A 72,089-nucleotide genomic window follows, 5' to 3' on the forward strand; every position below is an offset into this window, starting at 1 on the left:
GCAACCATGTAAGTGTACTCCTGGAGTGAGAAGAAATGCGAAACACTTGGGTTTAATGGAGGATTTGGTGAGTCAGAAGGGTTCACGGTGTCAATAACGGAGGCATGAAGATGGTGATGAAACTATTTTGGCGGGTGCTTTCAATGAGCTAACAAAGAGGATGAACATTCTGTCCAATGTCCATAAGCTCAACTTGTCCCCGCAGTCTCCACCTTTTAAGGGTATGGTCGTTTTTCAAAAAAAAATTATATATATATATATATATCAATTTTTTAGTTTAACACTAAATCTTAACCATTGATTTCTGTCAATCTGATGATTATAATTTATCGGGTCACACTTATTAATTAAGAAAAATATGTTTGTCATTTTAAATGACACAGAGTTATGTCATTTTTAATGAAACTACATCATTTTGATGTGGTTTTATATTTTCTCTCCTCCATTTTTTTATTTCTAATTTTACAAATTAGAAAAAATGACAAAACATACCAAAACGACGTAATTTTATTAAAAATGACACAAAGTTATGTCATTTAAAATGATAAATACTAAACTCATTAATTATTTATTAATATTCAATAAATTATAATTGTTATAGGGTTCGCTTTTTCTACCGTCAGTTTTCATTCGAAAAGAGAAAAACTAAGACAAAAAAGAGAAAGAATCGACGGTTCGAGTATTCCATATTACATATCTAAATTTTAGAAGCGGGGGGAGCAAATCAAATAGATATATATGTAGTCATCTACATTAAGCCCAAAACGACGTCGTTTTGAGGCGAAAAATAAGGTATTTTTGTAATTATAATTTATTTCAGGGTTATGATAGTTTTTTTCATCATAATTTTTTAATTTTTCAACCCAAAACGACGTCGTTTTGGGAGTGAATGTAGATAACTTATCTACATTCACTTTAGAAACATTAAAGCCATTGTTATATTGACAGAAATCAACGATTAAGATTTGACGTCAAACTTTTTAATTTGACACCAATGTCGAATGATCATGTCTCACACACACACATATATATATATATATATATATATATATATATATATAGATATATAATATAAAAGTTTAAAATAATTCTCACTTAACAACTTAAAGTGGCTAGTTGAAATAATTCCTTATATGATATCACAATCTCCGTAATAAAAAAAATGATTAAAAATTCGATCCTCACTGATAAAAGATATATATTATTCATGCTTCAAACTCAATACTCTCTTTATATTAGAGAAATATAAATATAAAATTATTAATGTAGTATTTATTTAACAGTTTAAGTTATTGAGTATAATTCTTTACATATTTGATCTCCAACTACTCTTCTATGCTTGTAATCCATTGGCAATTAAGGCTTCTTATGGACTACTGATATTACAGTTACCATGCTTACTGCATTTGTTAATCATAAATATTATTGTGAGAGGAGAGAAGGGGTGGTGGAGAGTGGTTCAGCTATACAAGAAGATGAAGAAAGCATCACAAAGGAGCCTATATTCCAGCAATTCAACAATCATTGTCACACAGATGCAGCTCAATTTAGTTTGACATATTATATATACCTGTAATACCTATTTTATGTGCGAAAATAATTAATTTCTGTTAAAGTGTCACACTGGATACATTATATTTCTTTTGTCAGAGTTCCCAAATATAATCTTCGGATAAATTGATGCATGTACATACATAAGTTTAAATATGGGTAATAAAAGAGGTATTTTTATGAGAATGAATACTGGATTGCGACCAACCCACTGACCCAGTGTCCATGATCAATCTTGTTTCTCTACTGCACTGAATGAGCCCTGTTATCCTCCTTAAAAGCTGGTACCCAATCTGCCCTTATCCACAACAACATTAGACATTCAATTAATAATACCAACTACTTTCAAAAATAAAATAAGTGGAAAAAAAAAAAAGGTCGAGGACGCTAGTTTGATTACTTACTATTTACATTATTTTTCATTACACATATCACGCTGTGCATTTGTTGCGTATTTATTTCACTTTTTTCCGGGACATATTTATGCGTCCTATGACAATTAAACATAAACTTACACTGATGACTAATCGATAATACATGCATAAAGTCATTGGTCGATGTTTTGAAAAACAAAACATATGATCGGTTCAATTGATATTGGGTTGGCCCGTACACACACTTGAATATGAAGAATGTTGACGAAGAGAAGGGTTGATGGCAAAGAGGCTTGCTCTGATGATGTGGTGTTTGGCGAGATGGTTGATCAGCAAGTTGAGTATCTGAGTAGTTTGAAGGAGACTGGGGATATTTGCAAAACACTTCGACGCTCAAGTCAGTTCAATATTCAATATAGTTCAAGTACGTATTCAAAGAGAGATATCATACATGAGCTAAATGACTCTATATTTATAATGCCTGTATGACTTGCATCATACCACCTTTCATTGTACGATGTTCATTTCATTGGTGGAAAATGGTGGCTTTTCAGAGGCTATTTCTTCATTAAGAAACTTAGTTTTGGACTAGTTTCAATAAGTGTAGTGGCAAGCTGATGCTTTTATTCATTCATTAAGTTGAGCTGATGATCTCGACAATAAATTTATTTTTAGGTCAAGACTTTGCCAAGCAAGCAAGATCCCACACTTTATATGCGGGATGAATTATCTTGTTAGACAAGCTTTAATAGTTATTTGACCTTATTTATTGGATTGGGTTTGCATCTCAGATATAGTAAGTCCAGATCAATATGGTTGAACCAAAGATATAACAATTCAAGGTAATCCGATTTTTAAAACATTATAACTGAGTTTGAAGGAACAAAAAATAAGCGATATTAATTGTAAATTTATTGTGTATCTATCATATTTGCATACTTCAGTTTAGTGTAAATTGGACTATTATCACGGTATGTAATTGGTGAGGCGTTAGTTAGCAATTAGTTTAACGCACATGTGATTAGTTAGATTTTAGTTCCTAGTTCTACTTTATACATACAAGCCAGATTGCTCATTCTATCGATTTTCCTTTTTTTCTTTTTTCTTTACTCTCTTTAGCTTTTATAATGTTTCTCAACAACTACTCCACATTCATTGCATATGGTACAACTGATCGAGCATGATGAATCCTATGTACTTATTAGCAGAAAAGAGGAAAAGCCTTGTACATTGACAAAGGGCTAAGAATGTAAATCTCAAAAAATAATAAAGGGTTACATCAATTTATACTCGTACAAGAAATAAAAATATTACGCCTAGTCTTAATTATTAAATTGCTTGTATTTAATAATTTACGTATATAAAATTAAGAGAGAAATTTATCACCGCTATATTTTCAGTTAAAATACATAATATATTGTAGAAAAACTTAAATCATTTTTATGAAAAAAAATAAGAAGAATGCTACTCTCATATTACATGAGAGTAGTTCTCTCATGTTATAGAGAGAAGCCACGTGAAATTTACCATTAAAGGATAAAAAAAAAGAGCGGGTAAAATTTTCAAAGTAAGATAACATGAGATAATTATCTCATGTAAAATGCGAATAATATTTCCCAAAAAAAATTGAAAACCACTTTCTAAACATCCTTAGCTGACTTCATAATTTATTTCATGTGAAGTGAACTGATGAATTTATATAAGCTTTAAAACACAAATATTTGTGATTAATGTATTTAATATATTTTCTAAAAACTACTCTTTTAGCATTTGAAAAAAAAAAACTATATATATATATTTTTTGAACCTTTTCAGTAACTTATCTAGTTATCATAAATTTTTCAAGATCTTTTAGTTGAAAAGCACTTTAAACACACACACACACTGAAACGGGCTCTACTTGTAAAAAATAAGTCACTTTCGAACATATATTTGATGCAAAGATGAATTGCCAATTATCTTTCAATTACGGGCTGTACTTACTTTAGCAATGCTGGTAGATCCATTTCTACGATGGGCTAAGGAGCATGAGGTAGGCAAATAATGATTCGGATAGAATGGTTAGACAATCGCACTCCTAAACTTTAATTGTTCTTTTTTTTTTTTCATGTGACACAACATTTCAATTGCTATAAAGATTTGATCAAACAGCAGACAGCAATATTATCCCTCTTAATTTCTATCATTGACTTTGTAATAGTGGCTGTGCCATATTTAGAAAACCAGCAAATAAATTTTGTGTAACATGGGCTCGTCCTCACGAGGTGTCCTATAAATGTGATGTTAATTATTATATGGTTATGATTAGAGCAATTTTGATTGGAGATGAATAACGTAATGGATTTTTTATGTGGTTCATATCTTTTCCGCGGCTTATTCTGTTAGCTTAGCGTACCCCTGCATTCATAGATTTACTTCTTGATTGATCATCACTAATTTCATCATCCAAATTCTAAAGATGTCCACCTACCCTCGTATCTCTGACGACAAAAAATTGAGTTTCTTCTAATTTTCCCCGTCTTCCCTTTAGGGGAGGTTATGGGTCATATTCCCCTGTTTAAAATTTTATTTGATAGCTGTTTAGAAATAATCTTTGGAGTTTCAAGATTTGACTTAGTATTTTAGTGTTACATCTACTATACAGATATCTCTCTCAAAAATAATAACATCAAAATAAAGAAATTTTAATTCCATCAATCGAGATTAATAGATCCACAAAACTAGGGTCAACCCCAGATAATACACCCCACTTCAAGCCTTTGGAATCGTCATGAAAATCATACTCTTCCTAATATACCCTAAATTCACTTCAAGTATGTTTGGTTCACAAATAATTTGTGGCTTGCTGGTTGCAACTAGCAAGATAACGTTTAATAATAATTAATAAAGATATACACGTAGACAGGGCCTTTCTTCAAAAGCAAAATGAATTCACTATTCGATTAGGCACCCCACCTAGTCCACCTTCAATGTGGTGCACATTTGTTGCAAGTTCATGCCAAATTTAATTCCCACAATTTGCAATGACTACGCATTATTGCCTCTTCCCAGCCTCCTATTGCGACTTGTGCTGTTGTGCATATATACTCTTTATCTACAATTAATTAAAGACATACTTCCTGTGCATATAAATTTTTTTCCATGGCTTGAAACAGTTAATCGGTGCTTTACAATGAGAAAACTTGGATAACATAGAAATATGGTCAGTAGTCACATCAATTTTGAAAGTAAAGCTTCTGAATTCCTACATAGATATTCAGAAATAAGAGTCAAGGTTGAGAAGATAACAACAAATACATGTCTGATCAGCCTTCATAAACAAAGAGAGAAGTTGTTATTATTTTGCCATGGAAGCCCCATATTCTCATAAATGATCAATGACCGATATTAGTGTTGTGTGTACTTATCTAATAGATTCAAAATAAGATAGTATATGATGCTTCTGATTTCTGGTGACTCTATTTAAAGCTCCAACTAAATAACTATTAAATGAAAGCAGCTTAGAATTTATTAAAATTACCAGAGTGATCAGTTCTGCATTCACACGATTATCTTATCCCCATATTTAATACTTTACCTAGGAACAAATGGGTGGGAAGGAAATCCACACTCGAGGGATTTTTTTTGGCTGAAGAAAGAAGCCATTCTTTCAAATTCACTGAATGAAACTAAATTATCGTCGAATATCTTCATATATTTGTTAGGAATAACATTTATTTTTTTAGCAAGACCCAATTAATCAATATAGAATAATGCTTATTACACATCACTTTTACTCACTTGTGTTCACTTATGCTTGAGTGGCAACATCATAGTATATGTGTACAAAAATTCTGGTGGAACAAGCTATACAATCAGATGGTTGAAATTGTAAAGGTGTGAAGTTATATGATTTCATAACAAGCATCACTCTGTAATATTAGGAAGAAGCTTAAAACAGTGCAGTGGAGTCAAGGTAAGAGTTACAATTCATTTATTTATTTACTTCATCCGTTTCAACATATCAGTCGCTTTAGAAAAAAGTATTTTGTTTTAATTTAACTATCATTCAAAAAAAATACTTTTTTTTTAAACTTTATTCCTGTCTTTTAGTCTATTTATTGAATGGAATAAGAGCAATATATTATGGAGTGATAGTATTTTGAGTATTTTAATAAAAGATGATTTAGTCAAATAACGCACGTTACATTTTTATATAATACTTTAATTTAATGCATATAATACTTTAATTTAATGCACTATTAATGTAAAATTTGTTTACATTATCATGGATCTTGTTTGACATTTCATTTATTAAATTTGACTACATTAACACACCTCATTCGATATTAAATTTGTTATTAACATGACATAAATGTTCATATTCTAGAAGGCCCAAGAAAAGCTAACGGTTAAAAGAAAAATTAGAGAAATATTTCTTAATTATACTAATTTTTTTTTTTTTTATAACAATTATACTAATCTTAACGTGACAGTAATGAATCAAGATCTGGACTCATAATATTCCTAAGAGGTCCATAAGTTCACTTCTGCTAGGTAACTCATCTATAAATAAAAAGTTAAGGCAATCAGGTAGGCACCTCCTGAATCCTTTCTCTCTCTTAGCTATTACTGTGCATATACCCCACCCTTTGGCTATGCTGTTATTATAGTGCACACTGATCTATTATTCTCTAAGATACATCCCTTATAAGTACATGAAAAATAGCGTCTAGATCCTATAAAAAAACATATCAATCTATGAATGGATATCTCAATCCCATCGGTATCGAACAAAATTCATTTTATAATTGAGGCTCTTTAATAGTAACTTTCCCTATATTTTGCAATTATCTTAGGGGGTATTTGGTAAGAGGATTATTTTTAAATGTCAGGGAAAGTAAAGGTGGGTTTTCTAGAATCCCATGTTTGGTAGCATATTGAAGAAAATTTTCTCAGGAAAGTTATTTTCCCAAGATTCTGTTTTGTGTGTATTTTTAAAACAAAATATCACCAAAAAATACCATCTAGAGGGTGATATTTCAGAAATTTCAGACGATGGATTAATTTTTCAGACAAAAATAATCAAACATAGTATCATGAAAATTAACCCAACATTTCGAGAACATTTTGGCCTACCAAACAATTTTTGGATAATATTTTCGAAAAATTTTCTTTCCCATTATATTTTCGAGAATCGTGATTTCTGGATAAAAATATTTTTTCCCTCTGCCGAACACCTTCTAAGTGATAGGTATTTTGAAACTTAGAGAGTACTCGCATAAATTATATAAAGGTTTAAGGAAAAAAAAATATTAAACACTTTTTAAATTCTCAAGATTCATTATTTCAAATAATTATACTTTTTATTTAGATTCATTATCCAATATTTTACGAACTTGTTAGCAAATTAATTATATAATAGGAAGTTATTGTTTTTCCTCCCTTGTGTGTTTCTTACGTGTGAAACGAGATTTCTACCTAAGTCCTTGAATTTTCCCTATAAAATATTTTTACATTCTCAATTACGTAATCAAAAACTTAAGCTACTATGTGATTATGTGTTTGACATTTAATGATTTTATATTATATTTCTCTAACATACATTATTCATGCAAGCACAATAGCTTTTTAGATTTGAAACGTGGGTATTGTACAAGTCCATTTTTTGATTCTACCTCGTGCTTACTTTATTTCATTAGAAAATAGGAGCGATGATGATCAAACTCGTGATCCCATAATCAATAAGGCTATAATACTATTTAAAGAATTAATTCAATGCAACAACTTAAGCTAATAAGAGATTAATTTTTAATGATTTTATATTATATATCTTTACTATTAATATGTATATCATGATGGTAGAAAACTTAAATCTTAATGCCACCACCGTAAATAAAATAAAAAAAAGCTATAAATCAATAAATTCCTGTATAAAGTAGTGAATGATAGATCTAATAATTCAATAAATTAAATCGAAGTTGACCAGTGAGTTTTTTTTTTCAATGAGTTGCTGAATTTTCAATTTTAACGCACGACTGTTTATGTGGTTCAAATGGAGAAAGATATCCTCCTTATGTGTATGACATCGATGAGATGTTGAATTTCGAAGAAGAATGGGATTGTCTATTTATAGAAAGTAGAAGACATTATTTAAAGCATGTTTCATGAACCTAGGCCACGTTGACCATAAAGTTGCACATATGGAAAATGAAACTGCCCCTTTACAATTGATTTTCTCTCTTCACCAGATTTCATCATTTCCTTGACCTAGGGTTTTTTATTTGGTTTTCAAATATTAATAAATAATGTAGACCTTCTCTGCCGCGAAACAAATAATGCTGGAGTAGTCGTAATTATGGTAGTTAAAATCAGAATTTTTACCTAAAATTAGAAGGAGGGTAAAAAATCGTAAAACGTAAAGTCTTAACGTAAGAAAAATCATAAAAAAACTTAAAAGCGTTTGAAATTTTGATACAATCGTTTTGATTGAAAAAAATCGTAAAATCATAAAATCTAAGATTTAAATCAAAATTTTAACTACCATGGTCGCAGCAATTCACATGCAATAACCCTTCACCTTTTTCCTTTTTTCAATCGACAATTACCTTTGTGCAAGGGAATTATTTTGACACAAATACTATTATTTTTTTCATGCTTAAATTTGATTACCATAAACAAAAACTATTTTCTACACTTATAAAAAATAATAACAATTAAGGCAGACGCTATTAAAATTTAAAAACATAGGTAATATACTAATATATTTAAAAATTCAATATAAAAATGAGTAAATCTCATAATTTAATTCCTGTTTGCGTTCAGGGAACCAATGGAAAAGCTATAAATTACGACACAATTTTTCACAAAGCAAAGGAAAACAAGCCTAAAGGCAGCTATTGCAGGAAAAATTGGAGCCATACTATAGTAAATGTTCCATAGCTCTCCCTGCCTCTGTGGTTGCATTGTCAAATCATGAATCAAATTCTAGACAGTAAGCATTCTTTAATTTGTTTTTAATGATGATAATAATGTCTTCAAAAGAATCAATGGGACCTTGATAAAAACACAATGAGATTCTGTAATGTCTGTTGGACTATGAACTCGGTTGTACTTTCCAAACCAAGTGAGAACCTAGTCCACAAGGTTTAAGATTCAGATGAAGAGGGTGCTGCTACATGCTACATGCAGCCAGAGAAAAATATCTAATGCGAGATAATCGTGTTTTATTTACTTTGCAAAACTAAAATATTTCTTTCAGGATTATATTTACAAATTTTTTGTTTACAAATTCTTTTAACGTCAACTATATATTACATGAAATACATATTTATATTATCTCAAGTACATAGTTGAATTTGTAAACATAATATTTTGCTTCAACCATAAAATTTTCAAACGTGAGGGTGTCGTCATCTAGTTCATTAACCATTGTCAATTCATTTAGTTTGCTTTCATTGTCTTGGGGAACTGTTGAATATTTAAATTTGAGTCATGGCTGTTACACTTGGTTCTCCATAGCTACAAAAAAAATATTGGTATTTACTACATAGTATTAAATTTTATTGGTGTGGGGTTGAATTTTTAAATAAGGGTTTGGCTTTAAAAGCCGTCGTTGGGTTTCTCTTGAGCTGTGTTGCTCTGAGAGTCTTAAACACCGACTCTCCTTAAGCAATGAATGAAGAAAGGCCCTCCCTTCTGCACTTTGTAATTGCAATATTTACTACAAATTTCCCCTTCCTGCATACTTCTTGGGATTTTTCCAAACAATTAATACATTTCCTGGCCTCAATTTACACTCTTCTTCTACCCAATACTTCAATTCAATTCAATTCAATTCCATAACTCTGTTTCTCTCTCCTCTCTCTTTCTCTCTCTCTCTCTCTCTCTCTATACACCCTACACCCTCCACCTCTCTCCCTCAATTAAATTAAGCTTTAAATCACTCCCCCCTTCATTTTCCTTATATAAAATGGCCTTCAAGGTCCATCCTTTCTCGCACAACATAGATCACTTCGCTGCTTCTATCCCTGTCACTCTCTTTTCTGTCATTCCTCTTCTTCCACCAACCAACCTTACACAGTGAGTCATCACTGCCTTTTTTCTTCTTTTTCAATTTCAATTTCAATTTATGATGCTATTCAATCTCCTTTATATGCTTTATTTTTTTCTAATTTTCCATTTTTTTTCTAACGTTCTTCGTGGAAAAAGCAGAGGGGAAGCCATGAATCGCAGAAACGGAAGTGGTCCAAAGCTTGACTTGAAGCTGAACCTATCCCCACCGAGGGTTGACAGGAGACTGGAGTCGCCGACAAGATCCGCGACGGTGTCTCCGACGTCACCACCGAGCTCTTGTGTGTCATCGGAGCTCAACCAAGAGGACAACCCAAGATACTCTGACAGCCCTGAAGCCACTTCCATGGTTCTTGTAGGTTGTCCTCGTTGCCTCATGTACGTGATGCTCGCTGAAGATGACGCCAAGTGCCCCAAATGCAAAAGCACCGTTTTGCTTGATTTTCTTCATGACAACAACAACAACACCAACAACGACAACAACAACAACAAAAAAACCCACCGTTAGAAGGAGCTAGAGTTAGGATCCCCTGTTTCTAGCTCTGTTTTTCTCTGCTGTTATTGGTATCGCTATTCCTAGTTGTAGGACATAATATATTAGCTTTTAATCCTAGGAATCTCCTTTTTAAATTACTTTTTTTTTTTAATTTTTTTAACTATTTTCCCCTTGTATGAATAGTGCTACGTGCGCTCCACTTTTACCTTCTCTGTATTCTGCTTTCATTGAGGAAATCCCAACAATTTTGTCAAAGCAGGGGATGCAGAAACAGAGTGGAGCGTAAATAGCACTATTTCTAATCACATATAGAAAGTAAGTTACTGGGAAATTGGGAATGTTAGGAGTATCTATATGGGAACTGGGGCTTTAGGTTCAGATTTCCTGCTAAAAGTGTAATAGGGCTTAACCTCAGGTGCCCTCTTAATTTGCTTGTTGAAATTTAAGGTTAAATCAACCTTAGTTTTCCTTGACTCTCCTTTTTTTTTTTCTCTTTATTAATCATATTTTAATTTTACTGTTTCATCCAACCAGGCACACATGCTGTAATTATTAATGTTAGCCACCATAAAAAGTAAAGAGAGGCAAATAAAATAGCGGCAACAAAAATTTACTCCGTTAGATCCTCTGTACTTGGTTAACAGTTGGAATTGTTTGAAAGTTAAGACCCAACAAACCGATGTTTACAGCTCAATCTATTGCAGTAACCTCCTGTGAAGTTAACTTCTCATGTGCACTTTTTATGCAAGAAAAAAGAAAAAAACTAAGAAGGCTTGTATAAGTTGAAATCCAAGCATAATGGTTGGCAACTAATTGCGGTAGATAAATGTGATAGCTGACTTTCTTGTAGATCGCCTGTTAACAATTTGGGATAGTATCTAATACGATATCTAATAGCTTATATTTATCATCATAAGAAAATCAGTTTTTTTAATTTCATTCATATCCCCTGACATGATCCAATGTAGTCAACCAGAAGTTTTGCCTATAATAGCTATTAAAAAATAGGGTGCATTTTTCCAACTCCTATGTTACAAATTTCAAGTAACCACGAGTATAATGAGAGCAAAGGCGTGAAAGTCGTATGTCGTGTAGTATAAGAAAATTTTATTGTGGGTTTGGAAGAGAAAGGATGAGGGAATCAAGGGATATGGTAGAGGGTGGGTTGGGTAGTTCCAAGCATTGAAAAAAAAAGGCTATTCTATTAAGACCATTTAAATCACATAAATGCAAGAGTAATTGAGACGGTTGAGAATAATGAGAGAGATATTACGTCAGATGATAAATGCTCAACTTGATTCCACCCATTTTTTCCCCCTCCTTTGCCAATCACCACTTCTATGTCCTTGATCTTTCTTTTTCTTTTTTTTCTTTCTTTGCAATTCACTTTCTTTTACCTATTTCTCAGCCAAAATGCATTGCTCACGCCCATCTGCAAATTTCCCTCCATTTGTGTTTATCTACCTATCATCTCTCCTTTTCCTATTCATCTCTGTTTAATTTGCTTTGCTTTCACTCTTTTCTATACTAAGATACATGCGAATACCATAATTGCACCAACGAAGTATCTCCTATTGTCAGTTTCATTTGTAAATTGATACTGATAGTATGACGAGTATTAGTCGACGGATTATAACCAACCATTTGACTGAAAGCTTCCAAACAAAAATCAGAATCAGAATGCTGCTAATTTATACTTAGTAATCTTCCTCTTGTATAATATGGGAGTGATTTAAGTGAAGAAACCTTATTTTTATAAGTAAATCTTAAACTTGTAAATATAAAGAACTAATTCAATCTAAAAATTTAAGTCATTAGTGAGACTATATTAATAATTTTATATTATATTTCTCTTACACGTCCTAACAAAAGGAGTCCATTGGATTTGAGGGATATGTAATGCATTATTCCACGCCTACTATGTTAAAAACTTCACAATATTTAATTAATTTTTTTAATAGAAGAGCTATGAGGATTGAACTTTTCACATAAGTTCTAATAAGATATAAAGAACCAATTGATATATGCTATTAGATGAGGCTAATTAATAATTTTATATTATATTTTTTTTAAATAATTTTATGTTAGAAAGTCCTATAACTAGATTATTTAAGTATGGAACATTTCGGACAATGATTTCTGGTACATATAGAGGAGGAACAACTTATGTTAATGTAAGTTTAAGCCATTGATCCCAATTATAATTTCAGGGTTGAAGGGACTAATAAATTAGATTTGTCAGATGAAAATGAGAGCAATGAATACTGATAGATATATAAATGCGAGGGAGTCAAATATAAAATTAAATAGAGATGATAATATAGATTGATCCAATATAAAATGATGATATAATTTCTCTCTTTTTTAATATTAAGGGTCCGTTTGGATGAGCTTTTAAAAAAATGACTTTTTATGCATTACTTTGTTTAAAATATCTTTTTTTAAAACGTAAAATTATTTTACGTTTGGATGTATGATCTGAAAATCACTTTTACATAATAAAGTTGTTCGGACGTTTAAATAAAAAAACACTTTTTATATATAATATTACAATAAATGAGAGATAAAATCAGTATGATAGGATAAGGTTAAAATTGTATTTTAAAAATGAAAGAGGTTATACTTATTACCTTTTTTTCTTACTACTTCTTACTACTAAATCTTAACCGTTGGTTTCTGTCAATTATAATGACCCTCACACTAGTAATTGTGGATTTAATATTGAAGAATAATTATAAGAAAAAGAAATAAAATCACCTTTGGTGAAAAAAGAGTTAAAATGACAGTTTTTTTTTTTTGTAAAGTTAAAATGACAGTTAAGTGGTAAAAATACGGGTAAATAAAGTTACTCAAAAAGTGAAAGTAAAAATAGAAACGTGATTAGAAAAATATTCTAGTCTATTGAGTAAAGTTTGGTAATGATAGGAGGTGTATAGATATATGAGCTTATACCTGCTGGTATAATGGACTTATATAAGTGACTAAGGAGTCACTATTCTTCTTCGTTTTTTTCGGCCGAGATAGAGAGACAGAAACGAAATGGAAAGAAAATGGAGATTTTCATGGAAAATCTTCCAAAATTCATAACTTGAGCTAGAGACCTCCAAATCACTCTGTTTCAAAGCCAAACTGGTGAGAAATTTTGAGAGGAATCCATTAGTACCAATATTTCTGGGTGGGTTTCACTGTAGAGAGATCTTCTTCCCCAAAGATTTCAAATTTCATGAAAAAGATGGATTTTGATGGAGCTTGAGGCCATGGGAGCTTAGAAACTCATCTCTCCTTTGTTCTAGAGTGCATTGTGGTAAGAAATTTCCCTTCCTTTTCATGTTTTTATGAAGATTGGATTTAGGTTTTCATTTTGAAGATTTGGTTTGATTGAACATGTTAGAGCTTGATTCAGGTTTAGCTTATGTTGAGAAAAGTGTTTAGATGAGAATTTTAACGGTGAAAATGTATTTAAAAAATTAAAGATACCGTATTTTTGAATAGTATTGTATACATGAATAGTGACGTATACATGAATAGTATTGTAAAGATGAACAGTACCATGTATATATATATATATATATATATATATATATATATATATATATATGAATTAATGAATCTTGGATTAGAGGTGTGTGATAAGCTTGAATTTGATGGACTAAAGCATTGGAATCATGAAGTTAGCATGCATTCTTTTATGTGCCTCTTAGCCATTTACAAAGGAAGTATGTGCTATGAGTTACTGTTTTACAAATCGAGCATATTTTTATGCGTGGAATAATATTCTAAGGTTTATGGACCTTCGCTTTGGTGAAATAAAAAAGAAAATAAGGTAGCTCCTTTGTATGACCTTAAAATGAGTTTTAGCCATTTTCAAAGGAGGTATATGTTCGGTGATATTGTTTCGCAAAGTGAGAAAACTTATGTGCGTAAAATAATTTATATAGGTGGCTAAGCTTGGGTTTAGGCACTAGACAAAGAGAAATCTTATAGCTCCATTGTAATGGGCATTCTGCCTTAAATTGGGAAAAATAGGCTTTTAGGTGCTAAGAGGAGTAATGAGTATTCTAAAGGCCTTTTCGGACTATCCTAAGACTAAGTGAATATGTGAAATTTTGTGGAGATTTGTTGAACAAAGAACCACCCACTCATGACTTAATATGATTAAGTAAAAAGAAAATAAACAATAAAGTGTGTGTCTTGTATATTTACATGGCATTATATCATTTTATTGAGTTTTGTGTTGAATTCCTTCTCTAGGTGTACCTAGGGACTGTGAACGTTTGGATTCTTGTGGAGCATGATAAGTAGCTTGTTCTTCAAGTAAGCAAATTGTAAAGCTCCAAGAGGTAAGCTCTATGTTTATGGGGTTCGCTCCTACTTTGTGTTTCCACCATAGTGTACGGACTGTGGTCGGGTTGTATGATATGTATGAGATATATGATATAGATGCATTCATATAGAGCTATATGATAATATGATATGTTTTTTTTTTGATGTGTTTACTTTGATATGTGTTAATATGATATGTTTTGTTGATTTCCGCTTGGGGTCTACCCTTGGGAAAACGTACATTGATTCCCACTTGGGGTCCTCCCCTGGGGTTGACTGTGTACACATTAGTTATATGACTTGTTCTGATATGATTTCTGTATTGATCTTTGGCTGGAATTGACTTGTATGGTACACTGATGTCTTCTTGGGTTCCCCTGAGATTGACGGTGTACGCCTCTGATATGTTCTGGTTCCGCTTGGGAACACGTGCGTTGATTTCCGCTTGGGGCCCTCCCTTGGGAATGACTGCGTACGCCTCTGATATGTTCTGGTTCCGCTTGGGGTCCTCCCTTGGGAACACGTGCGTTGATTTCCGCTCGGGGTCCTCCCATGGGAATGACTGCGTACGCCTCTGATATGTTCTGGTTCCGCTTGGGGTTCTCCCTTGGGAACACGTGCGTTGATTTCCGCTTTGGGTCCTCCCTTGGGAATAACTGCGTACGTCTCTGATAAGATATGTGTATATGTTTTGTTTAGTTATGATAATTGATTATATGACATGTTTTATGTGATATGTATGATGATTTTGTAAATGATATTTGTTACGTACGTTAATTTTCGCTTGGGGTCATCCCTTGGGAACGATTGCGTACGTCTCTGATATAACATGTTTTGTTCTGATGTGAGTATTGTGATGATTTTTGTAAATGATATTTGTTACGTACGTTGATTTCCGCTTGGGGTCATCCCTTGGGAATGACTGCGTATGTCTTTGATAAGATATGTATATATGCTTTGTACAGTTATGATAATTGCTTATATGATGTTTTGTATATTATGTATCTGATTGTCATGCAGGAAGTGAGCCCAGGGTATGGAGAATTTTCCATAAACCTGGAGTTTACTAGAGATTCGTCTCTAACCCCGTTTGGGAATATGATTTCAGGAACACAGTTAATTGAAGAGCCTCGTGGGACAAGGACACAAACCGTGGCTAGGGGTACTAGTATGAGGATGTGGAGTTCTGGGTGGCTGGAGGCTACTATTTATTTTAGACGTATTTTTGGAAAAGATGTATTGTTGTATAGTGTTCATATTCGATGCATGTACATTTATGTATTCAGGCATATTGATATGACTATGTAGTATTCAGTTATGTTATGTATTGGATTACATGCTATTAGATTAGTGGCACGGAGCCAAGTTCTGCATGCGCCCATAGATGGGTATCTGAGTATATTTGCATGACTGGTACTTCTGGATATATATATATATATATAGTTTAAACTGTCTATCAGGAACTCTTAAGAGTGGGATTGGAAAATCCCCAGTTGTACGACTTACAGAGGTTACTCTGTCTGATTTTCGTTTACGCCTAATGAGAAAAAGAAAAAGTTAGCTCTTATTTTCATAAGTTTAAGTCTTCTGTTGTTTCTGTTAAGTATCATATGTATGTTAATTGAACCGGCTCGAGGCTGAGAATGTTACATCAATCTAACGGTTATAATTTATTAAAAATTAATAATTAATTAATAAGTAAGATCTAATAAATTATAACCGTTAGATTGACGAAAATCAACGGTTAAGATTTGGTAGTAAGAAGTAGTAAGAAAAATAGGTAGTAACTATAACATTTCCCTATAAAAATTTATATTATCTTTTTTCCAAAAAAATATATATATTATCTTTTCATTTCTGCTTTTTTTCAAAAGCAACCAACTACTGGCTATAAAAAAAGGTAGCATTTTAACTTTTATTTTAAATTTTACTTTTTTAAAAAGTTGTTATCTAAACATCTAAAAATTCTCAAAAGGACTTTTATTTTTAAAAAAATCAACTTTTTTAAAAATAAAAGCTCATCCAAACGAACACTAAATAGCTTGTTACGAAAAAAAGTTATTTGAATAGATTGACCCGCTAACCCATCTCAAAATGTGATAGATTGATATTTAAAATCCATTTATAAGGATCGGACGGGCTGACCTGTATTATCATCTCCAAAATTAAATGATTAAGATGTGCGAAGAAATAATTAATAGGCTATGGTTTTGGTGAAGATTCTTCAGTGCTTTAAAATATGAAAAAAAAATTATATTTATAAACTACACTATGTATTAGAGATAGTTTATTCCAATACACAATGTACAATTCCTAATACACAATATAGTTTGTAAAAATTTATAAATAAAAAATTATAATTATAACCCTCCCCTTAAAACATTATAGGAAAACAAAGTATCGTGTGATGAATAACAAGCTTAAGAACTAGGGGTGTTCATCAACCAATCCAAACCGCGAAAATCGAACCGAAAAATCGATAACCGAATAAACCGAAAACCAAAAAACCAAAAACCAAATAAAAATCGCAAATTTTAATTGGATTGAATCGGATTTCGGATGGGTTGATGAAAACCGATCCAATCCAAACTGATCCAATATATTAATTATCCTCTACCTACTTGTCCTTTCTCCAATCATAGCCCAAAAATTTCTAAACTCAAGACGCATTAACTCGTCAACTAAACCCAAGAAAAAACTTAGTCACGTCTCATCAACTATAGTATTGTTTACTGATATTTTTGTATTTCAAAATTTTTTTTGTACAAAATCAATATATACAAAAGATGGTATTTGCACAATAATCATGAAACTAATTTTAGGATATTCAAAAAACCGAAAACCGATCCAATCCAAACCGAAAAAAATTGGATTGGATCGGATCGAATTTGAAAAAAAATCTAAACCAAATGGATGATTACATGATCAAACCGAAGGGATTGGATCGGATGAGTTTTGCTTCCAAAACCGATCCAATCCAGACCGCGAACACCCCTATTAAGAACGGTACTTAAGAAATGTTGAGGAAGACCGAGTGCCCAACAATTCAAAGTTGGGACTAATAGCCTCTTTGGTATAATTTTTAAGTTAAAAATTACTTCTAAATTAAAATTAAAAAAAAAGCTTTAAAAAAAACTAAAACCATTTGGTGATAATATAAGGGCATCTTTAGTACACAGTATAGAATAAGGTCTGATAGTATAAGGTTTGATTATATGAGACCTGATTAAATTTTAATACTATTCAGCGTTTGATATGATATTGTGTAAGATAATATATTGTATAACATAATATCATTCAATGTTTGGTAATGTACTGCATAATACTAGATAAAATAAAAATAAATATTTTTGACAAAAATACATTTTAATAATTAATTTATATAATTCTCACAAATATATCAAATGATATTAATTTTTATTGAAATCTGTTAATCAGTGTATCCAAAAAATATATTAATTTTTATAAACATAAAAATCTTCAATTTTTTTTAAAAATTATATATTGAAAAATTATTTTTTATTTTAATATTAAAATAAAAAATAATATATTAATTCTTGAGAATTGCATTGGTTAATACATCAACCCCTTATTAGGCCTAATCCTACTCTCCTAAGCCTGATTAAGTTATACATCATCTTGATGAATAAAAGAGTCCTGCTGTATAAGTTTATACTATACGATGGTCACACCAAACAACTAAAAATGTCATAACGTATAGTATAAACTTATACTATCAAGCCTTATTCATCACACCAAACAGGAAATTTGAATGAGAGAGATGAAATGATTTGTTACAAGGTAGAAAATATTTGGTGTAATAGATATAGGTACATCCATGAGAAAACTTTTGGGACTTAAAAGAAATTATACAAAAAAATATAGGTTAAAATATAAAAAAAAATCTTTTTTAATAAAAGGGAATACCGAGTTTGTTACTTCCATAGTACTGAGGAAGTTTTCATTATAAGGATAAAAGGTAAAATTTATAAATACAAATTTAAAATAAGAGAAAATATTTTGTCTTTTTAAATGATATAAGTTATGTCTATAAAAAAATATATAAGTTATGATATTAAAGTTGTATTTTTTTTTATTTTTCACATCAGCAGACAGTTTATGAAGAAAGAGAAAATATAACTTTAATACTATAATTATGTATTCCCTGAAATACATAGTTATATGGGGGATAAAATAACATAATTTAGATCCTTCAAAAGGACAAATTATTTTCCCTTAAAATAAAGACAAAACTGAAAAATAAATATAAAAATTCTAAGCATTACAAGCTAGCTATCTTTTTTAGTTTAGCCTTTCTCCATGATTTAGAATATGTTTGGCAATTATTTTTTTAACTGTAAATTACTTTTAAGCTAAAGTTAAAAGGGAATGATCCGTTTAAAACTTTTTTTACAATTTTTTACAAATTATACTATGTATTCTCAAAAGTATATAGTGTAACTTAGTATACTTCTGGGAGTATAAGTGGGGAGGGTTATATTATATTTACAAATTTTTTATTTACAAACTCTTTCAAATCACACTATGTCTGACCAATAATACATTCTTAGTAGAGTACATAGTGTAATTTGTAAGTTTATATAAAAAAAAAAATTTCAATATAATCTTAATGTTTTTCGTAACAGGAAAGTTGGTTATTGATATATGGCACAACACCTTCCAGTTTTTAATTGTTTTGTACTTACCATTTATTTATTTTCACACTATAGCCAATGCCATCCATATCCCGTGTCTTCTGTCTTGCATAGTATTATATTGATAAAAAAAAAACCCTATTACGTTTATTTCCTTTTTTATTCTTATTTTCCTCTAGAGTTTCCAATGTCCTCATGAGAAGGGAAGGGTATATACATAGAGATATGCAACTGCGTTTCATTCCGACAGCCAGTTGTTAGAAAAATTAAAGAAGATACTTTAAAGATAAAAACAATCTAAAATATACGATTTTTTTATGTTCAATTAATCATCTATAGAATGAAAATAGTAGAAGTGTACCCGAATCCATGAAAAATATTGATGAAGAATTTATGGATATCAATCTTTCAAGCCTTACAGGTACAATTCTTCTTCAATAATAAAGTCTCACATGTTTCACCAAAAAAAAAAAAAAAAAGTCTCATAATTTCTAAGAATGGCAGGTTAGAAAAGAAAACTATGCATATGAGTTGACACCCTATCTTTTTCACAATAAGTTCATGTCCATTTATCAAAAGTAACAACTTTTAATTCCATATCATATTAGGAAGAGTAATGACTTTTGAATTTTTCTATTTTTATTTTGGTCTGACAAAAAATTAGAAATAAGACTTTCGAGATCTACATATTATAAAGCTTAAAAAAAAACAAAATGAGATGTCACTAATCCTAATAATTTAACGGTTCGTTTTTTCTGCTGTTACTGCAAATAAGTTATCTGCTATAAGGCTAATATGACGTCATTTTGAGGCAGAAATCATGATATTTTATAATTATAATTTATTTCAAGTTTATAATAATCTTTATATTTATAATTTTTTAAGATTTCAATACTAAAACGACATTGTTTTGAGAATAAATACAGATAACTTATCTGCATTAACTGCAGAAACATTTTCCTCGTAATTTAATCCATATAAGATCAATTCAAAAGGGATAATTTTTTAAATAACTTCAATTCATTATTAATGATATGTTTAGGTCACACATTTTTATTTTGAAGAATCTGATTATTCAAGAAGTGGGGAGTATTTAGTAGTAATAATTTATCATTATTTTGTTCTGGCCATGGAAATGCTAGTGAAGCATGGTTATTTGCGGTAGTAAAGTTACGGTGGTCCGTCCAAATGTGGGGAAAAAAAATTTCACTCTACTTTTTTTTATATATTTTCATTCATGTCCGTACAAATTTTTCACAGGAGCAAAATTGGACTTTGATAAAAATTGGATCAGACATTTTCCCTAAAAATTTCACTCTACTTTTTTTTATATATTTGCCCAGTCATTCAACTTTGTATGCAAAATTGGATCAAAAAAACGGTGCTCAAATCCTATTTTAACTGTGATATTTCACAGATGACTAGCTAACTGATAAAAATTGGATATGGTAACTGCTAAAACTATTCTTTGTAACCTGTAATTTCAAGCTGGTTTTTCATAAATATTTTATCTTCAACTAAACATAGATTCAGAAAATTTTATCTAATTTTTTCGATAATATTTTGTCCAGCCAAACAATTTTTTTTACCTAACTCACTTTCCCTATGTATTCCTGGTAAAATAAATTTCACGAGTATCAAACAGCCTCTTGAAAGCAAACATAGAACACAATAAGAACAAATAGAAAAGACACACTGCATTTCCTGTCAATCCAGAATTTGTACAGCTTACCTCCATTTTTATATGTAATTATTAAAATAGTCGAGAGAGTGGAGCCACGAGTAGGAAATGCATTATGAATTATTGAATGATTTGCATAATTACCTGTGCACATTCAGTTATTAGTGGTGACGAGGAATTGTGATAACTGGTAACAGAATCAGAGAGTTGAGATAAATAAGGTGTGATTAAGTTGCTGCAGGGTCCTCAAAAATTGCTGTAGTAGAGATAAAAGGAGTGGTAATTTCAGAAGTGGCTGTGATGATGCTCTGCGTGGGGTTGATGAAGGTGATGCCAAGAGTCTTGCTCCTGATATAGTCTTGAAATATACGTTACCAAGATAAAGTGACATCTGCAAGATTACCCAAAGAGAAATATGAATTTATAGAACGAAATCTGTGTGACAAAACGAAGGAAGAAATCAAATAACATTCTCAGAAAATAACCATCAAGGAAATTTTCAAAGTCTCAGCAGATGTAAACTCAAGAATAAGCAGCGGATCCAGAAAATTAACGAAGGGTGGGCACTCAACAAGTTCAGGTACATATAGATCTAGGTCTAGTCTGGAATGTGACTTGCAAGCCGCTGTCGGCTGATTGGGTTTGGTTTAGATCTAGATCTGGACGTATTGTGACTCAACTGGACCGATGATGGAGGAAGAAGCAAATGTTCCAACTTCCAATAACGGAGATTGAGGTTTGAGAGGAGATGAACCAGTATGTATATGCGAATAATGGGTCTAGAACAGAGCTCTGCTTTTAGGTTTAGATAATGAAGGTGAAGAAGAAAAAAAACTCACGAGAAAATAAAAGAGAATAAGGAAAATTAAAGGGGCAGGATATCGTAACAACCAATTAAGGTTACTACCAATCAATTTTACCGTTAGATAGATTATGTTGATCCAATGGTTATATTTATTTCTATCTGGTTATGATCCCCGTATTTAATGTAAAAGCATTAAATATGAGAAATCATAACCATACAAAGGTGAAAATAAATATAAAGTATTAAATATGGAGAATCATAATCATATAAAGATGAAAATAAATATAACCGTTGGATCCACATAATCGATCTAACGGTGAAATTGATTGGTAATAACATTGGTTGTAACCCCAATTAATTGTTATAATCATAGTTATTAAAACCGGACCGACCCGGGAACCAGTAAACCGGTCTGGTTGAAGCAACGGACCGGCCATGCATCAGAACCGGTGCGACCCGGTCCCAAAAAAAAATTCCAAATTTTTATTTTTTTTCAAAAAAATCATAATAGTCATATTTGATTTTTTTTTTCTTATTGATTTACATAAGTTATGTACCTACAACACTAATATTATCTCAATTATGTACTATGTATAAAAGTTTGAATTAATTTATAGTTAGAGATGTCGTTTTCTGAACCTAAAGCCTCGTATCACGATCATTATATTTTTTTTTGATTTTTTATTTGATAATAATGTGTGATTTATTATTTTTTGTATTAAAATATCTGAAATTTTTATTAACTTTTTTTAGATATTTGAGTATGTTTATAATTTTTTAATATAAATTATAAAATTGCATATAATTACCGGGTCATGCGGTTGAACCAGTGACCCAGTGATCCGATACCTCGACCGAGTCAATAACCGAGCCGATTTTAATAACATTGGTTATAATATCCTATTCCGAAATTAAATTAAAAAAATTTGAATTTTAAGAAAATAATATTTTTATATCATATTTCAAGGGTGGGCATTTAACCTTTTCTCATTCACTTCCATCCGCCTCTGTCAAGAATACACCATTCTTTAAAAATGACAAAACGAAGGAATGAAATCAAACAGCATAGTTGTTGACAGAAAGTGAACCAAGTCCACCAGCAGGTGCTCTCTATACAAGTGAAACAATGTGAATAAAATATGTCAACATCACTCTTAATTTATTATTTTTTTAAAAAAATAAGCAATAAAACTGAAAAGCATATATTTCCCTTCAATCCCTTCACCAAGGCCAAATTAAAGCCAACCATTGCCCACTTAGAATCTTATTGAACTAAAGTGAAGCATCTAGCGTCCATTTATACAAATATCTTAAGGAAAAGTATTTTTCAGGGTCACTTCAACTAGAAAGTGGCAAAATAATTAGACGCGCAATAGGAACAAAGGATGGGGCGAACGGAAAATTGGGACTATCTCTTAGTATTTTTTATTTAAGGGTGTTAAAGAGATATAACATAAAATTATTGATGCATCTTTACTTCACAACTTAAGTTTTTAGGCTTTTTCACTCTTTTGCTCCTTATTAATTAATTAATAACCATTTTGCCCCTGATTCGAAACTATCTACCAATCTGTCCATCTTTAATCGATTACCTTGCATTTTTAGTCGATTAAATGGTCAAAACATGCAAAAATGACTATTGGGAGATTTAATCGACTAAATCACCTTATTTAATCGACTAAATCTCCCAACAGACAACAAAGGAAAACAAGTCAGTACGATTTTTTAATCGATTAAGTAGGGAGACTTAGTCGATTAAATCTCCCAACAACCATTTAGTCGATTAAATATGGGCAGATTGGTAGATAGTTTCGAATCAGGGGCAAAATGATTATTAATTAATTAATGAGGGACAAAATGGTCAAATAGCCTAAGTTTTTAAGTAAAAATAATTCTTATTATGTTATCAAAGTCTACGTAGCTACAAATTTTATCCTTATCGTCCTCACTTTTTAGTGGAAGTAAATCAGTATAAGGTAAAACAAAAAAATAGATCTATGCAATATTCACTCTTCAAAGGAAAAAAAAAAGCTCTTACATTAAATGATGTATTAAAAAATATATATAAAACCATTAATAAATCTTTACTTATTATCTTGACCTATTAGGTGAGATCATTCCTTATGAAAGGGACAATTTTTTTCAAAAAATAGTATACATGCAGAGCCAAAAAAAAATCGAGTTAGAAAACCACATTGAAAGGCCTAAACAGGAATAAAAATGTGCATCATCAACTAGATGTGGTGATTACCAGCATCACGGTAGTATCGCAAAATGATGTTGAAACACCCTAGTGTATTTGACCCTCTGCACTACGGATTTTTTTAATATAGACCCGACAGTCCTTTGTGTGCACCTTTTCCAAAAAAGAAAAATAAAATTTTATTTAAATCCCTCTCTTTTAGTCAAATTCCATCTCACTCTTTTTTTTTTTTTTAGTCTAAGGACTATGAACTCCAAGCCCACCATAATTGAGCTCCCGCACTACTCCTTATAACGACTTGGAATCACGTCAATGGCCAAGGTGTACAATGACACAGATTTTTTTATAAATAAATAGATAAAATTTTAGTGCTGGCTTATTATTTTTAAGTAATTTCCTAAATCAGTATTGTCAAGATTAGGGTTACCATATTAGTTTTATAAAAAAATTGCTGTCAAATTAGGTCTGAAAAAATTTAAATCGTCACCACATCTATTTTAACGGAGAACTAAAGTGGCGACTTAAAATATTTCAGAATCCCTGTTAATTTAAAATATTAAATTTAAATAATGATTAATTTCTTTTTTATACACCAAAAAAAATCAAATATTAAATAAAATTTAAGGACTTGAAAAGTATGGAAGACAACTATTCTATTTTCTATCTTTAACTTTGCAAACATTTTGTTTTTCTATTTTGTGCCCGATATTGAAGAAACTTGTTTTATTTTTTTTGTTTATAGATTACCTGTTCATTCTTAAGAACAGAAAAATAAATTAATTTTATCAAATATAATTATTAATCACTTCAGATTAAAATAAAGAAAAAAATATTTTTAGAAATATTATCATACACACCGCAAGATGCATTATTATTATTTTATTTTTCTAAAGTTCCAATGAAATGCATAATTTAAATAAAAAGCAATTTTGTTTTTTTAAAAAAACTGCTTTTAAGTGAAAAAAGCCGAATGCAAAAGGGTTCCGCGATGGAAGAAAGTGTGATTACGGTATTACCCATATCGCTGTTGTGCTCCTTTTCTTCGTCATTGCCCGCCTTTGCTTAACCCCAATTCTCCTTTGTGCTCTGTCATTCTTCTGTCTATATAATATATCTTTCTTCATCACTCAAACATCTCCATACTTTTATTTATCACACCCACAAAACTTTCCGCACCAAAATATCTGTTATTCATCCATGACGCTTGGCTCTTCAGGATCCACTGTCGTTGGTCAGTTTCTCACCTATCACCTTCCTCTTCTAACCCTTTTTTCCGTTACTTTTTTTTTTTTTTTTTCCATTTTTTTTAACTACAAATCCTTCCCTGGGTGTTTGTTAGTTACTTGTTGCTGTTGACCTACATCACCCATTCAGCTTCTTCTTCCTTTTTTGTGATTTTTTTTAAGGTTGCTTGTTTGTTCCATGTTATCCTAGTTATTTTTCTTTTGTGACTTAGATGATGGAAACGGCGTGGGATTTTCTACCCATAACTGCTGTTTCGGATGGTGAATTTTGTATTAATATATATATATTTTTTTGGGGGGGTTCCCTAATTATAATTTTAATCACCTTTCCTTGTTGTCATATTTGTTAATGATCACCAACCTGTATGTTTCTCTGAAATTCATATTTCATTTGTACTGCTTGGTACCATTTTTTTCTGTGGTAGCCTAGCCATGACCTCTGCTATTTGTTAAGCTTAATGTGTTGGAGCTTAAGCTAACACGAGGGTAACTATGTTTAAGATAACACACATTTTTGTCCCTGACCATGATTATCAAATGTCTATTGCTACCGTTGGATAAAAGAACACCTGCAGGTGCTGCCATACAGAGGCTTAGGTTTATCTTTCAAAATGTAAGCTAAGATCTTTCAGATTACATCTCTACTTAGGCAATTCAAATAACAATTACTAAACTACAAATTCCTGGACGTAACTTACTAGAGTGCAACTTACAAGAAACAATTACCCGAAATTTAATTATTGACTCTTACTACTAATCCAATCCCATCAGAAATGCTTCGGACTTTAAAATAAGGCACCAGATCTCTTGCATAGTAGCTTAAATCTGACCTTAAATAGTGCCCATAAACAGAAACTATGAAAGTTAAGTAAAATATCTTAGAATTATGAAGCTAAGCCAGCTATTGATTAATTTCTCTTCTACTACTCCTTTATCAAGATGTCTAAAAAATGTTCCATGTACGGGATAAGGTAATAATATCTTCATAATTATTGAAACAGGGTTTTAAATCATTTGAAGAATGATATTACAGTTCAAATGTGGCATACTTTCTCTGGCTCTGGTCCTTGAGTTTAGGACTTTAAAGTGGGCGTGACTAAAATTTGGAGGAGGGATTATATATGTAGCCATTTTGACATGTATTGAACATAAAGTGATTAGTGGATGAGTGCGTAGTTAAATTATTTGTGCTTCAATGCAGTACCGAGGAACTTCAGATTGCTGGAGGAACTTGAAAGGGGAGAAAAAGGGATTGGAGATGGCACAGTTAGCTATGGAATGGACGATGGTGATGACATTTACATGCGCTTTTGGACTGGTACCATTATTGGCCCCCATAATGTAAATGTTTCTCTGGCACCGCCCTGAATTTATTTTTATGTATGTGTATGTTTAATGAGCTGTATTTTATTTGAACAAAGGAAATCCCATGCAGCGATTAATTTGAATTTATAAGAACCATTTCAAGAATGGAAGTTATGCATTCTGAAATGAAGTTCTTACTTCCAGGTGATTACAACCAAGCAAGTGTTTATAGCTGAGTGTATGTTACATGCTTCCTTGAACATAGCTCTGTGTGTAAACCAGCACGAAATTCAAGTTTGTGTCCACTTTTAGAGTTAGGTTAGAGTACATGAGCACAAATTTCTGTATATTTTTACATGTGCACTTATATCACTGTTTAACTTTGGAGGTCATAACTTTGACAGCTATTAAAATTATAGTTGGAAATATTATTGCACTTTTGTAATTTATCTTATGATTATATTGGAAGCATTTTAGGCTTTCTAAATGTAGAATGATCTAGGTGTCTGCTATGTATGGGCTTCGAAGAATGTGCTGAATCTTTTACTTGACTTGAATAATGTAGCTTCTTTGTGCCATTTCAAAGAAATCTGAATTATGAACACTATTGATCTACCCTTAAAATTGGAAGTTCGGGCTTAGAATATGTTTTTTGGATAAATGTACTTGTATTTTTATTTCCTGTGTAAATAACAGGCTGTTTGCAGGTTCAGTAATTGTGCCTTTTCTATTTTCTTTGACAGACTGTACATGAAGGAAAAATTTATCAATTGAAGCTGTTTTGCGATCAAGACTACCCAGAAAAGCCCCCAAGTGTTCGGTTTCATTCACGGGTCAATATGACTTGTGTTAATCATGAAACTGGAGTGGTATATTCATAACTCTTCACATGCTTTAAGCTTTTTATATATTTCTGTGCCGTGCATACTGTGCTGAAAGTGGGATATATAGCAATGCTAATTGCTGCGATTTTCACTTATTCATGAAGCTTGGAGTGGTATATTCTTTTCATGTTTCAGCTTTTTATGTATTTCTGTGCAGCGCGTGCTGTTTAGTGAGAGTGGGATATATACACAAACTGCTGTGTTTTTCACTTTGATTTCTAAACTGGTGTTGGTGATGTATTTGAGATGTATATGCTAGCAGAGATGTATTCAAGAGTGATCATTTGAGAAGGGAATATATGTATTGATTTCATTCTGCTTTGATGAAAAAAAATACTGGGTTGCCTCATAAACATACCATCATACTTCTCTTAATTATAACAAAATCTTCAGCTGATACACCCTTAGCCCAAGTGTATAGGAATGTCGGTGGTTGGTCTACTTGTATACTAAAGAAGACATAAGGGGAGGCAGTTAGACAGTTGGCAGGCTAGAGGAGAGGGAGTGAATGGGGATCTGCACCAGATGTGGGATAAAGATGATAGTTTGTTTGTTGTGTTGGGGTGGGGTGGGGCAAGACTGAATGCATCTGTGAGATGTGCGTGGTTTTTGGAACCCCATATTTATATTTTTCTTGCTCATTTATTTTCTTGTACTTGTTCTGTATTTTCACAGGTCTTCCTTTGCCTTCTGGAGCTTGTCTCTCAATATATTCATCACATCTATATTTTCAGTTTCTATCTTTAGTCCATTTTGCAAACTTGAAAATAAATTACCTTATTTACTTAGATTTAAGAATTTAAAATTGAAACAGGTTGAATCAAAGAAATTTAGTCTTCTTGCAAATTGGCAACGAGAGTATACCATGGAGGATATACTGACCCAACTGAAGAAGGAAATGGCAACTCCACATAACCGGAAACTTGTCCAGCCTCCAGACGGTACCTTCTACTAGTCTCCAAGATCGTACAGATATTGGATCTTATTGCATTTGCACTTGCAGTATGCAATATATAACATGCAATACTCTGGATCCTTCTGAATTCAAGAACATACAGGGAAATGCCCAAAAAAGCTTCATCTTTCCCTCCTTGGCTTTAGAGTTGTTTTGTTGTCTTACTTTGTCAGCTGTGTTTAAGGGATGCTGTCTGATTAACGGGATAATTGCAACTCCTGAAGTTGTATTCCTTTCGAACTATAACGATGCTTTTAGGCGTTTGTTCGTTATAACAAAAAAAATCTAGCATGGCTATTTTCTGAACATCCTTTTCCTTTTCTTACAAAAGATTGAGGATAAAATGGTTGTTATCTTCAACCAAGAATTTCTCAATCTAGATTATATGCAGTTATTTATCTGCCTTATAACTAGCTTGTATTTTACCAAAGGTTCACCTTCAGGCGTCATTCGTGTGTTTCATTTCATGTGATAATATCAATTGACATAACAAGCATCAGGCAAGTCGAAAAAAAAAAAAAAAAACCAGCGATTCAATGAACTTGCTGTGACTACAGGTAACCTAGTCAAAGACCATCAAAATGATTTCATTTTGATTGTCTCGATTTAAAGCCAAGTTCTAGCGTAGACGCCCATATTTTCAAAGGGAAAGTGGTTTATTTTTCAAATGTTTCTTGCCATACATTATCTACTAATTGTTTAGTAATTACAAATTGTAATTTGTAATTTGAATGATGTCAGGTGGGAGGCCATGGTGCGGGAAACCACCATTAATATATTAAATTATACCAATTGTAGGAAGTTACTATGTATCAACCCAAAATCGTACTCATGCTCAAAATTCAAATTACTAAATTCGACTTCTAGCTAAACACCTGGCTAGCTCAAGCCTAATCCAGTTATAATACCACTGTCAGGCGTGTCCAGTGGGTCTAATGCTATGCCACAACTTAAAATCTTAAGGCATTGAGCTTATGAGTCTTTCTATTTATATAGACTTCACTTAGCTCATTACCAACTAATGTGGGCTCATCACACTTGAAACCCACTTATATGGACTTCATTTAGCCCATTACCCACCAATGTAAGACTCATCACACTTGAAAATCTTAACAATTTTCTCCTTAGGTGTGAGGTGTGACATCCGACATTAATATGCTCTCCCTTAACCAAGTACCTAGGCACAAAGTACTCAACTCACCTCCTAGCCAAACACCTGGCTAGCTCAAGACTAACCCAACTCTATCATACCAAAGTCAAACAGGATTCGGAGAGCCCATAGCGGAGGATCACTATCAATGGCTAAGTTATACTAACCATAGCAATTGGGTCTGATACCATGCCTCAAGTCAAAACCTTAAGGCATTGGATTCATGGATCTTCTCACTTATATGAACTTTCTTTATTCCATTACAAACTAATGTAAGACCCATCACACTTAAAAATTTCAAAAAATAAAAGAAAAAGTAAACTATAGTTGTTGAGTTAATTAAATTGAATGACTAGTTGTGTACGTTCCGCAAGAGATACACGAATTGATTGTGATGTCGCGCTCAGTTTCTTTGACGCTCCTTCATGTCTAAAAGGATGTATACTAAGATGATGAAGTGCAGCTAGACTCGGACACTCAAGTATCTATAATTGCAGTATGGCGTGCGTATATATATTGTTGGGAAAACTCGGTTCCCTCAAGCTCGGCTCAGGGGCCTTTGTGCGGAAGTCAATCAACAAGATCCTGATCTCGGATCTCGGCAATACCTCGGCCTGAACTTCACCAGGTCAGGCAGCACAGCGGACAAATCAAAACGAAAACAGGAGAGAGAGAAGAAGAACACAACCAGATTTAACGTGGGAAAACCTTCTCCAATGAAGAAGTAAAAACCCACGGGACCTAGTCCAGATCAGAAATCCACTATGAAAATAATGGTTACAAATAATCGAATACACCAATGTGGTGGTTAACTCAACCTCTCCAACAATGGTGATAATCAAACTACCCTAGAGATGTTTCACTCAAACTCTCTCTAGAGATCTCTCAAATGCAAAGCATAAAGCTTTTGCTCAAACAATCAAATAACTCTCAAATTTGTTCTCTCAAATCTGACCTAGCCTCCACCCACAAGTAATGAGTATATATAGAGGAGGTGGAAATTAGGGTTAGGGTGTTTAGGAAACCCCTCAAATGGGCTTGGGCTTAGCATTGAAGGAGGAAGCCCAACATATATAATGTGTCAATGTGCCTTATATTGGTAAAAGTTAACATCAATGTTGTAAAACCTGAATCGGTTATTGACCCGGTCGAGGTATTGGATCACTGATTGAATAGCATGATCCGGTAAGTATATGTAAATTTATAATTTATATTAAAAAAAAATTATAAACATACTCAAATATCAATAAAAAATAATATCAGTTTCAAATATTATAATATAAAAAATAATAAATCACAAGTCTTAAACTTAAGTTACTTAAATGGTGCCCAAAAATAATAAATCACACATTGTCTGCATGATGATGTAGCTGAGAGTTTGAAGGGTTTCGGGAGTTATACGGAGAAGATGGTGAAGGATTTGGCGAGGGTGTTCTTCCCAGACGAGTTCACATGTGATTTATTGATCAGAGGTTGGTCCATTGATGGGAATATGACGAAGCTCGAAGGCTTGCTGGGGAGATGTATCGTGGAGGTTTTGAGCTTGACGTTGGAGCTTATAACGCCATGCTTGATCTTGTGTGCAAGCTCTGTTGCGAGAAGGATCTGTTTCGGCTTCATTCGGAGAAGGTGTTGGTGGAAATGGATTATCATAGAGTTCCTAGGAATGTGGAGACATTCAATGTGTTGATAACGAATTTGTGTGAGATTATGAAGACAGAGGATGCATTAAGGTTGTTCCATAGAAAGGGAGAGTGAAGATGTTATCCCAATGAGACTACTTTTGTTGTTTTGATTAAGAGTCTGTATCAGGCTACAAGGTCGGAAGAGGGAGATGAAATGATTGATAAGATGAAATCTGCTCGATATGGTGGGGCACTTGGTAAGAAGGCTTACTATCAGTTCATCAACATTTTGTGTGGCATTGAGAGAATTGATCATGCTTTGAGTGCTTTGCTAAGATAAAGGCTGATGGGTGTGAATCTGAAATTCAAACTTACTTGTACTTAAGATTCTAAAGAAGTTCTACATCGGCCTTCATATAAAGTGAACAAAGCTTTATAAACCATACGAAAGCAATAGTTGGTTTCAAAATTTGTCGCGTGTGATTTATTTATTGTTGGTTGACTGGGTTGATTTTGACTAGAGTCGATCCGAGCTGATTTTAATAACATTGGTCAAGATCCTTTAAATATGTAGTATTAAATTTGATCCCAAAATTTATGTATATGAAAAAATACTGTGGACCTCATTTTATTCCTAAATACTAGCCTCTCATTTGTTAAAAGAAATTTTTTATAAATGTCACTTATATTTTCTTAGAATAAAAAAATAATCCTAATCCTTTTTTATTTAATCAATAATGGTCCTAATATTTAAAACACTTGTACCTCTTCATTAACTTCAAAATAATACTATTAAATTTTATTACATTGTAATTATTTTGCCTTCCAATGATTTAAAAACACAAGGCAACATAGTTTGGCTTCTACCTTAGTTTTCCCCAAAATAAGAATAATTTATACATTTATGTACACTGTATTCATTCAATTTATATTTTTTTTTTGGATTTCATGAATCTAATTATCTCTTTGAAGCAAGTCAGATCCCCAGTGTAATCCCACGGCTCATACAGAAAAAAAGGCTCGCACATATATGAAACTAATCCCGAGTCAAACGACATATTTATTATCTAGTGACCCCAAAGATTCTTTTCAGTATTTGAAGAATCCCTTCTCTTTTGGTAGTTCATTCGTCTTGAGACTTATATTGACACTTGAGTCTACTTCGAAGTTATTCTATTTACATTCTAACAACACACTTACGTACCCATTCAGTTAGCAAGTTTATGCATTTTGCATGATCAAAATTATTATATCATTAATTATGTATAATTGTATGATTAAAGAATCAGAAAAATATATCTGCAGTTACTGCAGATAAATTATCTGCATTTATTCCCAAAATGACGTCGTTTTAGGATTGAAATATTAAAAAATTATAATTATAAATACTACAATAACCCTTAAATAAATTAAAATTATAAAAATATCATGATTTTCGTCCCAAAATGACGTCATATTAAACTTACTGCAGATAACTTATCTACAGTAACTGCAGAAAAAATGAACCTTAAAGAATTATATATAACTATGAGTATGAAGTCATGAGTTGCATGATTAACACTACACAAGCATATGATTCTATGATTTTATTTTGTAAATATAACTCAAGCACCCCTCCCTTAAGGAATTGATGTTATAATTAATTTTGATTGGATTTGATTTTACTATTTTTTAAGTTATTATATTATTTAATTATATATTATTTAATTATTAAAGAAATTAATTTTAATTCATCTTAGTATATTTAAATAATTTATATCATGTATAAAAAAAATTTATATCATTTTCCCATTGCTCATATATTATTATATTTAAACATCTTTAATAAAATTATAATTACTAGCTTAATAACCAGCACATTTACTTTTTTTTTAATCTTTTTCAAAAAAAAAAATAATTATTACACTTATAATAATTGATTATTGAAGGAAGATATTCTTACTACCAGAAATATCCACTACCAACCCACTACCTCCACAATTATCATTGGATCAAAGAGAGAAAATGCTAAAAAGTTTTTGAAGAAAGAAAAAATGTTGATCCAATAGTGACTATGGAAATAATGGATTGGTAGTAAATTTTTCTAGTAGTAAGAATATCTCCCCTCTTCATTATTAATGGTTATGAATTTTATCGTTAGGTATCACTGATTTTTTAATCATTGTCCTTGTATTACATGGTTTGACTTCTACTTATATTTTTCCCCAATATTAGGATTCCTTTATACAAAAGTTCCTATATTCCTTTATAAAGATGTTGTCTTTGTATACAATAATTGAAGGGATCTCATGTTGCATGAGATAATTATCTCATGCAACAGAGACAAGATAGTGGGGTCCACTATTTTTTCAAAAAAGAAAAAAGAAAAATAGTGGACCCCACTATCTTGTCTCTATTGCATGAGATAATTATCTCATGCAACATGAGATAATTATTTCCCATAATTGAATAAGAAATTATTTCGAGGAAAAAGGAACGCAGGAATTGCTGTATGAAGGAACCATAATATTGGGGGGAAATATAAGTAGAAGTCAAACTACGTTGGTGTGGGGTGAAAGTAGGCTGGACCTGAATTGAGCTTTGCTTCGACAAGTTTAAGTCTATGTCAAAAAAATTTAATTTAGCCTGACTCGAGTCTAGTACGAGTCTAACTGTTAGTCTGGCTTGGCTCGTTTATAATAAACATAAATGGCATGCCTTGACTCGTTAGCCTATTAATTTTTAACTTTCAAGCAAAATCATAAATCAATTTCACAAAATACTCAAATTTTGTTGTTCAAACAAAAATCACAATTTAAACTTCCAAACAAAACCGTGAATCACAACAAAATCCATCACAATCTATATTTAAGTCACTTTCAAAAATAAAATGCTCAAACTAAATAATATATATTTCATCAGATACAAATCTATACTGTGTAAATTAAAATAACTACATGAATCAAACAAATATATCATGATGCTTGGAGTAGCCAAAAACTTCTCTTCATCTTCTCTCCCCTACAAATACAATTCCAAGATTACATAAGTTGGCAAACAATTTGTAAATGTAGAAAACAAAAAACAAGAATAAAGAATAGAAAAAAAAATAATTAAGAAACAAAAAATCTTTTAATAGATCTATATAGACAATCTCACATGCTGAGATGTTGGTTCCTCCTACATAAAAAACAATCAAATTTCTATTAAATTTAATCGAATATAATTAAATTATAAAATAATTTCAATTGATTAAATTTATACCTTTTGTTTTTTCTTCAAGTCATACATATTACGTAGCCAATCTTCATCGTATATTAAATCATGGATGATATCTTTAGCCAAGTTAGAACGATAGACATTAATAACTCTTCCTCCAGCACTAAATGTTGATTATGATGATACTGTAGAGATTGATACAGATTTTATGTCACTCTCAAATATAGTATTAGTGAGGGAACAAACCTAAGTCCTTCCACCACCTACTAAGCTCACATGCACCAACTGAACTATCACCATTTGGTACTACTATAAATAATATTATTTAATTTAATTTAATTTAAAATAAATAATATGATATAGGCCGGCCATTAGGCTTATAGGCCCGACATGTAAAAAAAAAAAGTATATCACCTACTTTTCTAAACAGGCTTCTTTAAAAGCATGAGTCTGTTTTATTTTTTTGGAAACTCATCCTAATTACCTCTTTGAGACGAATCAGAACCCAGGCGAATCAGAACCCCATGGGTTCGACTTTTTGAGCCGCCTATGAGACTAATCAGAGTTCGGGTGCGAGTCCAAGGATTACGATACTTATGCCCCTCCCCAGATGAGTCTGTTCTATTTGACTATATATAATAGGTCAAACGCAACCTGATATAGGCTAGGTCGTAAGTCCCAGTAGGCTGGTCCGACCCACTTTCACCCGTAGTTGGTGTTATGTGTGTTTAGACAATTGAAAGACAAATAAAATCACAATATAATAAAATTTAACAGTGTTATTTGAAGTTAACAAAGAGATATAAATATTATTGATTAAAAAAATTAGGAATATTTTTTATTCTAAAAGCTTTTCCTTTGTTTAAATGAGAAATAATATTTATATTTATATTTAATTATACATACATATATATACATGTATAGTCCATTAACCTAACTAGCTTTACAAGTGCAAACCAAATGGCAATTAATTATTCGGGACTCTTATTATTCTTTATCTTTATTTAAAAAGAAAAAAGAAAAAAGAAAAAAAAGGGCTTTGGAGGAGAGAGAACCTTTTCTATTGCCATTCTTAAACTTTTATAAAGTTGTAGATAAAACTGGCTTTTCTTCTTCTACTGCGAATCTCTTCTTCGTCCAAACCCTAAATCGTGGCCTCCGGAGCGCCCCATGGGATCGAGTTTCTGAGACTTATAAATTTAGCAAACTGATTCGATTTGCTTCACCAAGCATATAGCTCTCAGAAAAAACCCAAAGCCATGCCCCATTCTCATCAATCCCATGTATCCATCCACACCAGATCAGTGTGGTCCTCCAATCTGGAATACGAGTTCCAATTGATCCGATCCGTCATCGACTCCTACCCTCTCATCTCCATGGACACCGAATTCCCCGGCGTCGTCGTCCGCCACGACACCGCCGATCCTTCCTTCAGTTACCACCAACCCGCCGCTCATTACGCCGTCCTCAAAGCCAACGTGGATCGCTTGCACCTTATTCAGATCGGCCTCACTCTCTCCGACCACAATGGCAACCTTCCCACACTCGGCACCTCCGACTCCTTCATATGGGAATTCAACTTCAGAGACTTCGACGTGGCGCGCGATGCCCACGCTCATGACTCGGTCGAGTTGCTGAGGCGCCAGGGCATCAATTTCGAGAAGAACCGCGTGTTCGGGATCGACTCGTTCCGCTTCGCCGAGTTGATGATGTCTTCGGGTCTCGTCTGCGACGGTTCCGTGAGCTGGGTAACGTTTCACAGTGCTTATGATTTCGGGTACCTGGTGAAGTTGCTGACGCGGCGCGCTTTGCCGGAGGAGTTGGTGGAGTTCCTCCGTCTCGTGAGGGTGTTTTTCGGGGACAGGGTTTTTGATGTGAAACACCTTACGAGGTACTGCTCGAATCTTCATGGTGGGTTGGACCGGGTCTGCCGGTCCCTGAACGTGGAAAGGGTTGTTGGTAAAAGTCATCAAGCCGGTTCGGATAGCTTGCTTACTTTGCACGCATTTCAGAATATCAGAGAGGTTTATTTTGGCGAATCAGATTTGCTAGTCCAGTGTGCTGGTGTCTTGTATGGTTTAGAGGCTTTCTGATGTTTCCCATGTCATCAAATATCAATTTCCTTTAGGTTTCTTTTTCCAACATTGAGTAAAAAGTGTACACATTTCTGCCTTATCAATATGATTAGGAATTATTAATTCTTTTTGCTTCTAATGCCACTGCGTTGATCTTAATGAACGTAATATAGGATGAGGTAGCACTGCACTTATTCACTAAGGATCTGTTAATACATGCAGTTAGAATATGGTTTTTGCTTAGGTGGTATTTACAAGCCTGAGTTCTGAACAGAGGGAAAATTTTGCATCTCCCACCTATTCACTAATATTATAGCAGTAATTTAATATCTATTAGAAACGATTATGTTGAAACTGCCCTTGGTGCATGTTTATTGATTCAGCTTCAAAATGTCAAGCTACTTCTGTCTAAAGATAAGGATAAGGGATACCCCCTGTTAGTTGTCTCCATTTTGTTTTAGAGTTTATTTGGGTGACTTCTATCATTGGGTTTTAAAAACTATATAGTTGAAGAGCCTAGCATGGATGGTTGGTTAAATTATGAATTAGTACTATTTCTACCGGTAGGTTGAACTATATATCAAAATCAAAAGAATGTTGAACAATTGGAGTTTTGACTAGTTTGATGAACCTTTATTTTACAATTTAAAGAGCAATAAGAACTTATTTTTTTCTTTTTTCTTTTTAATCTGTGGTCATGGTTCCTGCAACCTTTATTGAAACAAATGTAAAGTATGCTGAAGAATATTTGGTTATCCTTACTTTTGAAACCCATTGTAACTAAATATTCAATGATCTGATTGAAACTTCAATTTATTCACTTTCTCCATGTCTCCACTTCCAGGAGAATGGTATCATGATCTATAGTTTACATTCTCCTTTGGTATTGGTTGGAAATTGGAAACAACATAGTTGTCTGCCTTTTATTTGTCCAACTGCTGTTAATGGTACTATGTGTAATTGCTACTGGTAGGTATATAACTCATTGAAGTCTTATATTTCAACTTCTGCGGTGAATTGCTTGTTGCTGAACTAAAAATTGATTTGATAATATCTGTAAATCTCACCTGCATTGTGCTTTTGATTTCTTCGCTTCATTTGTTCTGGAGGGTTATGTCAGTGTTTAAGCTTTTCACATTTCAGGGGTAAATGGTTGTAGTCAGGTAGTTGTGAAAGGTGTTCATGGATGTTTGTCTGATTTAATTCGCTATCTAGGAGTAAAATAATATAAGCTGAGAGCGGCTTTTTCATATCTTGATTTTATTCTTTTCAGTCTTCATGAGTTTATTGTTGTCATGAACAACTTTTGTACATGGGATATTGAGATATTTCTGGTTGCTGTGAACTTGGGGAGCACACTTGGATTTCAATATCAAACTTCCTCTGGATTCCAGATTCGAGGCTATTGGACATTGCATTATATAAGTATTTTTTTTACCTTCTACAAGACTACAACAAGGAAAATGGTTACAAGTAAGCTGATTTGGTTGCTACAAGAGGAGATGGCCTTGCCATTTCTTTGGGACTTCATTAACGTTCAAGGTTGTTTAGGCTCTTTGGGTTTTCTTATAATAAACAATTGCAGATTTTTTCATTTGTGATTGATATATATGACTCAAGAAAATTTTCTTTGAAATTTCCTATGCCAGAAGATTCATTTTTTTATTCTTGAGCCTTTTAAGAGCTCTTGAGCTGTTATAAGGATAAACATGATTCATATGTATACTATGGTGATAATTGATTTGTGTAGATTCTCTCATGAAAGAAAAAGGAAAAATGAGAGGGAAGAATTTAAAGTACACAACGCAGAACTTTGTTCTGGCACTGACTTTTGTTGAATGGATGCCATTTATGCCAATACGGCAATACCTATTGATTACAGAAAATGCATTTTGTACGTTACTAGAGATGATTATGGAATCAAGTGTTAACTTTTAATGCATGTTTTCTTTGAGTTGGGCTGGGCAGCTTTAATTGGTTTATGATTCGAACTTTCTTCATAAGGTACTTATTACAAAGGATGTTTGTAAAGGCTTTATAGGACCCCATATGTGTTCAACATCCTTATTAGTTCCTTCATTTTTGTTATCGGTGATCTCTTCACAATGAAATTATTGTTTATCTGTTTTCTCCAGTTTTTTTGGAGAGGGAATGGAGTTCTTTTGCACATGGATTGATCAATGGTTTAAAACTTGAAATAGCATGTCGCCTGTTCATCATATTTTGATGCACAAATTTATATCTACCATTCGATTCCTGATTTTAGGAGTCTAATGACAAGTTTGAAATGGCTTTGTTTTTGTTCTGTTAAAGCTCAAATAAAGTAAAAGGTCTAAAACGTGAAATGTCACAGATGGATTTTGTTTTATTTGTAATCTAAAAGTTATTTTGATTGCCTTTTGCTTCCTACTTGTTATTGAAATCATTTCTGGCTTCTGGTTGTTTTGTTTCTGTCCCAGTGTGATAACCCTGGAATAATTACCCGGTGGATTTCATACGTTTGGAAGAACTGAGATTTATGATGAATATATTGTCTTTCTTGCTTGCTGAATAAAATCTGCTCTCTATGTATTTACATCATGCAGAAGCACCGTGGTTGGTGTGAGGCCGAAGCTAGAAGGCGTTTGTCTATGGTCCTTGATATTATAGGAGTATTTAGTTTTTGAAATTTAATGCCTTTCCTTAGAGGACTTATTTATTCATTCTTGTATCCGTATTATTCTAACTAGTAACTTATACTAATTTGCTTTTCTAATTTTATCTCTGCTGTGCAATTGTGCTATCTTTGGAATGGCCAAACAGCATCATGATTTTTGCATGAGATCCATCTTGTAAGTTCGTGCTAAACTTTTGAACTCGAACTTCTTGATGATATCTTGAAATGTTTTTTGGCACATTTTTACACCAAGGTAAGTCATGGTATGAATATGATGTGATGAGTATGGATAGACAACCAATGCATGTTGGAACTTATTTGGAATATGGCTACTAAGAAAGTATTTAATATTTGTAATGTCTGAAATCTGACTCTGATGTTTCTAAGGATCCAGCAGGTTTATACGGTAACAGGTACCATCTTTCTAGTATGCTCATGCCCAAATATTGCATCTGTGGGCTTCTAGGTGGTTTGCGTCAACTGTTGAGGATTTATTCCCGGATAACTTAAAAATTAGTTACTTCAACTGCGAGTGTGGAGGAGCCCAGATTCTGATTAATATTATTTTCTTGGTAAGCAGAGAGCCACAACAGTTCTGTAAGGGGGTTGCTGATGAGTGAGCTGCACTTCTTTGAACTTGACGAACCTTGTCTATCTTAGACATTGGGATTGAATTCCGGCCACAGCTTGATTGGACTTCTTGGTGGATTGATTCAGATTACCTATGAATTTGTTTCACATGCATGAATGCAGACATGCATTATATATATATATGTTCATAATTTCATTTATACAATATAAAGAAAATTTCAAAATGTTATAATCCAGCATTTGTCAATTCTCATGGTCCATGAACTGTGACAGTGTCCAATATAAATGGCTGTTGCTCCATCTAACACCTTTTTTATTCCCTCGTTGTATTTGTGTTGACACGCCCGAGACCATGTGTTGAGGCCGTACTTGACAATGTTCCACGGTCTCTCATTGTTTGGATAGTTAGAATTTTAAAATTGCTTAGCCAAGTGGATAGAAAGAAAAAAAATGAGGATCTGGTACAAACGGCTCCTCCGAGGTGACATCTTATACTGGAGAAAATCTTATACAACTCTTTGTCCGAACCATTTACACTAGTGAAGGTGGCAATGGCAGATTTTAATTTGCATGCCGTGATTCCGCAGACTCGAACAACTCTGTCTGCCAGCCTAAATGGTGTGTATGCAATGTGTAAGCAGATGCACTGTCCCAATGAAGGTGATGATAACAACTCATAGATGTGTGATTCTGGTGTATAAATCCCATAACTTATTGTTCAGTAATGTGGCGATAATTCTGTTGTGTCAAAGTTAGTGATGAAAAAATTGAGTGAACTTAAACAAACTCAAGTTATTATACTGCTTAATATGTATATATTTTAAAAAATCAATATTGATTTTTGCTTTAGTGATTGTTCTAATTTTTACTCTCTTAAAATAAATCGGTATTTCAGAGCATCTTTACCCATAAACCTAAAATTAAAATAGAAAAAAGAGCCAAGCGGAGCTATCTGGATTTGATACGGCAACAACAATAATATATGCACCCATTTATAAAAAAGCATTTATGGGTGTAGTTTTCGTTTTATTACCTCGTATAAGAACCCAATTTAAAACTTGTCTTTACGCTTCAACTGTGTTAGTTTCTTCATGTCGTCAGAAGTAAAAATATTTCTGTTGTGGTTTGATGTTCCAAGCAGAAACTGCAAACCTCTAATTTCTGGAGTTTCTTGAAATTTAGATCTTTCAAGCTGTTCGATCCTAGTCCATCTTGTTATGTATACTTGTACAAACATCTTTCACTCTTGTGTAGGTGTGTATATTTTTCATTAGGCTAATGGCAACGATTCAACGTAAAACGTTTTCAGTTTTATTTTTTCACTTTCTTTTTGCCTTTGCTTGAAGCAATGCTTTGTGTCTGAGGTGTTAAAGAGATAAAATTCTAAATTATTGGAACACATATCAGTTATTAGAAAAGGAAATCCTTCATATTCTTTACCATTATACCACTAACAAAGAGCCATACTACCAAATAAATACTCACATACATTGATAAACACCAATTACACTACTAATATTTGATTAGTTCAAGAATTTTGGGACTCACCATATGCGATTGAGTCTGGTCTAGTTGAAGTTTGAGATGAGTCTTCAGTGGGATGATCCTTAGCGTGGGATACTTTTGTGGATGGTTATGTGGGGAAGGTAGCACCTCCGATGTCAAGTCAACATTTGATTATTGAACTTGAGTTATGATACATAAGATGATAGGCTTTGAGCCTTCATTATATAATGGCCTAATGACATCATGTAAAGAATCTTGGGATACACCACCCCAAAAGCTAGCTCAAAGGGTGAGAGTGCCCAAGGCCTTATAAAGGCCATATTAGTTGCCCATCTAATCAATGTGGGACTATATATCTCAACACGCCCCCTCACGCAAGAGCCTTTTTAGGCTAGAAGCGTGGAAATTACACAGGCCCATTTTTGGTTTACCTTTTTGTGCTTTTTTTTTTTAATTCCACTTTTTAAAGCGGGGGACGGTGAGGCTCTGATACCATGTAAAGAACCTTGAGATAATGTATCCCAAGGTTCTTAACTTGGTATCAGAGCCTCACCGTCCCCCGCTTTAAAAAATGGAATTAAAATAAAAAAAAGCACAAGAAGGCAAACCAAAAATGGGCCTGTGCAATTTTCACGCTTCTAAGCCTAAAGGGCTCTTGCGTGAGGGGGCGTGTTGAGATATATAGTCCCACATTATTTGGATGGACAACTAATATGGCCTTTATAAGGTCTTGGACACTCTCACCCCTTGAGCTAGCTTTTGGGGTGGTGTATCCCAAGATTCTTTACAGCAACATTTAATTTTATTGATGGACTCTGTAAGGTATCAGAATTAAGAGTAATGAAAGAAAGGAAGCAGAAAGAATCAACGGAAGAGTTATGAAAGTGAAAACTGAAGAAATGAATGATAATACAACAGTGATGATACATAGCTATATATAGCACTCAACTAAGGCTTAACTAACTTATAAACTAACTAGCTCATAATCAGGAATTCTGTTACATCTGATTTAATCTTCTTAGCCTTTCATTTCCCCACAAGCTCAGGATTAGAAGATCGAAGACTGAGCTTGTCTATAAATTCTGCAAACTTTGAACGTGTCACTGCCTTTGTGAGTCCATCTGCTATCTGATCAGATGAAGGGACATGATGAATAGTAATTGACTTGTCTATTACTTTTTCCCTGACAAAATGCAAATTCAATTCAAAATGTTTTGTTCGTGAATGAAACAAAGGATTGGCTGTGAGAAGAACAGCACTCAAATTATCACAGAAGATGTTGGGAGTATGCTGCAAGTTGACTTTGAGTTCGAACAACAGTGACTTAATCCACATAAGTTCAGCAAGTGTTGCTGCTAAACACCTATACTCAGCTTCGGTACTTGATCTACTTACAACCGGTTGTTTCTTGCAAGACCATGACACCAAATTCCCCCCAAGAAAGACGCAAAAACCAGAAGTGAAGCGTCTATCATCCATGTCAGAACCCCAATCTGAATCACAGTAAGCTTGAAGACGAAGTTGTGAGGAAGGAGAGATAGTTAATCCTAGATGCCGAGTGTCACTGAGATAGATGAGAATCCTTTTTACAGCTTGCCAATGACTATCAAGGGGAGACTGCATGAACTGACAGACTTTGTTTACAGAAAAAGAGATGTCAGGACGTGTGAGAGTGGCATATTAGAGAGCTCCTACAATGGATCGATACAATGAAGGGTCATGGAAAGGTATACCATCTTTAGCAGAAAGCTTTAAACCAGACACCATAGGAGTGGGCAGGGACTTGCAATCTGTTATGCCTGCCTTGGTTAAGAGATCCGTAACATACTTCGATTGAGTGAGATGAAGGACACCAGTAGATGACTGCTTTGCCTCAATGCCAAGAAAATAGTGAATGTTTTCTAGATCCTTGAGTGCAAACGCAGTGTTGAGAGACGTAATAAGTGAGGAAATGGTAGATGCAGAGGATCCTGTAATTAAGATGTCATCTACATAGACTAACACATAAGTGGTAGCTAGAGGAGTGATTGAGATAGAAGTGAAGAATCACATTTAGTGGCAGTGAATCCAAGTCGTATGAGAGCAGTGGTGAGCTTCTCAAACCAAGCTCTAGGGGCTTGTTTGGGTCCATAAAGAGCCTTCCCTAATCGACAGACCAAAGAAGTGTCAGCAGCAGCAAAACCAGGAGGTTGAGACATGAACACCTCCGATCAGCTAGATCACCATTGAGAAGCGCATTATTGACATCCAGCTGACGTATGGGCCAACCATTGCAGAGTGCAAGTGTTAGAATAATGCAGATAGTAGCTGGTTTAACAACATGACTAAAGGTCTCAGTATAATCTATGCCTTCACGTTGGTGGAATCCTTTGGCTACAAGGCGTGCCTTGTGTTTGAGTAATGAGCCATCTGGATTATATTTCACCCGAAAGACCCATTTACAGCCAATGGGTTTTCTGTCAGGAGGCAATGAAACAAGCTCCCAAGTGTTGTTTCGAATAAGAGCATTGTATTCCTCTTGCAATGCATGAAGACATTGGGGATCAGCCAAGGCCTGAGCAACAGAGGTGGGCTCTAATGAGGCAGTGAATAGTTGTGGCTTGAAAATTCCTGCTTTGGCTCTAGTGACCATCAGATGGTGGTTCTGTGAAGAAGTAGAACTAGTAGATGGAACAGGAGAAGGAGAAAAAGACCTGCAATTAAGGTTAGTATCTGAAATAGCAGGTGATACATTGTTATGAGTAATGGACTGAGTTGACAATTCAGCATGTGTAATATTTTCAGTATGGGTAATGTTGGAAGGTACAATGGTGGGTATAAATGGCACTGTGGTTGGAGTGGATGGAGAGGCAGTAGGGATGACAGTATATGGTGGATGATTAAAGGGAAATTGTTGTTCATCGAATGGGACATGTCGAGAGAAAATGACATTACCTGATGGTGCAAGACACTTATATCCTTTATATGCTGGATTATAGCCCAAAAAGGTGGAAGGTGCTGACCTGTAGTCCATTTTGTGAGCATTGTATGGCCTTAAATAAGGATAGCAACGACAACCAAAGGTGCGTAGGAAAGAGTAATCAGGTTCTTTTTTGAAAAGTAATTGACATGGGGATGTGTTCTTGAGACTAGATGATGGCAACATATTAATGATGACAGAAGCTGTGAAAAAGGCATCTTCCCAAAATTTCTTTGGGAGATGAGATGCTGCTAACATGGATAACCCCATTTCAACAATATGACGATGCTTCCTTTCGGGAGTACCATTTTGTTGATGAATATAAAGACATGTGAGTCGATGAATAATACCATGAGTTTGAAGAAAAGGTTTTAAGGCAAGGTATTCCTTTGCATTATCAGTTTGTAAACATTTGATTTTAGTATTAAGTTGAAGTTCTGCCATGGTTTTGAAATGAGAGAAAATGGTTTGAACTTGGGATCTAGTTTTCATGGGATATAGCCAGGTGTACTTGCTAAAAGCATCAACAAAACAGATGTAATATTTGGAACCATTGGTGCTGTCTATAGGGGATGGACCCCAAATATCCGTGTAAACTAATTGAAGAGGAGTATGGTATACAATATTGGAAAGAGTAAAAGAAAGCTGATGCATCTTTCCCATACAACAAGCACAACACAAAGGGATTTTCCTATTATTGAAGGGTATTTTACAATGGGAAAGAATAGACTTTACAGTTGTGAATGAAGAGTGACCTAGTCTACCATGCCATAGTTCTAAAACATAATCAGAAAGGCATTTATTTTGTGTGGAGTTGGCTTCTGTTTGCACTTGATAGGCTGAATGCTTCACATGCTTTATTACATGTGTTCCTTCAAAGGCATAAAGACCATCTTTAAGTCTTCCTTGGAGAACTATCTCCTTGGTAGCCTGAGATTTCACAAAGCAATGGTTAGCATGTAACTCAAAGAAAACATGATTATCTTTGGAAAACTGTGACACACTCAAGAGATTCTTTGAAAGACCAAGAACATGAAGGATATTTGGTAAGGTAAATGATAAAGAGTTGGATGATGAATGTAAGGTGGAATTACCAACATGCTGAATTTTCATACATGATCCATTACCTATGCGAACTGTATCTTGTCCTTTGTTAGAAGTCTTTGATTGTAGATTAGAACCATCAGGAGTGAAGTGATTAAAACCTCCTGAATCAGGGTACCATGTTGGATCAAAAACAGAAAAATATTCTGAGTTGTTGTCATCTTGGCTGCTAGATGAGTTATGTCCAATCAAAGAGTTATTTCCAGCTACTGCAACATTGGCTTGCATCTGTGGATGTGATGATTCTTGACTGTATCCACGTTCTTGATTGTATCCAGTTCTGTTGTTGAAGGGATTAGGGAGTGCTTGATTGTATCTATTGTAACACTCTCAAGCCATGTGACCTGACTTACCACATAACTGACATTGAATTCTTCCAGATTATTGGTGCTGTGGATAAGATCTACCTCCTCCATATCTGCCATATCTTCCTCTATTGAAATTGTTAAAGCTACTCCCTCTGTTGAAGTAATGAGGGCTTCTTCCACCAGCAGTAGAGCCATAGGATCTTCCTCTGTTCATATGAGTCAGGTTCACTTGTGTGAAGTTGGACTGCAGCATACCAACTTCATTCTTTCTATGCTTTTGTAGGTGTTCTTCTTGAGCCATAAGAAGAGCCTCTATCTCACTCACGGTATATGGATCTGACCTTGAGATGACATATGTGATGAATGCATCATACTCTTCTCCAATGCCATCAAGAATTGCATTTATGTGATCTTCTGATGCAATTGCAGCACCTGTGGCTGCTAGTGAATCCACGATTTTCTTGATTTGTAACAAATAGCTTGAAACTGTAGAATCTTTCTTGCTATTCTTCAGTTGAATTTTCAATTGTTTTACCTTGGATCGAGTTTGAGAGGTAAAGAATTCCTCTAGCTTGATCCAAACTTGATAAGAAGATGGGCAGCCAACCATTCTTGTATGCAGGGACTCAGACATGGAAGCAAGAAGCCATGACATCAACAATTGATCTTGTTGAGTTGATTGATCAGCATCACTGGTGATGAATCTTTGAAGATTGAATCCTCTTATGGTTGCCATAGCCTGCTGTTTCCAAGGAAGAAAGTTTCCTTCATCCAGCTTGAACGATACTGGATTAGAGAAGGTCTGAAGTGTAGATTGCAATGTTGCATTGTTGCTTTCCACTGTATTTTGCGCAGGTTGAGACTCAGCAGCAGAAGCGTTAGGTTCCATGGATCGAAAAAGAAAGCTCTGATACCATGTAAGGTATCAGAATTAAGAGTAATGAAAGAAAGGAAGCAGAAAGAATCAACAGAAGAGTTATGAAAGTGAAAACTGAAGAAATGAATGATAATACAACAGTGATGATACATAGCTATATATAGCACTCAACTAAGGCTTAACTAACTTATAAACTAACTAGCTGATAATCAGGAATTCTGTTACATCTGATTTAATCTCTTTAGCCTTTCAGACTCAATTGACTTTTGCAGTCTATTCCATGTACAAACAAAATTTGAGTATAGCCACCGTATCCTAGTGGGTATAGTTTTTTTTCCCAATTTTGGAAAAAAAAATTCCATTCCACTCCTTTTTTTCTATTTCTCTTCCCATTTAAGTCCCCAAAAAATTCCCCCTTTTGGCCAAATGTATGTACCATACATCGGCCGTACTAAAGATTTCCCCCATGTGCAGATGTCTATTTAGCTATTGGTGTGTAATCACGTACTTGTTCTTTAGCCATTGGCTATTGAAAAGGCTTAGGAAATGACGCATTTGTAGTAGGAAGAACATGTTTTCTTATCTTTTAAGTCTTTGTTATTGGGCTTTTTAAGCTATAAATGGATTGAAACCTATATACTGTTTAGTATGGGTGATATCAATATTATTACGGCGTAATATCACTAATACACACCAATAACACCACAATTATTTAACTTTCTGGCTGGAATAAAAAACCAGAGAGACAAGACTTTTAAACATTAGGTTGTCCACAAACATTATTAGTAATTACATGTTTTATTTTGTGCATAGAAATGGTAAGAAATTACAGGCGGAGTGATATATTCATGTTAGAACAAAAATATTATTTATTTTAATGAGTCAATCATCACATGAATGTTCAGAACCTTGAGGGTTTGTAGCACCTCAGCTTCCTTGGCCTTTTCCAAGCCAATTAATAATAATAGTATAATTGGCAGTGTAGATAAGAATAAAGAAAACAAGGCACAAAAGACGCAAGAATAAAGGAAGAAATTGAAATAACTCAATAGTAGCTCAGTTAGTAATTGAGTGTCTAAGAATTTACTCCAATCACGAGTTTAAACCTTAACTACAACAAATTTTTGAAATTTTTTGAGAGAAAAATAAAGCCACATTCCCCTTAAAGGAAAATTGGTTTCATTCTTTCTTGATAGTGGTCAATGCATCCTCTCTAAATTGAAATAAGAATTGAATCTAAATGCACCCTCTGTAAATTGAAATAAGAATTCAATGTATGATAGTGCACCAAATACTTCACGCATGCCAATGCAGTTTGGCAGTAGTGATTAAAGTCCCAACAAAAATAAAATAAAATAAAAGTCCCGATCCCGAACTTTGCCTTGCATGCGGCGTGAGATCGAGAACATATAAAATTTTGAATATTTACCTATAAGTTGAATGAAATAAAATATGATACAATTTTTATATTATTATTTAAATATTCTATCTAAGACAGTACACCAAATACATCGCGCATGCCATTGCAGTTTCGCATATATACCAAATATATATAGGTTGAGTGAAATAAAATATGCTAAAATGATTATATTATCAATTAAATATTCTATGATAAAATAAATTAGTCATTTTATTATGTTATTTGAGAAGTTGATGAGATGCTAAGAAAATTAGTGAATAGTAAATTATTCTTATTTTGTTTTATCTAGTATCCTTTGCTTAAAAGATTAAAAATATTAGATTGAATGAAATATATTTTATTAAATTGTTTTATTAATTATAAATAATTTGATTAATTATAAATAATTTGATTAACAACTAATTTTTATTTTATTCTATTTCATTTCTTTCAATTTGATCATTTTTCATTTATCCAATCCGAAATAAGTTACGATCAGGGTACAAATTAATGAAATTAACTTTGCATTAAACTAATTAGAAGTGTGCTAATAGTGATGGGATTGAATAACTTGCATAAAGTTATACATTTGAATTTCAGTACCATATAAAAATTATTTATATTATAAAAGTATAGATGAGTGTAACTTAGTTGGCAATATATGCTAAGTATAATAGAAAAAGAATCTGAGTTCGATTCTCATCAAATATATATTTGGAGAGGGACGATAAACTTTAATTAAGCCCCGACTTGAAATTAGTTTCATAGTCTGTTCAAAGAGTTAAAACTTATTGTGGGGATACATGAGGGACCAACTCTTCTCAAAGAAATAATTAGGGTTGGTATATATTTAAAAAAAAAAAAAACTTAATTTTGATCAGGAGGAGATTGAAGTTTCAGTTCCAAATGAAAGGAAGAATAAAAACAAAAATAAATTCCTCAGCTCTCCAAACCAAATTTCTCTAGTTTATGGCAAAACGATAAAAATTTATTGGACATATATATATATATATATATATATATATATATATATATATATATATATATATATTGGTTACAATATTGGATATATTTTGTTCTAAAACATAGTTACTGTTAGCAGTGTGATTATTATAATGGCAAAAAAAAAAAGTAGCCATAATTGCGATTACTGGAAAACATAATATTATGATCACAATTGTGGTTGCTGACTCTAATTTGTAATCACTGTTGTTGGGTTTGCTCTTTTACTAAAGTCCAAATGGGTTATTAGTATGAGAAGAGCCCAAGGAACCTAGAGCCCATTGAGCTAGTGTTTCTTGGAACCCATATAAATAGTACATTTTAAGTCATCAGCCTCCTAGGTCTTTTTTGTGAGAAAGAGGCAAGCTCAGAATCTAATCAGTGCCCACACACTTTCCCTTCCTCCTCGAGAGATAGTTTGGAAGATCTGCCACAGTCCAGCTTCAAGGAGGTTGTTCGTGCTGCGGCGCTGAGGTGAGCTGTTCGTGAAGAGGAATCCTACAACGGAAGATTCTACACGAGACCTGCGCACCGAGAGGTAATTGTGAAACAAGGATGATTCGGTAAGCATACCAATGTACTAGGTCCTAAACAGCTTCCGCATAAATCTAAGATTTCCTACAATTGGTATCAGAGCCTTGGCTGTACATTGGTATGGGACACACGGTGATTTATTCTAACATTACAATTCTAAATTATCACACGGTGATTTATTTAAAAGCTTAAATTACATAAATTTATAATAATTTCAACCTAAAAAATGAATCCTCTCGACATAAAAAAGAGAATTTAATTAAAGTTAGTAGTGAGTCGTGCTGAAATGAACTTGTACTTTACCTTTATTAATTATATTGGACTTAGTTTTGAACTTGCTAAACTCAAAATTGATATGGGACAATTTTGGAACATTTAATTTGTTTCAGTTTGAATTGAGAACTCAGTGAGCTTAATTGATCTAAACTTACTGCAACTACTACAAAAACCGTAATCGAGGGTGAAGGAATAAGGAATAAGAAAAATAGTTTGGGAATGAGTTTTGGAAGAGTTTAATATTCTCCGATAGAATAATTGAAAAATTTAAAGGAGGGAATATAATTTCTTGTTGCATGAAATAATTTAGTCTTGTGCACACCTAAAAAAGTGGACCTACAAGTTGCAAATAAGGGTATCCATAAAAAAGTTTTGTGCGGTGGTGGGGATTGGGGAATGCATATCCCCGCTGTACTTTTGTTTCAATGCAGTGTGGATATGATTCATTTCCTGTGATGTTGGGGTTCGAAAGAAACAAGGTCCCCCATCTTTTAATTCTGTTGGAATTATAACCTAATCAAAATACTAGCATTACCTATACCATGGTCCCATTACATTCATCACACGTTAACTTGTCCAGGGAAATGGATGCAGTACTAAACCTGTTCATTCTGCTTAACCACAACGTATTACTAGTGCTGTGCATGGGTCAGGTCGAATCAGATTTTTGTGTGACTCGACCCAATTTGGTTTTTTATAGGTAAGGTATTTTAACATGACTCACTTTAATTTGATCCAAGTCATGTCTGACTTTGTTTGGATTTTTTTGAACTAGTTCAGAACTGGGTCGGATTTGACCTGACTTGATTTCTGAGGTGGGTCTGACTTGATTACTGAAGTGAGTCAAATCCGACCTGACCCGTTTTTGACTTGGTTTCTTCACAAAATTTCGTCGAAATTTCTACGTTGCAAATGACAAAAAATTTGAACAAAATTCTTTTTCGTTGGAATATTTTTTGCCGAAAAGCGACGAAATTTTTTCTCTTATGAAAATTTTTACAAAAATTAGTTTTCTATCGAAATTTAGTTTTCGTCAAAAGTTTTGACGAAAATGATTTTCTCCATCAAATGTTTTAAACGAAAAAAGAATTCCGTCAAAAATTTTGACTGAATGTTTTTCGTTCAAAATTTCGATAGGAATGTGTTTTGACAAAAATTTCGACGAAATTTTTTTTGAGGTAAATGTTTCATTAGAAACTTTTGACGAAATTTAGATTCTTTCAAGAATTTTGACAGAATATTTTTTCCGTCGAAATTTTTTATTGAAATATTTTTTGTCAAAAAATTTTACGAAAATTTTTGACAGGAATGTGTTCCGTTGAAAATTTTGATGGAAATGATTTTTATCTAAATACTTGACGAAAATATTTAGTCGAAAACTTTCGATGGAAATGTGTTTCGCTAAAAATTTCGACGAAATTTTTTTGTCAAAAAATTTAACGAAAATATTTTCGTCAAAAACTTTCGCCGAAATTTGAATTCTGTAAAGAATTTTGATGTTGGAAATGTGTTTCGTCAAAATTTAACAAAAATATTTAGTCGAAAACTTTCGATGGAAATGTGTTTCGCTAAAAAATTTCGACGAATTTTTTTTTTGTCAAAAAGTTTTAACGAAAATGTTTCCGTCGAGAACTTTCGCTGAAATTTGAATTCTGTAAAGAATTTTGATGAAATTTTTTTCCATCAAAAAATTTCGATGGAAATGTGTTTCGTCAAAATATAACGAAAATATTTAGTCGAAAACTTTCGATAGAAATGTGTTTCGCTAAAAATTTCACGATTTTGTCAAAAAGTTAACGAATATTTCCGTCGAAAACTTTTGCCATAATTTGAATTCTGTAAAGAATTTTAAGGAATTTTTTTTTCGTCAAAAATTTTCGATGAAAATATGTTTCGTCAAAATTTAACAAAAATATTTAGTCGAAAACTTTCGATGGAAATGTGTTTCGCTAGAAATTTTGAAGAAATTTTTTTTGTCAAAAAATTTAACGAAAATGTTTCCGTCGAAAACTTTCGCCGAAATTTGAATGCTATACAGAATTTTGATGAAAGTTTTTTCCGTCAAGTTCGATGGAAATGTGTGTCGTCAAAATTTTGATGAATATATTTTTTTGTGAAATATTTTGACAAAATTTAGATTCTGTAAAAGAAATTGACAAAAAATTTTGCGAAAAATTTTGATGGAATTTTTTTTCGTAAATTTTTTTGGCGTAATTACATTAAAACTTTTCTTTTAATGTAATTGTGATTTTTTTTTTCACATAATGGGTATGAGTCAAATTTTGGGTCAATGGGTCATTATTAAAAAAAGTCAGGTCTAAAACTAACCCAAATAAAAGTTGGTCAATATTTACACCAGTTCAAAAATAAAATAAGTATTTATAAGTCAAGTCAATGTCAGATCAAGAGTAAGACAAGTGAATCAGTTTTTTTGCACACCGTTGAGTATTAGCATGCAATGATCAACCCCGTAAATATATAGATCTTAAACCCTTGAGTTGACTATAAGCAGACTAGAGATACAAGTTCAACTATTTTGAATGTTACAAATATTGGAGATTGGAGGTTTTGAACGTACCAAAAAATGTGACACTGAACGAAATAATGAATAAAAGAAATGGGAGGCCATTGGCCAAACCTCTTTATTTCTACAGGTTGAGTACCACTCAGTTAGTCTATTCCTAGTTCAGTGAGTCTCTTTCAAGGGTTTCCATTTTCTCTCTGGACCTTAATTTTTTTGTGAGGCACGTGAAGAGCTCTATCTTAACAGAGTTACGCAAGACAATCCATCTCCCCACACACCCCACCTGTTATATATCATCCCCACAAGACAATGACTAAGATTATTGTTCAATCGTTCAATTTTTTTTTATTCTAGGACATTAGTAATTTTTGGAGCGAGTCAGGTCTTTTGGATATCACACGATTCGGACGGGAAAAGGGCACACATGTGTATAATAGGTCAGTTATTTTTTTTTACCCAAAATATGAATTGATGTTGTTTTCGCCATTTATCTATCCTGAGACTCACATCACCAATTAATCCACCCTTCGAAATTTTCATTCACTTTTCTTATTTTCGTATTTGAGTGTTTTAGATACAGTACTCCAAGGTGAAGAATGGTGAATTTTTGGGGGCTAAAGGGTTTAATGAAAAAATAGAGCACAGCTTCAAATGTTAGAACGAGAAGTATACTTTTATATTTGGTGTACACGTAGTCAATTAATATTAAGAAATTACGTAATTTTTTGGATCATATAAACATGTTATATCTTAGAGTATTAATATATTAATTATTAATCAATTTAGTGCCTTTAGTTATATCAAAAAAAAAAAAAAAAATAGGTCATGGAACGGGGTGCACCCGTCATCCTTTTCCCACGCAATATAGGATATTAATAAAGGGTCATGTTTATCTCATTTTACATGAGATAAATAACTCTTCTACACACACAAAAAGAGGATAGGTCTCATCAATTTTTTTCTCTTTCCTCTTATTTGTGGGTCTCACTTATACTTTTATTTCGACAACATAAAATAATGTCTTTCCTATAACATAAGAAAAATATATTCCATTAACGAACCTGTTTGGTTTACGTGTGTGCGTGGGTTTTCGTTGAATACGGTCGTTGATGATATACCTCTGCCATCGAGTTTAATCAAAAAATAGCGTGCTACCAAGAGTGTTGATAAATGAATTTTCACATGTAAAAGATATAATTTTAAATAATTAATACATATTAAATTTGAGATTTATATAATAAACATAAATTGTCTTTACTATCAAATTGTAGTAGCTCAGTTGCCACAATAGAGCTGAGCAGGTGAGAAATGAAAATGAGAGCATGTGTTCGATCTTCACAGTATCATCTTTGGGAGAAATTTAAAGTCTTAATCCGACCCGTCCAAAATCGAACTAGTCACGAAACGATGTACCGATTAAAATATTTCTAAAAAAAAAAATTGTCTTTACTCGTATTGATAGATGTAATAACAATAAAGAGAGCGAGAGAGACCAACGGGGGTTGGCTCAAGTGATAAGGTATTTGGGTTCGCTTAAGCAAGGACTTGAGTTCGAGACCTTGTGTATGCAAAAAATTCTCGCTAGGAGACTCACCTACCAATGCTAGGTAACCTATCCGGATCGGAGTGGAGCAAATCAAAATAAAAATAAAAAAGGGCGAGAGGGAGATAACTACTGGTTAAAAAAGGAGATTGTCGGTTACCCAAAAAAAGAAGAAGAGGAGATTGTCCAAACTTCATTTGTACACTTCTCTTGAGTATAGATTTTCCCTTGAAACAAAAGAGTATTTTCAGAATTATATGTTTGTAACTTCTTGTTAGGTAAGCATAAACATCTTATTCTTCTTTTTGGTTCAATTGAATGATAATATTCTAACCTTACTATATTTCAAAAATAAGTTTATTAATTCATCCAATAAAATTAATTAACATCAATTAAAAGTATTTTTTTACAAACTTTTTTTTTATAAACATTTTTTGTTACAATCTTTCTTACTTGTATAATCAAGCTAGAATATTCTAAAAGAACATAATATTGCAAAAGATAAAAGTATTTATTCATGTACATTTTTTTCTTTTTTACTTAAGGAATTTAAATTTATTTACTATTGAATTCATCTAAATATATACTAAAAAAATAAATAGTAATTTTTTTATAAAATAAGCAAGACTTTTTTAATTAGTAAAATATGTTATTTTTTAATTTATTATAAATTAGTAATGTTTAATTACTCATCTAAAATATATTGAAAATATATTTAACTATGTTTAAAAAATATTTTATTATTTTTGTGTAAGTGTTATAACCTAAATAATAGATAGGGCTGATAATGTATGAGTTTTACTTCATTTTTTGTTTACAATTAATTTATCAAATTTTTAATCCTCTTTTGAGTTTTAATTTATAAAGAGTAATTGTATTTTAAATGTTTAGATTTTACATAAATAATGGATGAAAAAAATGTAAGTTTTGAAAGGATTAAGTTACTATAGTATATACTTACATGGAATCATAGACTTATTAATGATTTTAATTCTAACTAATTTGACTCAAGTTAAATATATATATATATAGATCTATTCAATAGGACAAAGCTCTTTTAACACTTATTTTTTTTATTAGCAAAATTCATACTTGAGACGATGCTTAAGGTGAATAAGCACATTGCCACAGAAATAAATATTGGTAATCAGTTTTTTTTTTCTGGGTACAATAAAAGGGCAGAGCTCCAAGAAAGCAAAAGAAAAACATCACATAAAAGATAAACAAATCAATCAGGGATCCTATTACTACTACTGGCAACACCCTTTTGATCAGAGATGATAAGGAGAAGTAGATCAGCAGCAGCTGAAGAAGGGTAGCAATAAGAACCCCAAGGGTAGGAGAGAGCTTTCTTAGCTAACTAATAAGCACACTTGTTACCATCGCGCTTCACATGAAAAAACTCAATATTCCATTCTTTACCCATCCAAGCTCGAATCCTAACTACATCTTAGTGTATGTGGAAGCGTGAGAAAGTTTCATTGATGAAAAACAGAAAAGGTGTTACAGTAGAGTTTGTACCTTACCTATCTAATATGCAGAGTACACTGCTTATATATGCAGAAAGCAAAAGACCAAAAAATAAAATAGTCACACACGTGACTGGACTAACAAACTAGCTAACTACACATGGTTAGTGTAACAAACTAACTAACTACACATGGTTAGTCTAACAAACTAACTGACTTCTAATTACATAGCAACTACCAGTTAGAAAACTAACAACAGATTAATGATACAGAATAAATAACATATTCTGTATCACCCCCCCCCCTCAAGTTGGAAGGTGGATGTCAAGTAACCCCAACTTGGAGATAAAATCATGAAAGGGAGCTGGTTGTAGGGCCTTTGTGAAGACATCAGCAAGCTGTTGAGTAGTAGACACAGGCAACAAATGTATTAAACCAGCCACAATCTTCTCTCTAGTAACATGACAATCAAGTTCAATGTGTTTACTACGCTCATGAAAAGAAGGGTTGTGAGCAAGATGGATGGCAGCCTGGTTGTCACAAAACACATTAGTAGGCTTAGTCATAGGCACTTGGAGATCATGAAGAAGGTAAGAAAGCCATTGAAGCTCACATGTGACAGTTGCTAGAGCTCTATATTCTGCTTCTGCAGAGGACCTTGAAACTGTACTTTGCTTCTTTGACTTCCAAGAAACAAGAGAATCTCCAATGAAAATGCAGAAACCGGTGGTTGATTTACGTGTATCAGGGCATGTAGCCCAATCGGCATCAGCAAATCCAGAAGGAATAAGAGAGTTTTCAACAGGAAAGAAGAGACCCTTAGATGGGGAGGCCTTTAAATACCGAAGAACTCTACAAGCTGCATCATGATGAGCCTTCATTGGAGTAGCAACAAATTGACTAAGTTGTTGTATAGCAAAAGAAATATCTAGTCTCGTATTTGTAAGATACAAAAGACGTCCCACCAATCTTCTGTATGCAAAAGGGTCATGAAACAGCTCTCCCTCTTTCTGTCTAAGCCGTAAAGATGATTCCATAGGAGAAGGGGCAGGCTTAGCACCTAATAGGCCATTTTCAGCTCTGATACCATATTAAGAACCTTGAGGTCACCACCCCAAAAGCTAGCTCAAGGGGTGGGAGTGCCCAAGGCCTTATAAAGGCCATATTAGTTACCCATCCAATCAATGTGGGACTATATATCTCAACACGCCCCCTCACGCAAGAGCCCTTTAGGCTAGAAGCGTGGAACTTGCACAGGCCCATTTTTGGTTTACCTTTTTGTGCTTTTTTTTATTATTTTAATTCCACTTTTTAAAGCGGGGGACGGTGAGGCTCTGATACCATCTTAGTGTATGTGGAAGCGTGAGAAAGCTTCATTGATGAAAAACAGAAAAGGTGTTACAGTAGAGTTTGTACCTTACCTATCTAATATGCAGAGTACACTGCTTATATATGCAGAAAGCAAAAGACCAAAAAATAAAATAGTCACACACGTGACTGGACTAACAAACTAGCTAACTACACATGGTTAGTGTAACAAACTAACTAACTACACATGGTTAGTCTAACAAACTAACTGACTTCTAATTACATAGCAACTACCAGTTAGAAAACTAACAACAGATTAATGATACAGAATAAATAACATATTCTGTATCACTACAAGAGGTAGTTCTTGAGCTTCTTTACCAATATTGGTAAACAAGTTAATAGCAAGAGCATAGTCACTCTTAATAATAACCTTTTTGGTACTTAGCTGCCAAGCAAACTCACAGCCTGTAAGGATAGCTCGTCATTCAGCTTTGAGAGGAGAACAAAAATTCAAAAATGATTGGAAACCACTAACTCAAACACCATCAGAATCTCAACGGATCCCCCACAAGCAGCCTTTCCCATATTGACAGCTCCATCCACATTAATCTTAAGCCAATCAAGAGGAGGTCGAACCCAAAAAGAGAAGGAAGAGAGGAGCTAACATTAAGGTGATTCCTAGGAGAGGCCCACGTGATGGGAAAAAAATTTAACATTAATTTAGAAAATTTTGTCTAATATTTACCAAAAAAATATTATTTTGGAGCAAAAATTATGGTGTATTTATAATTTTAATTTTTTGCAAGATTATAATAGTCTTCATCATTTTAATTTTTTAATCTTTCAACCACAAAACGACGTCGTTTCGTTTAACATTAGACAAAGTTTTCTAAAGTAACATTAGATATATTATTCTCTTATCTTAATAGAATATGATATTGTTACTACCCAATAATGTTATTACCAATGTCACGACCATATCTTAACCGTTGATTTTCGCCAATCAACGATTATTATTTCCACAAATTAAACTCATTAATTAATTATTAATTCGCAATAAATGATAACTGTTGATTGAAAAAATCAACGGTTAAATATAGTAATAATATTGATAATAATATTATTTGGTAATAACAATATTCGATCCCTATCTTAATAGCATAAAATGTAAGAAAAAGTGTAATACGAAAACAAAGAGGTCATTCGTCATAAGACTACTCAGCTCCTAGCCAATTTATTGATATTTAGCTACGCTCATTGAAAAAAAAATTAAAATGAATAAAAATAAAATAGTTGTACAAAAAAATAAATAATTATTTTACATTTATTTGGTACACTAAAAAATTTAAAACCTTTTTAAAATAAAATACAGTCCGTTAACACTCTATTTGGAAAGAATTTAACATACCATAAAGTTTAAAGTTAAAAAAAAATCGTATTAAATAATAATAACTAATTTTTTTGAAAAACTTGAACAACGATTATCCTAATGTTGTAACGTTTAAGTTACAGATTCTTGAACTGTGACCCTTTTACGAGGAACATTTGATTTTTTATTTTATTTTTTTTATTGTCGATACATTGAGAAATTATTGAACAAACAATTTATTCCGTGACGGAGTCAGCATGGCAAGTCAGCTAGTGTCAAAAAATTCAACTAGTGCCTAAATAGTTACAGTTCTTTAACTACGACCAAACGTGGCTAATTTTCAAAAAAAACTTCACCACCGATCGGACGAGCATTAAAATCTTCGGGTCTTAAATAAATTGGTATATATAATATTGTGGTCGACATGATACCTTATTATGATATTGCAAATACAATTAAATACCATATATTATATTTGAAAGTCTTATGGTTTAGCTTAAATTGTAGAAATACATTTTTAAAAAATCTATCAAAATATTAAAAAAATATTAATTTGATAATTAATCAATACTTATTATTAATAACAATAAAAATTATTTTCAACCCACCCTTGTGGATACCTGATATATTATTTAATTTCTGTATTTTAAATTTATCACTTACAGACGTGATACCTAAGAAAGTGTATTATTTTTCTTTTCGTGATATCAAACTATCGCTTAGATACGAAAAAGTATTACTTAGATATTTTGTGGTATGATACATATAAGATTTTGTATCTTATACTATTCTAAGACTATAAACTAAAATTATAATATAATTAAGGGAAAACTATTTCTATAATTGTTAAAGGAATAGTTTGTCTGTCACATACATAAAAAAGAGAGTAGTAGCTCTATTAAATTTTTCTCTCTCATTTTTTTTTTTTGTAGTTTCTCTATTTCATTTTTGTGTATACGATAGATTCCCGCAACTGTATAAATAATTTTCGCTATAATTAACTATTAAATATTAAAAGAATAGAAATACTTCAACAAATATATTTTAATAATTTTGCAGTTACATTTATTTCCAGAGCCTGAAAAAATTTAATAAGAAGATCCGGTAAGCTGACCCCATTACCCCAATACAGCTTTCAAAAGTGTCCCACCACATCTTTAAAATCTTCCCTCCCAAGGGCAGGAGTCATATCTGACCTGCCATTAATGCCCCCAATCGACTTAACTCACATTTCTAAAGCTCCAAAATTCATTTGAATCCACATTTCACATCAAAAACCAGATGGGCAAGAAAAAAATGAAGCTCCTTTCTCTTCTTAAGAACACACAAGTTCTGTCTCTCTCTTCTTCTTCTTCTTCTTCTTCTTCTTGGCCTTGGCCATCTTGTCACCAACCTAGAACCCTCTCTTTTAGAGCCAAAGATGACACATTCAAAACTATTAACTCAGCCTACTTGGATGCCACCATGGACATCTTGGAGAGCTCTGAATCATTTTTCACCGTTTCTCCCAAGTCTGATAGCTTCTCAATGGCATCTGAGGAATCCATAAAAGAGGATTCAATTGAGACTGTGATTCGTGGGTTGCGTTCTGAGAGGCTTTTCTTCGAGCCAGATGAGACCAGCTCTATATTAGAGGCTAAAGTAACAAGCTTGCCATTCAAAGACAGTGTGGTTTTATCCATGGAATCTCAAGACCCTTATGTTGATTTTCGAAAGTCCATGGAGGAGATGGTAGCGGCTCAGGGTGTGAAAGATTGGGAGGGTCTTCAGGAGCTTTTATGTTGGTATTTGAGGGTCAATGGGAAAATCAATCATGGCTATATTGTTGGTGCTTTTGTTGATTTATTGGTTGGTCTTGCATTTGCTTTAGGTTCATCATCATCATCTTCTTCTTCTTCCCATTCTCCTTCTTCTCCTTTATCGTTTCATAGTTCTTCTCTGTCTTCTTGCAGCACTCGGTGTGTTTCTTGTTTGGAAGCTGAGGTTCGTACTCCTAGTTCATCTTTGTTGTTAGAACATGTTAGGAAGGGGATTAAACACAAAGATGAGGCTTCATCTTCGTCTTCAAATACTTGATTTAAGGTTGAGGGGAATTCTGTGTAGTATACTCAGTAGTTACAAGTCACTTTTTTTTTTTTTTTTTTTTCATGACTGTGCACACGTATGGAGTAAATGCAACCGTGCGAGGGGAAATTGAGAATCTGAGATTGTCACTTACTATTTCCTTTATTGCATGGGAAGACAAAGGAATGGAAATTCCGATTTTTGTCTTTAATTAAATTATGCTTACCATTCCTGTAAAAGTCATTATCTCTTATCAATCTATATATATGTGGCTAAATGATAGCAAATCCTCTGGTTGCTTTCACTGCGATAGGACAGTGTCTCTTCTTTCTCAATCTGAACATAGTTTTTCTCAGCAAACATGACGTTGTTTATAGTAATTATTAAATGTAGAACATATGAACCTGTTAGAAGAAAATTAGGTTAGTGCTTTGTTTCAACGGCATTCTATAATTTATGACAAAACTATTTGACAGAAGTAACGCCAACTGGAGGGAGACACGTCACAAACATTAAAAAAAACAATTTTTTTATAAAATCGTTGAATGTTTAGCTTATTTAGTATTGAAAATTACAGACATACAGTATTACTCCTCTCATTGTTAATTTGCTGATTATTTATCTATTAATAAATTTTTGCAATTCATTATGTGACATGTGTAATTTAATATGACTAGTTTATAAGAAAGGATTTTGACTATAAATCGATTTTCTTTTTTTCTTCTTCTTAAAATTAGAAATTATAGAATTTCTTTTTAAAAAAAAATAAAATCGATGTGGTAATTAATGTCTCTGATATAACAGTAAAATAAGGTATAATATGACAAAGAAGTGGAGAACTATCATTCAGTGCAATCCATATCCACGTGTAGCTGCCCGGCTGGTGGCATATCCACCATTAAATAAGTTGAACTTGAGTTGATCAAAGGTGAAATAGGCAGGGAGATCAGAGCCGTTAGTTTTGAATTAACCAGTCATTATCAAAATATCAAATGATGGGTACGAATCCAGCTCAGAATTTTGGCGTGGTCCCGCTGAACTCGTATCCTGTGCGACTGCAGCAATGCAGCATTATCATGATCTTGGCCCAGAGAAAAAACTAGAGTATATATTTGAATACATGTATGTATGTTTATCTTATATATCACACGCTTGTGTTGAAAAACGTTGTCTCTATATGGCTCTTGTATTATGTTTGTAAATTTTGGAATGTCATCCATGTTTCCGAATCCAATAATAGCTGCCTGCAAGATTCGGGATGAGTACAAAAAACTGCCATTCAGCTTTGCAATGGCTAAAATAATTGTTCAGATTCAAGCTGCGTATTCAGATACCCACAATTTATTATTTATTTATTTATTTATTTATTTTCCTCTGTAGCTTGGTTGGACACCTTATCCCCAATAGACCGCCTAATAGCATATAAGAAATTAAATCGTTGTCACTCACTTTCAAGATTACTAGTGGTTGTTGGAAATAAAACAAGAGAGACATGTTGTCGAGAGGATAAAAAGAATGTCAAGAATGCACTCACTATCGTCTATGAGGAATTAAATGATAACAATGAATTGATATTTTGCCAAATCCAACCTAAATGAGTCCCTCTCCACCCTCCCTCTAAAACCGAAAAAATAGAGAAAGAATAGCATTATTGAACTTCATAAATATAATAACTTTAGTGCGTACGCGGGCATGGTTGGGACTTGGGACGGGTCAATGGAGAAAAAAAAAAAATCAATCCAAATGTTATTTTTTGAATGGAAGGGGTGTTTGTGAATTTATTCCTCCTAATTGAATTTAACTTATCTGAAAACAGAGGTAGACAAATTAGACAACGTGAATCTCTGCTACTGATTTTTGTTTTAGATTTGAATCTCGTAACGAAGACATAACTAGCCGTGAACTAATAAAAGATTCCATAATCTGTTGCTATTATTCAGTTAAATGTCACTTCAAAAACCTATGATGGCATTTAATATATAGATGTACTTTACTTGTTTATATATAAGAAAAATGATTTCTGCCTTTAAGGCAGAAAATATTTTTCTATCATTGAGAGAAAGAAAAACTTATAAAATGATGAACCATACTTTTTTTTTTCTTAGTGATAGAGAAATGTTTTTTGCTTCTCACTAGGTAGAAAATATTTTTTTTATATATATGAATATGTTTTTTTTTTTTTTTTTGTGGTGCAATATGGTATTATTGGTTTTGCAGGTGGGGCAATTTGCTTTTCCGCAATCTAATGCACAATAATTTCAAAATGTCAAAAATTTAAAAACAAAAAATGGCTGCTCGAATATATACCTTATCTTAGAATGTAATAAACAAATGGTTGAGATGTATTATTGGGATTCTGAATAAATCTCCACTTCGATCACTGAACTGTTTAAACGAAAACCAAAGGCTTTGCCTCAGACTCAGATATAAGGGGTGGGACCAATCTAAAAGGGTCAAACCTAGCTCTAAGCGTAATTAATAACTAATAATAGGTTGCTAGCTTCAAACTCTCGTGTTCCTTTTGCCTACCTGAACTTGCTTTGTTTTAACGCAAAACACATTTTACAAAGATAAAAAGAAAGGGAGCATGTTAAGCGGAGATTCCTGTCTAGCACCGAAGCTTCTAAACCTGCACACTATCATTTATTTATTTTTTAAAATTTTCATTCACGGCTAACCAAGTAAATTTAGGTTTTCAGGATAGTAGCTTCTACCATACAGGGAGACGGGCACAAAATATTAATATTTTATGTAAACTCAAACCAATCAAAACATTTCATCAACATTATTGACCTTCTTAAACCAATTGATTAGATTACTACTTCCAATATTTGTATATCGATTTAATGTGAAATTTAATTATTCATCAAAAACTAGGAAACAAAAATACGAGTCCATGGTATTGTTATGGGAGCCACGTAATAATCTAATTAAAATTGCTCCTTTTCTTTTCTTTTTCGTCCATTCCCATTCAGACAAATAAACAGACACACTGCAGGTTTTTATTTGTCTAATTAAGAGCTTCGGGGAAACCAATCCGGGATGCAAACTTTAAGACCATAATCAATGTTTGTTCAGTATTTAGTGAGATAATGACCTAACAATGATACCCTCATTTTCCGAGAAATTTAATTTCCACGTGAGGTGTGACCAAACACAACTTACCCAACTTGGTGTTTCTCCGTTATAGCTCATTGCTTTCTGTGGTCTTGCATTGAATGCGGATCTGAGAGCTGAAGCCAATTCACTATCCCAGGTTGGACCTTTTGTGTTTTTGGAAAATGCGTAACAGACCTTCATTTATTGCATTACTGGTTATTCAAATATGCATTAAAAAAAAAAAACTAAATTTCAAAAATTATAGTACTATAGTAGTTTCAATAATTTCAAAAAAATCAAAAAGTGTTTACGTCCAGAATTTTTTTCAGAAGTGCAACTCAGTAAATATTAATTATTTTAAGGGATTTGTTTTTTTTATGTAGGAGAAAATAAACTCTTCTTCTAAATCCCACACTTATTATATTTATGAGATAAGATTAGAAATTTCCTGTAATATGAGTTTTTTTTTTTCCTTATTTTAATAACTCAAATATTTGTCATCACAGTACAAATTTATCTTCGAACTTGTTAAACAGATAATCTGTGTCTGAAGAGTTTGACTCACCTATATCAGAACGCGAAAGCTATATATATTCTCGTTTCCAGTGGTAGAATACTAGGATATCCATGCTATGATGCTAACACGGCAAGAAGCTGGGCATATATGCACAATGGAGGTAGTGCTTAGGAGTAAACCTTACACATGTAAGATGATGCGAGTAATGTAAACTGTTCAAGAGAAAATTTAAGATTCATTTGCTATAAAAGTACTTGCTGAAAAAAGTGCGAAAAATGTGTTTTTTAATTGTATCACACGTAACATCGCTCATCTTTATTGGTGTCTTTGACACGAACTGATATGGCGTTATCGTCGTCGTCATTATTACACGAGGATAATTTCGATAGTTTAAGTTTTATCATTATAAAATAGGGATAGGTAATTTTATTTATAATTTTTTCTGCTTACCTTTCATCTCCAATATCGTTATATCAGAATCGTAATTAATATTTATTTTTTTCTCTCTTCTTAACATTCTGATCTAACGATATTGAAAGATAATAGATAAAAAAGATAGTAGGTAGAATAACTTATTTCTATAAATTGTAACTTAACATTTGCACATTAACTTTTTAATTAACAGCTCAGTTTCTTTTAATATCCACCATTGATTAATCCAAGTCGCTAAACCAAAAAATTTTGTTCAAATGAAAAATTACTTCCCCAACAAGAAACATAATGTTTGAGAGAGGCAGGTCCACCTTTCAATAGAAGCGCTCTTTTTTCCATTTGATATATGAAAAAAGTGTATGTAATCTTAAATGATATAATTTTATGTCATTTTAAATTTTAATCGTTGATTTTCATCAATCAACGGTTAGAATTTATTGAGTCAAGTTTATTAATTAATTATTAATTCACAATAAAATCTAATAAATTGTAACCGTTAATTGATGAAAATCAACGATTAGGATCTAAAATGATATAAAATTATATTCTTTAAAGGGTTTTATTTCTCTTATATCACACGAGACAAATTTTATCTTCTACTCTCACTTTGATTTTCATGCTATGTTTTTTTCTCTTTTCTTTTTTTAAAAATAAAGTGGGTCCCACCATTTGTTGTGAGAGTAGGAGAAAAGATTTATCTTACGTGACATAAGAAAAATAAAATCCTTCTTTTAAAGGACAAACATTTTTCCTATAATATATACATAAAAGAATAAGTTATATTTATAAGTTTTTTATTTTATTAACTATATTATATATTAAGAATAGTATATCTTCAAATAATATGTACTATCCATAATACATAGTATACTATAGTTTGTAAATAAATTTTTTTTAAATATAACCTTGCTATTAAAAAAGTTATTATTGAAGTATACATAATTCAAGTTTGCCTTATAAATTAAGGAATAATGAGTAACTGTAATGCTATTTTTGTTATAAAGAATTTATACATTAAAATTTTTAAATATTTAAAATTATGTTAACTATTAAAAGTTAACTTTAAAATTGACATGTGAATTGTTTTTTTAAATTATATTCAATATCCAATGTTAATTAGTGTAAAACTAAAACTCCAATGCTATTGGAACTTTTTCAAGAGCTATTTGTAGCAAAAAAAAAAAAAAATTATATTCCAATCGGTTCATCGCTTTGTGACTAGTTAGATTCGTGATGGGTATCAGAATTAAAGCTTTAAACCTTTTCTAAAAGTGGTATTAAAGAAAATCGAACACGTACTTTCACTCTCACTTAATTTTCTAACGCTAATTAAACTATGATCGTTTGATATTTGTAGCAACGCTTTCACTGCAGATATGATTTCACTTTAACTACTATTGACCAAATTGTATACAGTGTTCAAAACAAAATTGCAGATATGATTTTATAAAAATCACTACTATATTATGGCTTACCTATAACTGAATTGAAGACAGATAGTGATCTTCCAAATGTATACAGTGCTTATTACTAAATTGAAGATAGATATTTACAAAAAAAAAATAAAAAAAATTGAAGATAGATAGTGATCTTTCAAGTCGTGCAGACGGTGACCTATGCATGAAAGTGAAGACTCTGACTTAAATTTCCAAATTAAATTTACTTCTGAATCCTGACACTACCAAAAACAAAATTACTGGTCATGACTCATGAGAAATGTGACTCACTTAACAGTGAACTCTACAAAGTTTCATGTTTTTTTTTTATCCTCGGCAGTCATTTTCTTACTCTTCTATGAAGTACCTTTCATTAGGCTTATACGACGGCCCAAAAAGTTTAAATAAGCCCGTTTAAGAGGAATTGTCGCCCCTAGACCGTACACTGGAACCGTGGAACGTAGGATGTCTGTTGGCAAAATAATAATAATAAATCGAGGTTTACTTGCTTTTTTAACCTTTTATTACGGTCAATGCATATTTTTGGTCTCTCGATATTTATTTATTTAAAAAATTAAGTTCCTCACCTTAAATATTCTCAATTTTCATTTTATAATTATAATTTCCTCTTATTAATTTTTATTATTATTAGTTTTTATAAATTCAAAGAAAGTGTTATAAATAATAATATTGTGGATGTCTATAACCTTCAAAGTAATAATTTCAAAATGTGTAACTTCTAAATATTTATGAGAATAAATTCTGTAACTCCTGATTATATAGAATTTGGTAATTAAATCTTGTCATTTATTCCATTGTAACTCATGAGAGCCTATGAATAGAGTTTGTATACAAATCTTGTATATAAACAATACAATGCAATGAAAAATTATCTCCACTCTTGTTCTGTGAGTGTACCTATCGTTGTATTTCTTTTATCCTTATTTTTCTTCTATTTCATAAACATATTAAATAAGACATAATTAATTATAGAAAAAAAGTATTCTCATGTTACATGAGATAAGTTTTCTCTCCTACATACCCTTCGATAATTGTGTTACTTTTTTTTTCAGATGATGAAGTCCACAAATTTATTTCTTTGACATGAGATAATTTATCTTCTTTAATCTGAGATTAATAAAACCCTTAATTGTAATAATAAAAACATTGTTTTTAAAATCAGGATCAGACTAGCCGGGTCGACCCGAGTTTCAGTGATTCGAGTGAATAATGTTATCACTTACTATAGTATCCTCAATTGTTAGTTAAAATACACCTTATAAAATATTTATTATATAATTTAATATAAATTTAATTAAACTGATTGAACTAATGACCCACCAATTGAATCAATAACCTAATAATTCAATATCTGAACGGAGTCTACGAACGAATCGAGTTTTAAAATTCAATAATAAAAAGAATAAATTTTGTTTTCCTAAAAAAAGGAATAAATCTTAATTATTAGAATATGCATGCATAATTAAAACTAAAACTAAAACTAAAGTTATATAACTTTTCTAAATAATCATGTAAAATGAAGAAATCGAAATTAATTACTGTCACCTGTCACTGCAATGTCATGGTCACACAGTCACACGAAAGCCACCTAAATCCTCAAGTACAGCATAAGAAAAGAGTGTGTAAAATGTAATGCTTCCCATAAAAGCGTTATTATTTTTTAAAATAAAGGTTTGTGAGGCTCTCGTTTCTAAGCTTTTCCATTCACCGTGAAAGAGTAATTGAAAGTTGGTAGTTGACTTCGCTTTTGCTCTTGAAAAGTGAAAACCAATCACCATTTTTCTTCAACGTTGGCAGAATCTCACGAGATCTATAGATTCTATACCAAATGAAATTTCTCTTCCCTCATTCAATTTCCCTCCGTTCGAAACTCCGAAAGACGAAACTAGGATCCGAAATGGATAACAAAATTGGAACCCGAACTTATTGTAATTCAGATTGAAATGTCCTGGCATTTTAGTATCATGTTCTAATTGTGTAGAGATTTCTTCTCGTTCAGTTTCACTATCATCAGCAGATTGTTGTGTGATGTATCCCTTTTAAAAAATAGTACTAGCATTTATTTTTTATGAGACCCTCCAAATGTGAGTTGTCCTCACATGTTAAATGATGATTTTGACCTTGTATGGGATTGAATTGTTATCAATGGCTGATAGTAAATGTATTTTTTTTTTTTTTATGGTCAGCGAATGAAGTGTAATAACGTCATATTAATTACTTTCGTCCCCAGCCTAGTAAGTGACGACCCTTGCTCCTAGCCATGGGGGACCAAAAGAAATTAAAATAAGAAACAATTATAACAGAACGAAGTTCCTATGCTATCTTGGAAAACGATGTTTTATAGAGTATAGAATATAGATTATAAACGCACTAAAAGGCATGTATATGAATTCACATTTGGTAAGATGGATAGAAATCAATCTTTAGAAAGTGTGTGTGGCAATGGTCTCACTCACTCTTTTTTTATCGCAAAAATCCAAATGCCAACTCAATGAATAGACACATTAGCAGGTGATTTGCTTTTCCTGATAAGTCACTAAAATTCTGTTTTAGGCAACAAGTGAAGTTAACGCTGGCCCGTACAAGTACTTTGGATGGATTTTTTTTTTTTAAAAGCTACTTTTTCTTTTTTTTAATAAAGCACTTCTCAGTTTTAGTTCATTTGGATGCTTGCTTTTAAAAAAAGCAGAAGTCAAAAGTTAAATATATTTTTTTAAAAACTAAATATTTTTATAAAAATATAAATAACTTTTATTTTTATAAAAATGACTTTTAAAATAAGAAAGAGATAAAAATTATTTTTTTAAAAGGGTAAACAAACCGGCTCTAAGATGTCCTCCATTATGTTTCCTGCTCTTCACTCTCCACTCAAGTTAAATTAAGTATACTAGTTTTTTTTTTTCCGAAGCTATTCTCTAGCCGAGGATTGAAGATTAATAAGATTATTTTTTTGGGGTGACAGTGAAAGATTATATTAAATGGATTAACCTCTTTAAATAAAGTCTTTTAAATACATATGGCCTAGATTTGAATCTCTATTGACATGCTTAAAGAATTCAATTATCTATCAATTATGCTGGATTTTGTTGATAGTACACTAGTTTTTTTAACTCTATAAAACTAGCCAAGGTGTTTTATTCTAAACTTAAGTTTTTGAAATAATTAATTTATAATATCTTATTCAAATCTATATAAACGTGTGATTCTAGATTATAAGTTCATGACCTTAGTTCATTCTCATTTTGGACTTTACAATTCAATTATTTTTATTCTTATTTTTTTTTTAAAGTTAAATTTCTACATATGTAAATTAAATCAGTATGGCTTTATTCTTTCTCGTGTAATTCCAAAATAATATTGTGTTGGAGTTGAGAATTTTTTTATAATTTTGATTTATGTTGGAATTATATTAGTTTTTATCATAATAAATTATTTCCTCAACCTCAAAACAATATTATTTGAAATTATAGATCAATAGTTTCATCTCTTGTGATTGGAGAAATAATAAACTCAATAAGTATGTGTTTTGTAATATGTCAATAATTTCTTACTAGAGTTTTTTCATCATCAAAGTATTTTTTCCTTCCCAATATTTTTGTATTGGAGCTTTCCTCGTTTCTTTTTGTTCTGGATCAGGGCAATGGTTCCTTAAAATGATTTATTCTCCATTCTCACTACAGCATAAAACATCTATATTTCAAAACATCTCTGCCCTAGAGGGGTAGCTTGGCCCCCGGTAGTTAGGGACATATAATTGTATTTGCTTTCGTTGTTGTTCAAAAAAAAAAAAAAACATCTCTGCCCTGTCACATAATAACCACTTACCACTAATGAAGATAAGATTCTCAATATTTTGGCCCATGCATATACTTACATAGTTATTCAGGCTATCTGTTACTATTGTTGCATTAATGTACGATTGTAACATTAATGATGCAATCTTGCTCCATTGCATGGACTTTGAACTATTCACACAGTGCATCTCTCATATTTCCCATGCACTTTTGAACATTACATGTGTTTACATACCATCTTTTCTCCACTTTATAAGCGGTAGAATCCATCATCTCCGAAGTCCTACTTTAGATCGATTGCAGCATAGCTCTGGTTCTCTCCCATATACGATGCACCCGACAATATCGACAGGGGATATGGGATACGATACGATATGCCGACATGTTAATTTTTAAAAATGTCAAAATGTTGGGACACATTTTGATATTAAATTATTTCTTGAATACATATAACATAATTTATATGTGATACATATAACAGCTCATAATAAGTCATATAATCAATCAAATATTAAAATTTCATAACATAAATATGTTAGGAAATTATATTTTCTAATAATCATTGTGGGTCACATATTATATTAATAATTATATTGTGCTATTTATATATATTGGGTAAATTAAAGTGATCAGTTAAATATTCTCAAATAGATTCTTAAGTGAGTATGGGCTGAATGAGAGGATACCGGTGTTGGGCCAACTAGGTATAGTGGGAGCTTATTGGCCCAACAATAAAGATAAGAACACTAGAAGGGTTATGGTCCCCAAGACGTCAAATCAACAACCCTAGTTTCTCTTCCCCATCAAGAGAGAGACGACACACTAAGGAATTCGGTTTTAGGGTAATTTGACTGAGGAAGACTACAAACTCCAAGAGACAAGATCAAATTAAAGTTATTCCGCTGCAATGGAGACAGGTATGTCTCCACCTTTATGTTCTTATTTCTTTATGATTTGGTATGATGGAGCTTGGCTTGTAGGTGATAGTTATCACCAAAAGGTTTAGAGGAATTAAAAATTCCAACAAAATATAACAAAAATAATTTTTCGTACTTTGTTAATTTTTCATGTCAAATTTCATAACAGAAAAAAATTGATTTATAAATTGATTTTTTTATATTTAGTTAATAAAATAAAATTAAGACTAAAAAAAAAATATGTCGGAGCGTGTCAGAGCGTTGACCGTGTGTCAAAAAAAGTTGACTGCGTGTCGGAACGTGTCGGTGTCCGACACGCAAATTTTTTAAAAACTCGCGTGTCCATGCTTGTGAGGTTCTCTCTATATTAGTGCCTGTAACTCTATTTGACACATTAAAAAATCAATCTATTTATCAACTTAACACCCAAGCAATGGCGAACCTAGAAAATTTTATTTATGTCTGCATAATTAGTGGTGGGGTTAGGGGGCAGCATCCCCGAATCTTTTTTTAAAGATACTATAATAGTTTTGCATATTGTAATTTTTTTTAATAAACATAAAGTAAGCTGCTTCTAGAGGGATGTTTTTTTGTGTTCCAGGCCCCATGTGGTCTTTCCATTTAGGGAGTGCCACTTGGACAAAGTTATATTTTTATTTCACCTCTCTTCTCTTTTCTTAATAGTTGTCTGATTTTGATTGGTCCGAAACCATTTATTGATCATCGCCTTGGTAAGTTTGATGATTTATGGCTGTGATATTTAGCCAAACTGAGATGATGAATATGCAAAAATTGAGGCCGCCAGAGAAAAAGTGATACAATAATGGAACGATCATCGAGTATTTGTTCTCACTGATTACTTTTTTTCCTTCAAATGTTAATGTGTGCACTTGCACACACTTACATCAGTGTAGGTCCGCTAATGCACCCAAGCACACTTTTATTAAGCATAAGAATGCAAATCGGATTTTAATGAATTAAGATCATTTTATAATTGCATGGAAATTTAAATGTTTTATTATATAATTAAATTATATTTAAAAGTAAAGTTAAGTAAATTAAATGGTGAGATTGTAGTCTTTCTCAAAACCATAGAAGATCCGTATCTAGCTCTAATAAATCCACACTCCAATAAGGAAAAAAAATTTATGTACAAAACCATTTATATAAGGGTTTGTTTTTTCTGATATTACTTTAGATAACTTTATCTAATGTTCATCAAAACGACGTCGTTTTGGGACGAAAATCATAGTATTTTTGTAATTTTAATTTATTTCAGGATTATAATAGACTTTATCACTCTAATTTTTTAATTTTTCAACACCAAAACAACGTCGTTTCGATGAACATTAGATAAAATTATCTAAAATAACATCGGAAACTTTTTTCTTTTATATAATGGGTATGATTATATCGAATTAGACTAATTGAATAATCGATAAATCTAGAATATATTAAAAAAACTTATCTATATACGGTTGCTAAATAAAATTAAACTTCTAAAATATTTAGTTAGAACTTCTCCTACCGAGCTAATAAAATCTTCAAGCATTCGACACTAATTGATAAACATTAATTTGTTTCAACATGAGTGAAACACTTGCCTTGGAAGCAACGAATATGTTTATCTGCAAAGCAATTATTTGACGAGGCTGAGTTGGACCGCTTGCTAACTTGGTTACATACCTTTTATCACAAACTGAAGCGTGCCCGCTGTGTTTCCATTGCCATGAAGATGTCCTACTACATAGCTGACCATCCCTTGAAAGTTGAAAGCGCACCACATTTCTAGAGTACAAATACAG

At 32.5% G+C, this 72,089-nt stretch overlaps 4 protein-coding genes and 1 pseudogene across 6 annotated transcripts; all 5 read left to right on the plus strand.

Moving 5' to 3' along the window:
* The first annotated feature begins 9,557 nt into the window (after positions 1–9,557).
* On the plus strand, positions 9,558–10,917 carry LOC133298977 (protein GL2-INTERACTING REPRESSOR 1-like). The gene is made up of 2 exons (XM_061498393.1): positions 9,558–9,986; positions 10,119–10,917. Exons 1-2 carry the CDS (start codon positions 9,877–9,879, stop codon positions 10,483–10,485), a joined length of 477 nt encoding a protein of 158 aa, XP_061354377.1. The 5' UTR covers positions 9,558–9,876; the 3' UTR covers positions 10,486–10,917.
* A 14,218-nt stretch (positions 10,918–25,135) lies between these two features.
* LOC133298094 (ubiquitin-conjugating enzyme E2 variant 1C-like) lies at positions 25,136–28,853 on the plus strand. Of its 3 annotated transcripts, none has more exons than XM_061497483.1 (4): positions 25,136–25,371; positions 26,586–26,725; positions 27,433–27,558; positions 28,388–28,846. In XM_061497483.1, exons 1-4 carry the CDS (start codon positions 25,338–25,340, stop codon positions 28,526–28,528), a joined length of 441 nt encoding a protein of 146 aa, XP_061353467.1. In that variant the 5' UTR covers positions 25,136–25,337; the 3' UTR covers positions 28,529–28,846. The 3 variants fall into 3 exon arrangements, with proteins under 3 accessions (XP_061353467.1, XP_061353341.1, XP_061353413.1); XM_061497357.1 differs by having other exon boundaries at positions 25,203–25,371; positions 26,586–26,731; positions 28,388–28,853; XM_061497429.1 differs by having other exon boundaries at positions 25,203–25,371; positions 27,433–27,555; positions 28,388–28,851.
* Positions 28,854–30,762: 1,909 nt separating this feature from the next.
* On the plus strand, positions 30,763–31,696 carry LOC133298011 (small ribosomal subunit protein mL104 (rPPR9)-like; annotated as a pseudogene).
* A 3,878-nt stretch (positions 31,697–35,574) lies between these two features.
* Positions 35,575–36,703, plus strand: LOC133298893 (probable CCR4-associated factor 1 homolog 9). The gene has a single exon (XM_061498308.1). The coding sequence runs from the start codon at positions 35,761–35,763 to the stop codon at positions 36,592–36,594; it is 834 nt and encodes a 277-aa protein (XP_061354292.1). The 5' UTR covers positions 35,575–35,760; the 3' UTR covers positions 36,595–36,703.
* A 22,582-nt stretch (positions 36,704–59,285) lies between these two features.
* On the plus strand, positions 59,286–60,080 carry LOC133298529 (transcription repressor OFP13-like). Its single transcript, XM_061497862.1, has one exon. It carries the CDS (start codon positions 59,286–59,288, stop codon positions 60,078–60,080), a length of 795 nt encoding a protein of 264 aa, XP_061353846.1.
* The last annotated feature ends 12,009 nt before the right edge of the window (positions 60,081–72,089 follow it).

The sequence above is a fragment of the Gastrolobium bilobum genome, unplaced genomic scaffold (assembly GCF_033153095.1).
Source record: "Gastrolobium bilobum isolate Gb01-03AN ecotype WA unplaced genomic scaffold, APGP_CSIRO_Gbil_v1 utg26361, whole genome shotgun sequence".
In the NCBI taxonomy this organism is placed as follows: Eukaryota; Viridiplantae; Streptophyta; class Magnoliopsida; order Fabales; family Fabaceae; genus Gastrolobium; species Gastrolobium bilobum.

Excerpts from the sequence above, each read along its gene's own strand:
- LOC133298529 (XM_061497862.1), top strand. The coding sequence starts at position 59,286 with ATGGGCAAGAAAAAAATGAAGCTCCTTTCTCTTCTTAAGAACACACAA.
- LOC133298893 (XM_061498308.1), top strand. The coding sequence starts at position 35,761 with ATGCCCCATTCTCATCAATCCCATGTATCCATCCACACCAGATCAGTG.
- LOC133298094 (XM_061497357.1), top strand. The coding sequence starts at position 25,338 with ATGACGCTTGGCTCTTCAGGATCCACTGTCGTTG. Across the intron at positions 25,372-26,585 it reads TTCAGGATCCACTGTCGTTG|TACCGAGGAACTTCAGATTG; the intron begins GTCAGTTTCTCA and ends GCTTCAATGCAG. Across the intron at positions 27,559-28,387 it reads TTAATCATGAAACTGGAGTG|GTTGAATCAAAGAAATTTAG; the intron begins GTATATTCATAA and ends AAATTGAAACAG.
- LOC133298977 (XM_061498393.1), top strand. The coding sequence starts at position 9,877 with ATGGCCTTCAAGGTCCATCCTTTCTCGCACAACATAGATCACTTCGCT. Across the intron at positions 9,987-10,118 it reads CCACCAACCAACCTTACACA|AGGGGAAGCCATGAATCGCA; the intron begins GTGAGTCATCAC and ends TGGAAAAAGCAG.